This window comes from Macaca fascicularis, chromosome 13 (assembly GCF_037993035.2).
Source record: "Macaca fascicularis isolate 582-1 chromosome 13, T2T-MFA8v1.1".
Classification (NCBI taxonomy): Eukaryota; Metazoa; Chordata; class Mammalia; order Primates; family Cercopithecidae; genus Macaca; species Macaca fascicularis.
Window position 1 is genome coordinate 8,801,212 of NC_088387.1, and position 72,089 is coordinate 8,873,300.

The 72,089-nt window shown below is 40.6% G+C and overlaps 2 pseudogenes; one reads left to right on the forward strand and one right to left on the reverse strand.

The window, feature by feature from the left end:
- The first annotated feature begins 754 nt into the window (after nucleotides 1–754).
- LOC141408393 (histone-lysine N-methyltransferase SETMAR-like) lies at nucleotides 755–3,554 on the forward strand (annotated as a pseudogene).
- A 38,488-nt stretch (nucleotides 3,555–42,042) lies between these two features.
- LOC135966933 (adenosylhomocysteinase pseudogene) lies at nucleotides 42,043–43,332 on the reverse strand (annotated as a pseudogene).
- Between the last annotated feature and the right edge of the window lie 28,757 nt (nucleotides 43,333–72,089).

The window sequence follows — 72,089 nt, forward strand, 5'->3', positions numbered from 1 at the left end:
TCTCCTCATGCTTACGAGGAGGCTGCTGCAGTCCCAAGCATCCCATCTTCAGACGACACCTCCAGAAACAAGAAGAAGAGGTTTTCTTTCTAGATATAACTTATTTCTTTTTCACAAAGGAACACTTTTTCCCAGAAGCCCCAACAGACTCCTCCCAGCTCCCATCAGGGCAGAATGGAATCATGAGCCCATCTCTTAATCAACTCCTGGTAAAAAGTCATGGGGTTGCTACAACGGACTTAGTCCTATGGAGCCTCATCTTCTGACCCTGGGGAAGAATCCCACCTACCTTGAACACTTTATTACTCAATACCTGGACAAAATCTGATTCTCTTAGGTAGGGATAAGGAGAAGAAGCTCTTAGCAGAGCAGTGTCTGTCTCACGTAGGTACTACTCTTATTCTCATTGAATAAATGAGAAAACTGAGGCTCAGGGGAGTTGAGTAACCAACTCAAGGTCACACAGCAAGCATGTGGCATAGATGGGACTTGAACCCAGCCTCATTCAAGTGATTTCAGAGTCTAGACTCTCCTCAACTAAGCTGTACAGTTCACGGCCCATATGTGACCCATCCTACAAGTCCCCGGGGGCTATCCTCTGGGAAGGGGAGAAAACCAGTATTCTTTATACCTCATCTTTCATAAAAATATTCTAGATCCTCACTGAAGGGCAGAGGAACGTGGGGCGTGTGGAACTCCAGGAAGAGAACGTCATGGCATTCGGTCCTCCCCTTATCCCTGGGTATTGTGGAAAATGGAGCAGCACCTTCTGGAGAGTGAGGCCTGTAGGCAGGGCCACAGGATGAAGAGAGGACCCTCTCCGCCATTCCCCAGGGGACGAGAAATAACCAGGATCTGTGAAGGAATGGCAGGTCCAGGGCCCAGGGCTCTTGCCCACAACTGTGACAGCTGTGAGACAAGCATGGGAATGGAAATAGAGTTCATGGGGCCACAGTGCCTCTTGGGGAGCTTACTGCACAAGGAGGAGTCACATATGTTTGGTCTCAGCATCAGTAGAGCCTCCGCAGGCCCACAGCTCGGGGCTACCGCCCACTCCCTTCCCAGTTTTGGCAAGGTGTCCCATTTGCGGTGGTGGTCTGTACCTGAGCAATCTCTAAGTCTGGAGAAGGAAAGCCTGCAGATCCCATCTGCCAAATTTACCTTATGCTTCTTAGTCTGACATTCAAAGCCTTTTATCATCTTATCCCTTTTCCAAATCTACTTATAACAATAAACCAGTTCGCGAGTTACCCCAAAATGTTTTGCCAAATATCTACCCACACATGTGTTTTTATTAGATTTCCTGTGACTACATAATCTATGGTGTCTCTCTGATTAAATTAATTCTATTTATCCTTAAAAGTGTTTGATAAATGTTGCTGGTTCAATCACTTAACAATCTGCACCTGCACATACATGCACTTAAACACACACATGGGTTAAATGGTTAGGATGCACCACACCAAAATAAATTCTAAATGGAGAAAACATTAAATATTTTTTATAATACAACACTAAAACATCTAGAAGGAAATAAATGTGAATTTTCGATAACATTTTTTGGGAAAAAGTTTAGTGCATGGCAAAAAAAGAAACCCCAGAAACCGTTAAAGGAACATAAGGAAACATAAAAAATTAAATATGTGAACAATCACTGTAAAAAATGGAAGTTTTTTTAAAAACTAAAAAATACTGTGACATATACTTGACAAATTGTTATTCGTTTTAATATATAAAGGGCTCTTACATGTAATAGAATACCTTAGCAGCGGTAGTGCAAATGGGCTAAGGCTTTGGAATAGCTAATTTATAGGAAATAAATTTCCAATAAATAGACAGAAAACAGGTCAGTGTTTTTTGTAGCTACAGAAGTGCGAGTTAAAATTACATAGTGTATTTTTAAACCTCAAAGTGAAAAGTAAAATCCCTAATTGTAATACCTGTGTTGGTGAGGGTTCAGGATAACGTGACTCTTATAGCAATAAAAGTATACATTGGCTCAGCTGTTCCAACTATACAATTTTGGCATCGCAGTGGTGCAAAGGTAATAGCGGTTTTTGCATTGTTGAAATTTGCCATTTGATATTGGAATACATTCTTAAATAACTGTGGTTATGTTATATATCATTTTAATGCACACTTCTCACTTTGTTCTTTGATAATGACTTATTACATGCCGTGTATTTTATATTTATTTTAGACTATGGAAACTGTGTTAGACAAAAAGCAAATTTGAACACATTTCTTATTCGAGTTCAAAACAGGTCATAAAGTAGCAGAGACAACTTGCAACATCAACCACACATTTGGCTCAGGAACTGCTAAAGAACGTACAGTGCGGTGGTGGTTCAAGAAGTTTTGCCAAGGAGATAAGAGCCCTGAAGACAAGGAGGAGCTGGGCACAATGGCTCACACTTGTAATCCCAACACTTTGGGAGGCCGAGGTAGGTGGATCACCTGAGTCAGGAGTTTGAGACCAACCTGGGCAACATAGTGAAACTCCATCTCTACTAAAAATACAAAAAAGTTAGCTGGACGTGGTGGTGCCTGTAATACCAGCTACTCAGGAGGCTAAGGAAGGAGAATCACTTGAGCCTGGGAGGCAGAGGTTGCAGTGAGCCTAGATTGTGTCACTGCACTCTAGCCTGAATAACAGAGTGAGACGTCGCTTCCAAAACACATTAAAAAAAAAAAAAGAAAAGAAAAAGAAGATGAGGAATGTAGTGGCTGGCCATCGAGAGTTGATGACCAGTTGAGAGGAATCATCAAAGTTGATCCTCTTACAACTACATGATAAGTCGCTGAAAAACTCAATGTCAACCGTTCTACAGTCATTTGGCATTTGAAGCAAACTGGAAAGATGAAAGAGCTCGCTAAGTGGGTGCCTCAAGAGCTGAGCCAAAAAAAAAAAAAAAAAATCGTTGTTTTGAAGTGTTGTCTTCTCTTCTTCTATGCAACAACGAACCAGTTCTCAACTGGATTGTGACTTGCATGAAAAGTGGATTTTATATGACAACCAGCGACCACCAGCTCAGTGGTTGGACTGGGAAGAAGCTCCAAAGCACTTCCCAAAGCTAAAGTTGCACCAAAAAAATGTCTTGGTCACTGTTTGTTGGTCTGCTGCTGGTATGATCTGCTACAGCTTTCTGAATCCCGGCGAAACCATTACATCTGAGAAGTATGCATATCAATGACATGCACTGAAAACTGCAGGGCCTGCAGCTGGCATCGGTCAACAGAAAAGCCCAGTTCTTCTCCACGACAATGCCCAGCTGCATGTGGCACAACCAATGCTTAAAAATTGGAAAGAATTGGGCTATGAAATTTTGCCTCATCCGCCATATTCACCTGACCTCTCGCCAAGCAACTACCATTTCTTCAAGCATCTTGACAACTTTTTGCAGGGAAAATGCCTCAACAACCAGCAAGATGCAGAAAATGCTTTCCAAGAGTTCGTCAAATCCTGAAGCATGAATTTTTACACCACAGGAACAAACAATCTTACTTCTTGTTGGCAAAAATGCATTGATTGTAATGGTTCCTATATTGATTAATATTTATTAATAATTAATAATTAATTAATAATTAATCAATATTTATTAATATATTAATAAATATATAATTAAAATGTGTATAAATATTAATAAATACATGTTTGAGCCTAGTTAAATAATGATTTAAAATTCTCAGTCTGAAACAGCAATTACTTTTGCACCACATTAAAAAGTTTTAAATATAGACCTGTATACTCTTTGATTTAATTATTTCACCTTTAGGAATTTATCCTTTGGAAATCATTAGCAAAGATATGCCTGCAGGAATTTTCATTGCTGCATTGCCAAAGACAGGAAAATCAATAACCTAAATATTTATCAGTAGACACTCAAATTATTTATGGTACATGAGGTTAGTTGGAATGAAAATGCAACCGTTTAAGTGGAAAGTAGTAAAATGAGTTAATTTTATGGGAAAATTTCACAATATATTGTTATTAACAAAATTGTTCAAAAATACATTTTAAAAATGTGTGTGTGCTTGTATATACTCAGGGTACACGTAAAGGGTCTTTTGCGAGTTTTTCTATTTTCTCTAAATTCTCTATAATTAAAATATATTACTTTTGTAATAAAATAAATTTATCTTTATCCTATCTCTCTTTCCAGGCCCTCTTCACCTATAATTTTCACAAAATGTTCTCTGATTTTCCCAAAGAGGGCATTTCTTCTATGAAGTTCTATAGCGTTCATTGTTTATATAAAACTCATAAAATATTTATGAAATCCCACATGAGTTGTACGTTTTGTTACTGTTGTTATTGTTCTCTGAACATGGCCTGTCTTCCCTATGAAACTATCGGCTCCTAAAAGTCCAGAACTTGACATTGTGCTTTTGTATTCTCTAAAAAATATTTAGTAATTCATGTGTTCAGGAAATGAAACCATTCCAATGAAGTTTTATCTTTACATAAAGCTTTCGGAAATATTGTATGAAGAATAATCCTACAAATACAAGAAGAGTAAGAAGGATAATGTCCTTTTACCTGGGGGGAAACTGAAACTTAAGGTTTAAAAATACATCTAGTTCATATCAGAACCGGATTAAACCTAGCTTTGCAAACCTCTAGACCTCATTTTCTCCCACTCTACAGAAATAGTAAGCGCACCATGGGGGTCGTTATTGCAATGGCACTCGTGATTCACACTGCCCAGTATCCATGCTTTTGTATCACTCCCTCTTATCACCTCTGGGCTTGGCCACGTGACATGCCTAAGCCAATGGAACATCACAAATTTGATGTTGGCAAAAACTTGACAAGGGCTTATACATTGAGGAGGCTGGCCTTCTTGGGACACTGCCAACATCATTTAAAAAATAAAAAATCCAGGATATCTAACTGAAGAGACCACAGGAGGAGAACCAAGGAGCTTCAGAAGACAGCCATGTTAACTGCCAGGCATTTGCGTGGCGCTGACTTGAATCATGCAGCCTCAGGCAAGCCACCAGTTGAAAGCAGTTGATTCAGGATCTTCAGGCCGAGACCAGAACTGCCCAGCTAAACTCAAACAGAAATACAGAAACCTAAGCAAATAAATGGTGTTATTTTAAGCCACTATGTTTCGGAGTCATGTATCATAACAGATACACCTCCCTATCGTGGCCTCCTATCCCTACTTGCAGGCCCAGCTGACAATATCCATCACAAAATATACCTAAGGAATCGCAGCACTCTTTCCCATGGAGTCCTGGCTTGATTTCAGAATCTTTCTCAACAAAAACTCTGAACAGACCCTTCCAATCGTAAAAGCCAACATATAAATATAAAACTCTTTGCAATCTCTGAATAAGATAATCCTTTCTCTTATCTAATGGGACAAATTGAGACAGACAATGTTTTGAGTAAGATTTAAATGTAAGTGTCAGATCGTTCCAAAATTCAATCTGAGTTAGGTTCATTTTTAGAATCAAGGGAGCTCTGCTGCTAATTCATCCATCCGTAGTCGCGCGATGAGATGGATGGCAAGATGCATCCAGCTGGCCTCCGTATTATGGCTCAACTGGTAAGTGGTGGCCTCCTCTCTAGGTTTCCAAGCTAAGAAAGGAAAGTGAGGGTTGAATGATAATTACCCTTTGCTGAATATTCCACACACCCCACCCTCCCACTGAAGCAAAGACTTTAACATCAAAATCCTAAAAGCCTCAGTGGAAGTCAGTATGGTGGCCGAACTTTCCTTTAGGCAAATTTGGCCATCTGTGACTTACTTTCCTCATCTGTAAATTGAGGGCTGTTACATCTGTCCCTTACGGGATATTAGAATAACAAATGAGGTAGTATACAAGAAAACATTTCTTCAGAGGAAAGCATCTGTAATTATCATGATTTAAGAGAACACAGAAATTGCTGTGTTCTCTTCTGTTTACCAAAATGCAATACATCTTCCTATTGTTGTCAATTGGATTCCTACTAGGTGTGTGAATTTTTAGTTTTCTTTACAATGATTTCAATGAAACCATAATTTAGCTACTTTACTATCAGTCCAGCTGTTTAATCATCAGTAATTTCAGTTTGGGTAAAATTCTTTTCTGATAAATTGTACATGGATTGCAAACTCTCTAGTATTTCTTTGAGAAATAATTTTGTTTTATACGCTAAAAGTAAAAAAGAAAAACCTTTGCAGTCAATGATGTTTTATAAAAACAAAGATTTATCAATATAATTTTTCAATAAAGTTATCATATCTAGAACTGCAAATGTTTATGTTTTTAGCCTGAATTAAAAGTTTAACTGCAATAGTAGACAAACTTTTCAGCTACGTATGACTTACCAGAAACTTTTTCTTAAACCGAAAATGCAAATGTGAAAGCATTCCTAGTGATTAAAAAGTCTTGTAATCAGTTGGGAATCTTAAAAATTTTCATACAGAAAAAATATCTTACTGATCATTTTGGAGACCTCCAGTTTCTTCCTCAAACTAAAACAATAAAAAAGGAAAAGATGTTCATGTCATTTCTCATTTTAATGCTAAGTTAAGTCATAAGCTCAGCAAAATAAAGTGAGTTGAGGCAATATATAAATAAATCAACCCCAAATCGCCTTTTCTTGTCTTTTCTTTCGCAGATGATCATTCTTTAGTTAAACTTTTATATTAACTAAATTTTAATAAACTTTAGTTAAATTTTCATATTCTTTTTCATCTTGTGCAGTGTAGGTCCCTGAACATTGAATGCAAACCTGTGCAAGGTTTTAAAGTCCAAACTTAAATGCAAATAGTTTCATAGCAAACTTTTTTTCTTCCTGTGTCTTGCCTTTCGGTCTTACTTGCTCTCCCCTAACCCCATGAGTGCAGTTGGGTGGATAGTAGTATTATCCATGTCTTAGAGATGATGCATGACAAGCCTGGAGAGATTACTCTGACTGAATAAACATCAACAGGTCCAAACTCAGTTGTCTGGACTTCTAGCCTAGGCACGGTCTGTTATTTTAGGCCACCTTCAGAAACGCTGAGTAATGGAAACATGGAGGGAACGTCTTTCCAGTATGATGTGGTTAGCATGCAGACTGCCAGGCCCCACTGGCACTGCAGTGGCACCTTCAGCGCAGCCACAAAACAGCTTCCTCTTGGGTAAGGGTCAACAGCCGTGCTCTGGGGAGCTGCTGCACATTTGAAATCTCTTTTCCCTGACTTGTGCCAAAGCCCACAAAACAATTATTTACCTCGGTTTCCCAGCAGTTTCTGCAAAACTTGCAAGACTTGTATTACCTACATGCTCTGTAAGTCTGAATTGCCAAGTTAAGCTTTGTGAGAGAACTGATGGATGTGCCTGCTCCTGTTCCCAAGCCACCAGCTGCAGCCTGCCCTTACAAATCACCTTGAATTGAGTCCAGCCCTCTTTGGATGGATGGATGTGCTGTTACAACCTCTCTAAGTAAGGTGCAAGGGTCATTCTGCAGGACCTGAGAAACTGGAATAACGTGGAGTGATCAAGCCTCTTTAGAGGTAGGGAGAGCACATTTTGTTACAGAGTATCTGCTCTTGATGGTCTTAGATTGGACCCAATTTGACCTAGTAAAACTCTGTGGAATAAACAGGAGGATGCAGGCTATGAAAGGAATTCCCAGAAGTTATTGCTAAAAGATACCAAGGAGTGGTGGGACAATGGCCAGGCAGGACATCCCCTTATACCCTGGGGAATAAGCTCGCTTGTAGAGAAGAAAAGACAGTCCTGCTTACCACAATACAGCTTATCTGAGATCCTCTTGATGGCCCTGATCTGACCCCAGATTCATCAGAACCTTCTAAGACGCTGAACTTCAGTGAAGAGCGCTCCAAATATAATCCTACAGAGCTACTCTTATTTAAATTAGTTACCTAGCGTCATAGAATATTCACTTTGAAATAAAATCCAGCCACGTACTCACCAGTGAAGGAGAATGTATTCTTGCTGCATTTACAATGTGGGGCAGAGTTTGGTGTCTGGATGGGAAGAGAAAGTGGCCCTGTCAAATGAAGAATGAAGGTGTTTGTTCTTGGAAGGTTGTCAGTCAACAACGTTGAGTGCCTGCCTCTCTGCTCACTGCGTAGGGCTGAGTGTTCTGTTGAAAGCACATGGGGAGCCAGGAGAAAGGAGCTGTATCATTACCCATTATCAAACCCAAAATACGATGTTTGTTTACTCATGTGGAAATTATACTGTGGGCGGGGTGAGAGGAGAAAAAAAAAAAAAAAAAAAAAAAATATATATATATATATATATATATATATATGAGTTAGCCAAAATGAGTAACTGAAATAATAACTTTTTAAATGAAAAATGATTAGAGTAAGTAAAAATGTTCACCAAAAATAGGTCATTCTCTCAGGTCCTGGCTTTAAAAATTATTATGGCAGAACCCAGTGTCAGAGATCAGGATTCATGGTGCCATCCCTTCGCAGGGCATGGCTTTGTGCATCTGCCTGGATGGTTTGGGTCAGGGCAATTCGTCAAAATTGAGGAGGCTAAAATAAGCCCAGGGATTGGACAATCAGACATATTTGCAGAAACTTAGACTCATAGCCTCCTGAAGCTTCTGAGCTTGGCCAATAAGACAAAAATTCAGTATAATAAGTGAGTTCGCTTACAGAACTTAAGCCATATTTTCTAACCCAAATATTTGTTAGGGAGAAAACAAATGAAAACTTAGAAATACAGGAATTAAACATAGTTGACTCCTATGGACAGCTGAAGTCCAGCGAGGAGTTAGTCGGATCTTCGAAAGGAGCACTATAAAATCGCCTTTTATTTTGGATGAACTAAATCAACTCATAACATCTCATCATATAAGAGCTTCAGAAAAATGTTAAAGGAAACTTCAAAATAAATGGATTTCATTCCTTTTCACCTGAGCAATGCCAAGAAATTACACCTGAGAATTATCTAGGCCCATGGCCTGGTTCCATGTTCTCTAAAATTTAACTACAGAACCTAGTACAAATTTCCACCTTCTCATCCAATCCCATCAACAGCAAAAATGTTTTGCAAATAGAGGTGGCTCTCATAAGCCTCATCAACTGCCTCTGACTGTGAATATCCAAAAGCTTCAAGGACCAAAGCATCCAGTTGCAGCACAATGTCAATCATTTCAGCCTATCCCCACAGTACAAAAGAGGTGCGCTCTAACGTTTCCCCAAATACACATCAGATGCAGCACCAAGAACAATTTTCATAAAGTACACAAAAAGCACCTGGCTCCTTGATAACTCTCAATTCACTGGATTACAAATAGGTAACAATTATATGATTAGCAATCCTTGCCTCAGATGCTCAAATCCTCTTTTTCTGATTCTGTTAGTCACTGGTCATTTTTAAATATTAAATCCTAGTCCAACCCAATACAATTTAAAAGTTTTCATATGCCATCCGGTTCAAAGCATTCCTACTCCCTTGGTTCCATGAAAGTCTAGACTTGCATATTTCTAGGAGCATGGAGCTAGGAAGAAAGCAGTTCATTTCCTCCCTTGCACTTATCTGAATGTGTCTTCCTCCAGGACTGGGTAGGGAGGCATCCATGATAGCTATCTGGAGGTGGCAGTGCCTGACATCTAGGGTAATAAATGCACAAAGCCAAGATCCAGATGCAGAACACATCACTTTGAGGGAAACGCACAGGATTTTACATGGCAGGGGCATGGTGTTCCCATGGGCGTACGCCTAACATAGGAGGTACAGGACATCTGCCAACTTTGCAGAGGCTAGAAACATAATTCGGTGGTAAAAACAACACAAAGTTTTCCAAATAAATATTGAAATGTGTCATGGTTCTATTTTTTCTTCCAATGCTATAAAAATATACATTTTTAATAAAAATGGAAATGGAAAGCAAAGGATTAGGAGCACTTAGGTGCAACTGAGCTCATGATAACACTACAACATCTCTTCCTGATTTTAGATTCAACCACTTGCAGCACATTTCTGTTCATATCGATGATTGCAAGGTTTTCCACTGTTTGATGCACAGAATTTTGTACTCACCGCCAAATGATCGATATTTCAACTTTGATTGTTTGAGTTTATTTTTCTTATGTTTATTATTTGAAAATAGTAAATGTAAGTGAGTGTTCTTATACTTTTACACAAGGATTCAAACAAAAATGAGAGTTCTTATACTTTTACACAAGGATTTCTAATAATTGACCAGGAAAGTAAAAGTGTGATGCTAATAGAAGCAGTATGGAAATACAGAGTATTTTGTCATCATCATAATTAATTCACCTGATGTGAGAATATAGAGAATGTAGCATCTGAAAACCTGGGAGCCTGTGCATGATTGAAACTGTAGTAATACACATCAAATTTGATAAAAACTTATGTCAAGGAAAGTTTAATTTCAACATAAAAAATTTAAGGTGAATCCCAAGGTTTAAAAGAATCTCATGTTTCTGGTTTTCAGTGATTGGTTTATAGTATTATAAAGATTATGTGTGCTATTACCATACATTAGATTCTCCAGCAAAAATTCGGTTGTGGAAAAGAGTTTCTTACAATATAAGCAGTTTCCAGTTAAAGAATAGCTCTGGAAATTTTCAGAAAACACAAAAAGTGAAACACATGTGAAACATTCTAATGTCGAAGTTACTGCTACTTTTTATGACATAATGATTGCTAACAAGTTATTGAGAGATTTTATATCTTAGGGAACATTTATGATTAAAAAGACATGATAAGTAGATTTTGTTGAAGTATACAAAATTGGGGGTGTTGTTAGAAATTACATTGAAAGTTAAAAGACAGGAAATATGTCCGACATGGGGTAACAACACACACTGGGGCCTATCAGAGGCTGAAGAGTGGGAGGACGGAGAGGATCAGGAAAAACAATGGATACTAGGCTTAATACCTGGGTGATTAAATAATCCATACAACAAACACCCATGACACCCATTCACCTGTGTAACAAACCTACACATCCTGCACATGTACCCCGAACCTAAAAGAAAAGTTTTTTTAAAAAAGAAATATGTGCAAGCTCTCGATCTCTTATAAAAATGGACAAATTCAAAATCAAGTTATTTGAACAATAAAGATTTTTAAAATCTCAGAACCTTATGACTGAGATCAATATTCATTCAACTTGTACAATAAACAAAGATTAGATTGAGATATGCGCAGAATCATCAAAAATAATTTTAATTAAAAGGAACTCTTCAGTTTGAGCAGTGCTGAAAATGTGACTGACAGCATTTTAGCATCTTACACGGTACAAAACTTATCTGTTGTAAATCAAAGTTAATGTTATTAACACTGTGTCCAGCCTACATTAACATACAGAGTGTGAATGTAAATGTTAATGGGGCTGTAATAAATTAGAAAAAGAAAGCACCCCAAAATTCTATACATGCTTTCATCATATCCTTTAGACTTGGCAGAAATGAGGTTTTATGAGGCAGCAAAAAAGAAAAAAAAAAAAAAACACTAAAATACTTTCAAACTGTTGATTTTTGTATGGCATTTTAATGTGTGTGTATATATGTGTGTGTGTGTGCATGTGTGTGTGTGTATACACATACCTAATAGATACATACACAGGGGAATCAGCAAATATTTTTAAGAAAAAATAAGTATTTTCTGTACTTGAAACACACCACATGGGGCAGTACATTTTTAAGCATCATTAGCTTTTTAAATTTAATTGCACTCAAAGAGATTAAGGTCACACCCCAAGTATTCCAGGTTCTATGGGCAGATTTTCCTTTTGTTTTCTTTTTTATGTTCAAAATGAGAGACAGTATCCCCTCAGTTATCACGTATCATGTGATAAGAACAGTAAATGTGGCAAAACTATTTAGGATGAGGCAAAGAAATTATGCCAAAAATAATGTCACAGAGTTTCAAAGTTGAGATGTTTTCCTTGAGAAAAAAACAAAAAGTTTAAAAATAAAAATACATGATGGCAATTCAGATAGTATGTTTTCTCCCTCACTACACCATCAGAAAAAAAAGAGCAGAAAATGTAATGATCTTTGCCAAAAACTGAAGGTTACATCACTAGATTGCAATGTTTGGCTTTTGGAGAATGAATTTAACAAAAGGAAGCAAATTTTAGAACTACCTTTTTTTTTTTTTTTTTTTTTTTTTTTTTTTTTGAGACGGAGTCTTGTTCTGTCACCAAGCTGGAGTGCAGTGGTGATCTTGGCTCACTGCAACCTCCAGCTCCCGGGTTCAAGCGATTCTCCTGCCTCAGCCTCCCGAGTAGCTAGGATTACAGGAGCATGCCACCACGCCCGGCTAATTTTTGTATTTTTAGTAGAGACAGGGTTTCACCTTGTTGGCCAGGATGGTCTCGATCTCCTGACCTTATGATCTGCCCGCCTCGGCCTCCCAAAGGGCTGGAATTACAGGCGTGAGCCACCGCACCCAGCCTAGAACTACTTTTTAAAAATAGAATGAACCATTAAATTAAACATTGGCCAAACCAGCCAGGAATTATACAAATCTGATGCAAATTCCATAACTCTGATTTCTCTTGCAGTTGTGAAAAACTCAACTTTATGACTGTTGATTCAACTGACTGTTGCCATTTATGTCTTTCATGGTCATGAAGCTTTTGTCTCCAAGCTTCTAGATATTGCACTGGATTGTCCAACTAAGGCAATATATTTTCTATTCTGTACTTCTCAGAAAATATACTTAGCATGTAGGAGAAGACAGACTCAAGAAATGGGCAATGAGGGTGGTTGAGAAGAATCTTTTTGCACATGCGTGCATGCTCATGAGTGTGTACACATGCACACAGACACACACAGACAATGCCTGAAGGACTTTGCAACATTATGACCAGGTTGTCGCGGTGCCTCACCGCAACATCAGAGGGACAGATGATGCTTTACTAATTTAATCTAATGTCTATAAATGTTGTACCTTGCTCAGAATGCTATCGCCTTAAATTTCAAACTTTAATTCAAGGTCTCGAAGTGTTCAGAGTTGACCATAAGGTTTGCAATCTTGTTATAAAGCTTCTCACTTGCTCAATTAATTTGTCTTTATAGAGACACCAATCAGCGTGCCTGGCCAGCAATATACTCTCCTCCCAAGCCATAGTTCTAATCTGCTTTAGAACATGGTAAAATGGAAAACACGGAGCTGGAAAGGTGAACAAGAACATAGTCTAAAAGCTTGTCTTCATATACAAATAGTTCAGAAGGCATAGGTGTGTGAGTGAAATTAAACACACACACACACTTCTTGAAATTCAGTTGAAGGCATGAAGAATGTGCACACTGACTCTAATTAATAGAAACGAAGACCTCAAGTCATGCTGAAAACCAGCTTCTTTTTTTAAACCATCACAGTACATGCATGGTACACAGTGTATTTATATGGTGCATTTTTTTTTTTTTTTTTTTTTTTTTTTTTTTTTTTTTTAAGACGGAGTCTGGCTCTGTCGCCCGGGCTGGAGTGCAGTGGCCGGATCTCAGCTCACTGCAAGCTCCGCCCCCCGGGTTCCCGCCATTCTCCTGACTCAGCCTCCCGAGTAGCTGGGACTACAGGCGCCGCCACCACGCCCGGCTAGTTTTTTGTATTTTTTTTTGTTTTAGTAGAGACGGGGTTTCACCGTGTTCGCCAGGATGGTCTCGATCTCCTAACCTCGTGATCCGCCCGTCTCGGCCTCCCAAAGTGCTAGGATTACAGGCTTGAGCCACCGCGCCCGGCCATGGTGCATCTTAAGTACCCAATGAGAAGGCAAAAATAAAGAACTGAAATATCATCATAATTTCAATTTGGCAACGATTTTATTTTTCTTTTTCTCTCTCATAATTGCAGTACCTAGACTAGTGCCTGGTATCTAATAAGCTCTTAATGCATATATGATGAGTGACGGACTGGCGTGGATAGTTAATTTCTGGAATGACTGAAGTAAGTATAATCAGCTCACTTTAAAATGAATTTTTTCAGTGTAAAGTAGCTCTTTGGAAATTGAGATGAAGTTTGATCAGAAAGTAGGCAGAAGGTATGTGAAATAGTAGAAACTGTAGATGTGAGTAGAAAAAAGTGGGTGGCAAGGGATAAGGAAGCATCTAGGAGGTCCGCCCAGAATTCTGAGAAACAGACCAGACCATAATAAAATGGAACATAGAGAAAGGAGGACCTCAGAGCACAAAAAATGCAATTTTAATTTGATTTCAAGGCAACCTGAATGTTACTGCAACATCGGAAAAAAGAACAAACTTGGTCTTACAAACATTTTAAAAAAGGTACTTTTAGTGTAGAAATATTTTGAGAATGGCATATCCAGCTTACAGTAGCTATACAGAAGATAGTTTCAGAAGTGTAAGAGTGAAAATGTTTTAGAAATAAGAAATTTGTTTGGAAAATTTTATACAAAAATAACTCAGCCATAATTACTGTTAGGATGGATTTGAAATATAAAGGAGAAATGAGTGAAAGATGTTCATTCTTTCATTCATTTCATAATATCCTGTGACAGGATGGAGCAGAAACAAACAAACAAACAAACAGAAAATAAGAAATCCTTGCCTTCATTTACTGTACATTCTTTAGGGTAGACCAAGCTTGTCTAAACCGTATGCAGTCCAGGATGACTTTAAATGTGGCCCAATACAAATTTATAAACTCTCTTAAAACGTTATGAGATTTTTTTGGTGATTTTTTAAAAATAACTCATCAGCTATTGTTAGCGTTAATGTACTTTATGTGAGGTTCACGACAATTCTTCTTCCATGTAGCCCAGGGAAGCCAAAAGATTGGACACCCCTGGGGTAGACAAAAATATGAAACCCAAAACAAATTAAATTAAATTAAACATGGAAAAGAAAGGCTTGCAGAATCTTAGAAGGTTAGGTACGTGGAGGGACAAATAACGAAATGGAGACCGGGCAGAGGGAGCCGTGGTACTTTCAAGCACCACGGAGAAGATGGCATTGAAGTCTGAAAGAGGTTCTAAGTTCTTTACGTTCTCGAGGAGAGGGATACCGTCATACTTACAGAGAAACTACACGTCATAAAGGCTTAGGGGCAAGTCAAGTTCCTAACCTTTGTTTTAGAATTTTTCTTTGTCTTTATAAAATGTTATCAATGCTTTTCAATAATTGGGGGGAAGTTCATTTTGTTTTGTGTTTTCCTCAAAGGCTCAAGACATAGTTATGATTCTCTATGACTTTCCCATTGGTTTCTTTTTAAACTGTTTCCATTCGAATCAAATGTCCAGTGAGCAGCCGCTGTGCCCGGGAGGAGCCGCAAAGGGGAGTGAGTTTCCAACCGCAGGGGAAGGACAAATAACAGGGAAAGGTAAAGGCTGGAAGAATTTGAATAGGGTGTGAATTCGACAACATAAAACAAAACGTCACGGCCCTGCAGAAGAGAGAACAGTTAGGAGGAGCTGCAAACCGCTGACACAAGTGGGCGTCTCTGACAAGGAGAGTTCTGAAAGGCGTAGGTGGCGCTGCAGTTGGAGGAGGAATAGGAGCCCAGAAGTCCGAGCTTATTTGAGGAACAAAACACCCGAGGAGAAGCTGCAGAAGTAATTCACATACTAACGAGCAAAAAGCAATCAGTTTGTCCTTTGGCTAAATGTTTGTGTGTTTGTTTGTTTGCTTGTTCGGAGAGAGAGTCTCACTCTATTGCCCAGGATGGAGTGCAGTGGCGCCATCTCAGCTCACTGAAACCTCCGCCTCCCGGGTTCAAGCGATTCTCCAGCCTCAGCCTCCCGAGTAGCTGGGATTACAGGCGTCCCCCAGCACGCCCCGCTCATTTCTGTATTTTTAGTAGAGACGGGGTTTCGCCATGCTGGCCAGGCTGGTCTCGATCTCCTGACCTCAGGTGATCTGCCCGCCTCAGCCTCCTAAAATGCTGGGACTGCGGGCGTGACCCACCACCTTTTAAGTCTCCCACCGCCTCTCTCCAGCTCTGCTGCCGGGTCTGTGTGACCTCAAAGCCTCCCTCCGGTTCCTCAACTGTGGACCCAGAGGGTTGCTGTTCCTTAAGGTCCCTTCGATCCAGAAATTCCACTCCCTGCAATCCCGAGTGTCACTCTATCGTTGACAATTCAAGAAGTGGCATTTAAAATTTTAAAAATTATAGACAACCATTCCTCACAATCATCAGCCTTATATTCCACCATTCCACCATTTCAAACGTTTTAAAACTTTGCTTGATATCTTTTTGCTTCACACTGACAACCGCTTTTACTTTTTTTTTTTTCCTTTTTTACAGTGCTTAGTCTTGAGATTTCTCTGGCTGTGTAAGTGAAGTCCTCTGCGTTCTCATTTATTTCACCTTTTTTTTTTTTTTTTTTTTTTTGAGTGGATTTCTGGTTGTGATACTGAACTGTGGATATTTGACCTAAATAAAGTGCCAATTTGGAAAAGAAACATGAGGAAAAGGGAGAAATGACAGTCACAAATGAGAGTGTGCAAGTGCAGTGCTCGGGCAAGCAGTTCAGTCTCTGCTTTAACTGAACTGTTACGGAAAGACACGCCCTTTCACGACTTTCCAGTGCATTATTTTAAACCACATATATTATTAATATATAGTCAGTCATGGATTCTTCAAGAAGATGTTTTGAAACTCTAACATCTTAAACTTTGGCTTATATTGTTGTGAAGGTATTTATTCTTTCTTATTTTTCTTGAAAGCTTAGAGTTACTAATTGTTTTGTCATCAAATTTTCTGATTATAAATATCAAGGAGTCACCACCGTACACTACAGTTTCGTGGCATGGATTGTATTTTCCTTGTAATTCGAAGCTTGTAAATCACAAGGGCGTCAAAGGCCATGAGCTCTATGAACACCTTCGGACGACCACCAGATTTGGTTGCTACCATTGCTTTAAAAATAAAAGGTACGTAGTTCTTCCAAAAATTAAAAATGGAATATGATTCAGCAATTCCACCTCTGGGTACCTATTCAAAAGAATTGAGGCCAGAAGCGGTGGCTAGCGCCTATAATCCCAGCACTTTGGGAGGCCGAGGTGGGTGGATAATGAGGTCAGGAGTTCGAGACCAGCCTGGCCAATATGGTGAAACCCCATCTCTACTAAAAAATACAAAAATTAGCCAGTTGTAGTAGTGCACGCCTGTAGTCCCAGCTATTTGGGAGGCTGAGGCAGAAGAATAGCTTGAACCCGGGAGGCGGAGGTTGCGGTGAGCTGATATCAGACCACTGCACACTCCAGCCTGGGTGAGAGAGCGAGACTCCTTCTCAAAAAAAAAAAAAAAAAAAGAATTGAAAGCAAGGTCTCGAAGAGATACTACTACACTCATGTTCACAGAAGCATTAATTACAGTAGTCAAAAAGCGGGAACAACCCGCGAGTTCATAACAAATAATAAACGGAGAAACAAAATGTGATCTATCCGTACAATGGAATATTATTCAGATGTTTAAAGGAAGGAAATTCTGCCACATGCTGTGGCATGGATGAACCTCGAGGTCATTATGCTGAGTGAAATAAGACAGTCACAAAGGAATAACACTGCATGATTCCCACTGTATGAGCTAGTCAAAATCATAGAGACAAAGTAGAATGTGTCACCAGGGGCTGAGGAGAGGGAGGGATGGAAGTTACTGTTTCATGGGTACGGAGTTTCCGTTTTGCAAGATGAAAAAGTTCTGGAGATGGATGGTGGTGATGGTTGCACAATAATTCAAATGTACCTAATGCCATCGAACTGTACACTTAAAATGGTTAAAATCAGGCCAAGCACCCTGGCTCATGCCTGTAATCCCAACAATTTGGGAGGCTGAAGTGAGCGGATTGCCTGAAGTCAGGAGTTCTAGACCAGCCTGGCTAACATGGCGAAAACCAGTCTCTATTAAAAATACAAACAAACAAACAAACAAAAATTAGCCAGGTGTGGTGGCGGGCACCTGTAATCCCAGCTACTCAGGAGACTGAGGCTGGAGAATCGCTTGAACCCAGGAGGCGGAGGTTGTAGCGAGCCAAGATCGCCCCATTGCATTCCAACCTGGGCAACAAGAGCAAAATTGCGTCTCGGGGAAAAAAAGAGTTTAAATCACAAATTTATGCTAGTTGTATTTTACCACCGTTTTAAAAGTACTGATATAAAAGCACAACTCATCTTCCTAGGAGATGATAGTACTGATCAACTGCCAGTCCTTTCTCATGGCACACTGTGGTTGTTACTTTGTGTAAACACAGAGGCCGGGTAAATCATCTGTTGGACAGCACTGAGAGACAGCTGTCTCAGGTGAAGTGTTCCAGTCCCGTTTCCGGAGGCTTGAGAAGCCCTATCATGATGTTTTGACTCATTACCCTGAGCCTTCATCAGCTGATGAAACTAATTTTTTTTCATCAGCTGATTAAGATTCAAGGCAATGAGTCAAAACATGCCAGTAGTAATTCCCAACTGCGTTGAAGACAAGATGTTAACTTTTCCAAGCACATACATGCACGCAGACAGACACAAAATGAACCAACACAGCCTCCTTGCATATAGAAAAGTTCATTTTGTTAACGAAGGGAGTGACAATTACCACATACATCTAAAAGGGGGAAACAAAAAATTGGTTGACCAAACAATTGAATTGATTAATAATTTTAATAAGAGAGAAATGGCATGAAATCAATTCATGAGAGAACACAACTGGAGGAAAGAAAATAAAAATCACACAGGAAATTGCCATGCACAAATCTAAACGAATTCTAGGAAAAACCAAAATTCCTAATGCTTTGTGCTTCCTCTTGAATCAACAAATGCGCTTCAGAATGTTTTTGATGGCAACTGTATCTAAGCTTAAAGTTCCAGGAATTTTCCACAACTGTTCTGCATTCTGCAGACCTTTTGTCTGACTACAGAATATTGAGTTTTAGCAACAAAAGCATTTGATTGAATACTCTACCCCTTAATATCAGTTATATATGTATTTTAAATTCTATTAGGCATCCATTGGGAAACTACCTAATATTTGGAATGCGTTGCTTAACATGCTAACTGATCTTATTTTCGTGTGGAGCTCACTGTCAGGGAGACCAAAGGCATAGTGACAGTTATTGCTGCTGCAAGGATTCTATGGGGGTGTGAGCAGAATGGTTAATGGACCTGCCGTCAGGGGAGTTAAGTATTTCCTAAATCTGTTAATAATCCAGCATTCCAAGAGCCGAGGAAGATTGGACACAAAATCTTCTGTATATCAGCCTAGGTTTATCTCCTTCAGTAGTTTGAGTAAATCAACTTACAAGATCTGCTCTGAAAAGTGCCCCTCTGAAAATGTGACGAATGCTAAAACATGGCATGAGATGGTCTCAGTGGTAAACTGAAAGCAAACAGTTGACACTGGGAACAAACAATAACTGTGATCCTAATGTCTTTGAATTGCAACAACTGAGTGTGCAATGCTTTTAAATGCCAGATTCAAAACCAACCGAAAAGAGACCTGGTTCGCCCATAAACGATTAAGGAACACTTCTACCTACAGCCCGCTGCTGATCCACAGGCACTATGAAAGCTTTTCTGCTGGAATACTTTGTGAGAATTTTGTCCGAGGTTTTGGGGAGAGGGGAACGCATAGTACTAAAAAGATGTAAACATTCTCTTCTCTTTTTAACTGTTTTCTTTCTTTCTTTCTTTCTTTCTTTCTTTCTTTCTTTCTTTCTTTCTTTCTTTCTTTCTTTCTTTCTTTCTTTCTTTCTTTCTTTCTTTCTCTCTTTCTTTCTTTCTTCCCATGACGGCTGTATCTCTACTGTACCAGCGCCTGTCTGTTGCAGAAGAAACCATCACTGCTTAATAGGAAAGTAGTACTTCTGTTATGGTTGAGTTTAAAATATGCTTTTTAGAGGCATCATCTCTCAGAGACCAAATCATGCATGTGTTCAGAGAGGGTCTTAATTGATGCATGATTTACTACATGAAGCAAAACTTCGCTTGGACAGGCTGAAAGACTATGGTGAGGACGAGCCCTTTATACAGTTTTATAGGCCTGTCTTCTCACTGGGAACATACATTTACTAATTGTATAATTGGTGGCACAGTTCTTCCATCATAAACATTGTTATCAGTTAATTAAACTTGAAATGCAGCTTTGTTCCACAACATGTTTTGTCAGATTGTTTTCCTTATTTATTTATCATCATAAAATTTTACTTGGTGACTGGCAGCTTCTCAGCCCTCCAATAATAATATAAATCAAAACATAAGATTTTAGTCTTCATGCAATTTCCTTTTGGTCTGAAAATATGAAACCAGATGTTTTTGGCATGCTAAAGATGCTTTTCATCTTTTTTTAGATTCTTTCAGTACAGTCAAAGTAAATGCATTTTAAAACCAACTTATGAAAGTTAAATTCCCTTTGTTCATCTGTATGTAGTCTGGTTTGCATTGATGCCGTGGCATTGAGAGACCTTTCAGATAACATACTGAATGTCTTGGAGAAATTATACATGTGGGGCAAAAAGCTCAAAGGGCAACAGAAAGTGTATTAATAGTAGATCAATAGACCATGAACTGCGATTCACCAGAGGGTCTTACCAAGCAGCATGTGCAGGTTAGACAGCAACCAGTATAATCTTGACTATCTATATATTATCTGGGTGATGTGCCTAATTTGTTCACGTAGTTATCACATACTTGTTCCAGTTTGAAAATGTGGGGCCCATGAAAGCATAGCCGTTGGAATTTCCTGTGACAGTGAATCTCATTTCAGCAGATATTACCATCTATCTCAGCCTAAGGCTATCGCTAAAACATCTAAACATTCCCAGATGGAACCTACTTTGCTGATATTAAAGGGATTTAGTGTTAGTGGAGAGGCTTGGGGTCAGTAAGTAGGAGCAGGAATAGAGTGACACATGGGCTAATCTCATTTGTACATGGCCTCAGATTGCCATTACATCCCTGGGCTATCTTGTGGTTTGGGTATTGGAACTCTGAGGACAGACTGAAATACTTTGGGATCTTGGTGGGGTGGTGTATGGAATTATTTATAATCAGCTTTGCTATCTCAGCTTTGATGTGGTTGCCCCATCCTCAGACCCAGGCTTCACTGCATAAATTCCATGGCCCAGTGCACAGGACACTTCTACCTTTTCCCCCATCCCCAACGATCATGGCACCCTCTTTACTCATGAAGAGGAGAATTCTGCTACTTCGTATCCTGCTTGATTTTCAAGGAAGTTTTCTTAGAATTATCCACATACGCAGACTTCATGGACTTCCTTGTTACCCATTGCAATTGAGTTTCTATTTTCAGCATTCCACTGAATTTGCTGTGTCTGAAGTCACCAGTGGTCTCTTAATAACCAAACACAATGTGTTTTTTCAGTCTTCAACATCGTTAACCCCTGTGACACTGGCCGCTTGCTGCTTCTTCAGTGTATCCTCCCTTAGCTTACTCAGACTAAGTTCTTTTGGTTCTCCTATCCCTCTGACCTTCTTTCCTAATGCCTCCTGCTCATTCCTCTTCCTCTGCCTGACTCTGAATATTGCACAGCACCTCCCCGTTATCCACAGTGGATACGTTTCAGGACTCCCCGTGGATGCCTGAAACTGCAATGGTGCCAAACCCTATATACATTATATTTTTCCCCAAATGAACATACTTATGATAAAGCTTAATTTATACATTAGGCATGGTAAGAGATTAACAATAACAAATAATAAAATAGAACAATTGTAACAACATTCTCTAATAAAGGTTAGGTGAATGTGGTCTCTCTTTCTCTCTCAAATTATCTTATTGCGTGCAACATTTTGAGACTGCAGTGGACTGCAGGTAACTGAAACCTCAGAAATCAAAACCTTAGATAAGCAGGAATTGCTGTCTTCGGTAAGGTTCTGTTGTTGACCCTCTGACATCTTCGCTTCTCTTAATTTTCTGGGTGTGACACTGACTCCCTTCACTATCCATATGCTGATATCACCTATAATTCTGTTTCCCATTCATCTTGGTCCTCTTCTGAAGAGCACACTGTCTACCTGCTTAGTAGAAACCCACACAGAAAAGTCCCAAAGTCACCACAAATGCAGCATTTAAAAAAAAAATTTCCTGAAATTATTGCCTTTCCTAAATAGTCAAGCCTAATTAATATTACCCAGACATCCAAGCCAGAAATCGACTGAGCATTTATGATTTTTTCACACAAATTACTCACACATCCATTTGCTCACAAGCTTCACAACTGCCTTTGAATTATACAATGTTTAAAATAATTAGGAAATATTTGCCTCTCTGGAATTGGGTAAAATATTTCATTTGGATAAAGATTCTTGGCAGGCTAGCTTCAAGTTCTATAAACCATCACCTTCTCACAAATCTGACCTTGAAAGACACACAAAACATGGGAGATGTAAATTGGTAAAAATGGAGGAAGGAAAATGGCAAAGAGAGGCAAGGCACGAAGACAAGATAAAGGGCATTTCCCCAATTTCTTCTCCTCTTTTCTTATTTTGGAAAATGTTACTGAAATCCATCTGGTTATTCAAGTCAAAATGGTTTTGTTTCGGAGGTTTCTTTATTCCTTATTTCCTCCCTTTTCTTAGTCCTTAGGCCCAGTTGGATCATGAATGCTGTAGTGTCCACTTCCCTACCATCTTCCTAGACATTCTCAGTACTATGACCCACTTCAGGTCCTCCGGGGAGCTCACCTAACCTTGCTGTCTGGCTCTTCTTCAGTCTCCTTACTGCTCTCGGTGCCTTCCTCAGCACAAGAACTGCTTAAAATCCACTGATGCTGCCTCATTACTGTCAGGATAAAATCCACACTTCTTAGCAAAACAGGCAGGTCCATCATCTGTTTTGGTGCTTATCTCTACTGTCACCCAACATTTAGGTGTGCTGAACAATCTGTATTCTAAAAGCGCCATTCTGATTCCTACCTTGTCCCTGCTAATGCTCTCTAGTGTCCTTCTCTCTTGTTATTCTCCACCACCTGCTGATTAGCTCACCTCTATGACTCATCCCTTCTTCAAGCTGCCCCACCGTCCTGGTAGAACTAACTTGACCGTACTTTTTTTTTTTTTTAATTTCTCCTTAGGTAACCGTATTAGTCCGTTCTCTCACTGCTATAAAAAAAATACCTGCGACTGGGTAATTTATAAAGAAAATTAATGTTTTCTTTATATATATAAATTAATATTAATTGGCTCACGGTTCTGCAGGCTGTGCAGGAAGCATGTTTCTGGCATCTGCACAGCTTCTGGGGAGACCTCAAGAAACTTACAACCATGGCAGAAGGGAAAGAGGGAGTCAGCAATTCTCATGGTTAGAGCAGGAGGAAGGGGAAGGGGAGGTGCTGCACAGTTTTAAACTGATCTCGTGAGAATTCACTCACCATCAGGAGAACATCTCCAAAGGGAGGGTGCTAAGCCATTCATGAAGGGTCCACCTCTATAATCCAATCATCTCCCACCAGGCCCCACTCCAGCACTGGGGATTACAATTGAACATGAGATTTGGGCAGGAACACAGATCCAAACTAGATCAGAAACTTTTACCATCTTCCTATATCTTTGTCCCTGTAGCACCATATAACGCATCTGCATTCAGTCTCATCAACTAGACGAGAACTCCTGAAGTTCCAGAACCATTCTCTGGCTGTGTTTGGTGTTCTCATTCTTAGCACAGTGGCATGGAACTTAGTAGATTAGTATATAGTTCATGATGTCTGCTCCGACTACTCATGAGCATGGCACTCTGTGAACCACAGGCCTGTGAAGCAGGTTCACTGTACAGCAGTTACCAATCCCAGGCAATTATCCCACCACGTGGGGGATAGCAAAGTTCCTCACTACATCAACCACTAGGAAAAGGAGTCCAAACATTTCCACCCACTGCATCTTGGGCTGCAATTTATAACAGCTGCGTAAGTTCAGTGAAACAGAACGTTTATGCAACAAGGTAAGCGAAGCCACTTTATTACTCACAGACAGGCAGGAAGGGACAAGAGCAGCCTGGGATTCCTAGTAACCCAGAGCCCTCAAGGCTCAGGAAAGCTGCTTGAAGGGGATGGAATCCCATCTGCTTATGCCCACGTTGCACAGCAGCTGAACAACCCCAAAGGCACTCTACTGTATACCACAGGGTAATCTGGAATCACTGGGCTACAGTGTGGTAGGACATCCTGTTCTAGGAGGGGTGGGCACAGAGCCTAGGCTTAAATGACAGGTCTTTCTTATCTCAGGATGTTATATTCCCAGTACATTCTACAGTTGTGAGAGCTGCAAGCAAGAAAGAGAGGAAGAGCTGAGTCCTTCAGGCTATTTTCCAGCATTTGCTGTTAGAGCTCTGATCCCAGCTCCACTACGCAAAGGCCAGCATAACCTCTTTTTGCTTCTATTGTCTCTTCTGTCAAAAAATGATAACAATACAACATACCTAATGACACTGATGAAAGGGGACAAAAATGAGAACAATGGTGTGTCTGATGCAAACAGTGAGTGTTTAAATATGTTAGTTGTTATCATCAGCTTATCAGTGAGTGCTTATTAAAAAGGATTCGAAAAAGTACAAGAGGATATCAAGATGTATCAGTCCCATGAAACTAAGAATCATGCCTTGAGTTTCTTTGGGTCTGTTTGTTTTGTGTTTTTTTCCCTCCTCCATTTACTCAGCACAATGTCAAACTTAAAATCAGAATTGCATAAGTGTCGTTGAATGCTAGATCAAAAAGATAATAAATTGACGGGTTCAATTTCAGTTGGGGGGCAGATACAGGATCAGTAAACACAAAGAGGAAGAAAATTATCAAAAGTGGGTAGAGTCAGGGGCTGATCAGAGAGGAAGGAGACCAGAGAAGACCCCGGATCAGTGCTGAAGTAGATGTGGAAGAGGAAGCTCAGCCAAGTGTCCTGAGGTCATTGATCTGTGGGCCTTTGAGTGAAATAAGCCATTGTTCTTGTGAGGTACAACAGACAGGACAGTGAAATATTTCATTGACTAAGGAGGTAGTGAGAGGGTCCCCAGTCATTTTCTTTGTCCCTTTTCTTTACTGTTGTTCACTTCACTGAATTATTTGTTTTCTCAAAATTTCACAATCATGTATTAATTATCATAGGATATCTCAAAGTTGATGTTACCTCTTTGTATTAATACATGTACCTAGATTCCTACTTCCATAACATCCTCACTAAGCTCCTCCTCCTCAGAGATTTAATCTCTCCCTCTAGATGAAGTCATCTAGACTTCATTGTAGTTAAAGGAACTTTGGAAATTGAGCTCTAAATTTGCTTTCAGATTTTAGTAAGTGACTGAGGTAAGAGGACCCCTGTCTCCTGGTCATGTTAAAATGACCAGGTAAGAAAACTGAAGGTTGTTTGCTGTTAAGTAAATTAAATATAGTTTGCTTGAACTGTATTTATGAATTTGAAGCATGTTAGAGGACACCCTTGGGAAATCCCTGAGACCTTCTGATATTGAAATGGGAAAGGTTCCCTTGTCTCCCTTGCAGGGCGTGCAGTGGGAGTGTGGCTCGCTTCTTCAGTGCCCCACTACTCAAACCTCTAGGGGAGCACACAGGTGGGCAGGCTGTGGGGCTCCAACCCTATTGCAGTGTCTAGGGGTGAATGTTTACAGTTGAAGCCTCAGTGGGCATGTGTTACAGGGTGCTCTTTTAGTTTGCTGTCTACAGGCAGCTTGTGTTAACCAGTTCAATTAGACCCTCTATCTTGTCACAGGGACAGAGGGCTTTCTGTATCCCAGGTTCTTGCCTTAGTGTACCAGAAGAATTGTATCACACGTGGGCTTGGAGAATGAGTACAGAATTTTATTGAGTGGAAGTAGCTCTCAGCAGATGAGGAAGACAGAAGGGAGATGGTTTTTCCCGTGGGCCCCGGCTCTCCTCTAACTGCCTCAGTCAAACTCCGCCTTGTCCCGCCCGTCAATGGCCTGAGGGTGTGCTAGCATCTGTTGGTGTGCTCTTCTGCTGGCGTGCTCCCTTGACATCCTCTTGCCTTCCAGCCACTTGTGTCTTCTTCTGGTGATGTGCTCCTCTCAATGTCTGGCTGCCTGTGTTGTCTGTTGGCTAGGGTCTCAGGTTTTCAGCCCAGGATGGGGGCATGGCAGGCCAGAGTGGTCTTGGAAAATGCAACATTTGGGGTGAAAGCAGGAGTGCCTGTCCTCACTTAGGTCTGCTGGAGTGGAGCCCTAGCCAGGAACCCGCCTTTCTCTACCCAGCACTTCCCTTCCCAACTCCCGTATCAATGTAACTATACAATATGTTGTTGTCTTCTCATTGAAAACAGGCAAATTAGCAGGTTAACTGCTCTTTGTTTACTACAGAAAACACATGCCAAGATCAACTGACTTCATAGGTAATCCCTTTGCCTTCAAGTACCCACCCCAGCCCAGGAAGCCCATTCCTGCCCTGTAGAACAGTGGGCTAACAATGCAAACTACACTTCCCAGAAGCCTTTACTCACTGCTTCCTGTTAGATTCAGCCAATGGAAGCACTTACAGGAAATTAGAGGGTGGGTGGAGGAGGGGTGAAGCCATGGTATTCGTAATTCCTCCCTGTGTCCACAGGCTTTTCCAGCATGGGCTTTATCTCTTCTGGAAGTCTGTTCTCACCAAGCAGATCAGCCCTCAAAGGCCCCAGCTCCTGGACCCTGGTATACATGTACATATATCCCTTCTCTTTGCCCCTCCAACCCTTGTTGTGGTAATAGCTTCCTGCAGTTGTCAATGTCTGGATTGCTTCACTTTCCTTGTTTTCAGATCTTCTAATACCTCTGTAACTTGCTTTTGTATTAGACACCCATGATAAACCATCCGGGCATGAGCTGTCTTCCAGGCAGACTCTGACTGACATAGTCAAATCTGCTTTATACAGCCTTTGTGACCCGTATCTGATGTCTCTCCTTGGTGTGCACTTTGACCATGAGCTGATTTGCTGCAAGCACTTTAGAAACTGCCTTTTGAACTGGAGGAGAGAGGCTTCAAATTGCCTTTCTTCTTCAGTCTCGCTGATTTGAGGGTCTCTTTGTCCAGGGTCCATTGAGGCATGCCAGACAGAAACTGCTGAGAACGGGCAGGGGGTGTGCAGGCTGCTTGGTTCCTTGGATTCTGATGGTCTTTGATGGAAGGTAGTTTCTCTCTGATGAAATGTTATTTTGAATACTATGATCTTGTGGCAAAATAATGCTGTCATCATCTGCGTAAGTTTGCTTTCTTCAGTAGCATTGCTGAGGGATGTTCAGCATTTTTATCCTACAGTGCACAGCTTTCAGGAAGAAAAACAAACACCTAAAGAGAAAACACACACGTGTTTGGTGGCAACCTCCAGATATCAAGACCTGGGTCACTGAAAGAGGTAACTCCATATTGGTTATAGTGAATTATAAGTGGTTTTTAAATAGTCAGTTGACTGCCTTGTCTTCCATCAGACCTACATCCCATCAATTTTCAATGCTGCTCAAAGAGCGGTCTTTCCAAAAGCCACGTCTGATCACATTTCCCAGCTTTAAAACCTCTGTTGTATTTTCATAGCTTTCAGGACAAAGACCAAATATTTCAGCATGGCGGCATACCTCATACTTCAAATATGTAATTCCTGCCTTTCTCTGTAGCCTCCTGCCTGCTATTTCTGTCCACCCCTCTTATTCCCTCTGGCATCCCAAAGTTCCCTATATCTACCATATTTTAAAAATATCGATCATTTTGTGTTTGGTGATCTATTTTCCCTCCTTTCTTTCTTTCTCTGACTCACCCCTAGTCTTTTCAGGCTCAGCTGACATGCCACCTAACATCGGCCCCTGCCTGCCTTCTGTCCTTAGCCCTATCTGGCACAAAACCAGCCCAAGGACTTCTGTAGGAACTGCTGCATACGCTACACTTTACACAGTGTGGAAATCATCTGTTTTCCTGACCAGCTTCCTTGGCACACTAGCCATCTTCTGGGCAGGGACATCTTCTTGTGCTTCCTCATTTGTGTCAGCATGTAATGTAACCGGCTCTTAATACATGCTCCCACCATCAGTGCATAAGAGTTCCAAACGCTCCGCATTCTTATCAACTCTGAGTATTCTCAGTCTTTTTCAATGTTAGCCATACGAAGGCATGTGTGGTATTTCATCGTGGTTTTAATTTGCACCTCCCTAGTAACTAATGATGTTGAATTTATTTTCACATACTTATTAACCACTTATATATCTTCTTTTGTCAAGGGTTTGTTCAGGTCTTTTGCTCACTTTATTTTTATTTTTATTATTGATTTGTAAGGGTCTAATGAACACAATTTTTATGACTTGATAAGTACATATTGGTTTGGCAGAACTAAGAGAACTTTTGTCACAGTGTCTCTGAAATTTTGTTTTTACTTCTGTATAACAAGCAAAATGTGGCATTATTTTGAGTTATATGAATCACTGACTTTAAAATAATCCTATATTATATAAAAAGGAGAAATTCCAAATAATATCTGACTACAAAATATTGGTTTGTTATTTAGCACACATTTACAATAAACACATGATGAAATTTGGATTTTTCTTTCGGGAGGATCAAAATGTAACTGATAATCACAAAATAATGTGCTTCTTCAGAAAAAAGAATTTACTCTAACTAAAAATATTCCTATCACATTTTGGCTAAATATACAGTGGGAAAACATGACACTAACCATTTTCTACCAAAGGAATTTGTATCTGAATTATTTTTTATAGGAAATGGATATGTTTATCACAGAATCTGAACACACCATACAGGTAACAGAATTGGTCCTTAATGTTTTGATCATTGCCAGAACAAGCACATTTCCGGATTTATTTATTTTTTTCCCAAAAGGTTGAGTAAGACATAACAAATACTGCCTGCCACAGGCATGGCGTGGCGGTAGGTCGGATACCTGGGTTATATAAATCTTTACACTGAGCGTTTATGACATTTCAACTTAGAAGTTCATTCAGTTTGATGATTGAGGCAGCAGGCAATTATGACATTAAACAGTTCGCAGACCTTAACCCAAGACCCAAATGGTTTAATTTTTTTGATGGCTGACTGCCTCTCCCGATGTGCACAGACCAATGCAGAGCTTAAAACCCTCACCCATCTTAATTGCCCCTGCTTTGTTGCAAGCACCACTGACTGCCTTCCAGTTCCAAATGTCTTCGGTTATTAAAAATTATCAATAGAAAGTAATAGAAAGTAATCCAGACTTACACTGGCGATACAATTGGCCACATATGCCCTAGTGGAGCATAAAATAAGAAAGATCGTTACTATTACTACCCAAGTGTCATACGGAAGAACATACTTTAAAAGTGGATCACATTGTGCCCGTTGAGTCAATTATTTCTACTTGCAAAGACAGGGCTTCTTCCTGAAGAGGACTTTCCTTTCTTAGGTAAAGACACACTCATAGATTCAAATGTATGTATTCAAATGTGATTGAAGAACACACTTGAAAGATGCTACTCACCAGAGTTGCCAGATTGGGGGAGAATATAAAGTGGAATTTTATCTAGTGATACCATATTTGCACCTACTAATATTTCCTTTGTTCCTGAACTCACAGCAGTTAGTAGGTTGGCATCATATCAAATTTCTATCATTTTCACAGTTTTCTAATATTGAATCGATTTTTCAGTACCACGTAGTAAATGTAATCAATGTTGGCTGTGAACTCTAGGTAGCAGCAGTAGGCCTCTAGAAAGATAACTGAAGGTTTAGGGCAATGCTTTTATTGAAGCAGATGGGGTTAGTGAGTGTAAAATATTTTAAGAAATGCCTTCTACGACCATTAAAAATCCCTGACATGAGAGTTTGAAATGCTTATTGGTTACCTGAGATAGATCAAGTTCACATCAACTCTTTTATTTGGGGCTTGAAATATATTTTACTAGTCACAGTGCTAGAAAAGAACATTAAAGATATTTTAGTTAATTTATTCTTTCCTACCATCTGCAGCATAAAGCTATTTTCAAAAACATATAGAATACTTTTACCATAAATGTAGTTTCCTTAAAGAATCTTGACAGTATTTTGTCAATAAGTTAATTTAAAAAGTGGGGTTGATATTTCTCAAAATCATATCCTGTTTCAACCCTCCTGAGACAAATTGTCTCACCCCCAACCCAGCTTACAGTGTTAATCAGTACATTTGCAATTGTATTTTGAATCCTTCTGTTGAAAACAAGGTAGTCTGTGTTACTTGTCAACAGAGGTTGCGTTTGTCTTCTTGGAAAGCCATTTGGTTACCCAACGTATCCTTCTCATTACTTGGAAAGATCAGTTTCAATCAGAACACTACTGATTCTGGGAGCTAGTCATGATGGTGAGCAGAGGTGAGTGGAGATAATTGGCAGCTGTATTGGCCCAAATCCCCTTCTATGATGCTAGAACATAGGTCCTTGACCTTGAGGACTTGATGGTTTCTTTGCTGAAGAGGTAGAACATTCTATATAACTTTATCACTCAAAGCAAAATTTATAATTATCAGCAATTAATGGATTTTAATTTTAATTTTTACCTTTTTTTGAGACAGAGTCTCACTGTCACCCAGGCTGGAGTACAGTGGCATGATCATGGCTCACTGCAGCCTCAACCTCCCTGGCTTAGGCAGTTCTCCCACCTCTGCCTCCTGAGTAGCTGGGACTACAAGCATGTGCCACCATGCCTGGCTAATTTTTTAGTTGTTTTGTTGAGTCGTAGTTTCACTATGTTATCCAGGCTGGTCTCAAACTCCTAGGTTCAAGCAATCCTCCCTCTCCCAAAGTGCTGGGATTACAGGTGTGAGCCACCATACCTGGCCATGAATGGAGTTTAGAAGGTCAGTGATTATTTTACATCAAAAATTTGTACTTCCAGGGAAAAGGTTAAACTTTCTTCAGATTCTAGGAGGTTAGGAAACTCAACCTTGTATGGTATTCACTGGGTGTGCTCCATCTTAGTTCCCACAAATGTACGATGTTATTGTCTTAGGAGAGATTTGCCAAAACATAAGTGTCTGGTCAGTACCAGTGGTCAAGCATGAACCTCCAGATCCCACAAACACGTGTCCATTTCACTGGATTCCTTATCATTTATCCTCTATCCCATCTCTCATCTATGTTCCCCCAAGGACTTCTTCTTATCAATCTCTTACCGCCACTTCCCACAGCTGTTATTATTTATTTTCCTTTCTGTCTCTTGGCCGAGATTCTGAGTGCCTCCATCTTTATCGCTGTGTATCCCTCAGCATGCAGAAGAAAGTCCTGACACAAGAGAGTTAATAAAGTCTGAATGAGTGAGTGAGTGAGTGAGTGAATGCATGAATGGAGTGTCCAGAGATGATAAAACCAGCTCATTTTCCCTGAGGACCCAGAATAAAACTAATCAGAATACGTAGATAAATATGGTGATAAGAAGGAGATTAAACTGGGAAGCTAGGTATCTTAATGAGGAGTGAGTCAAGGAAACTAGCACAGTTATAGAAACAACTCACTGTCATTTATTTATTATTTATTTATTTAGAAACGGGGTTTTGCCATGTTGCTCAGGCTGGTCTTGAACTCCTGAGCTCAAGTGATCCTCCTGCTTCAGCCTCCCATAGTGCTGAGATTATAGCTGTGAGCCAACGTACCTGGCCTAACAATTCACTGTTAACTACCTGGGCTTCTAATTTACTCAAAATCTCTGCCCTGAAAATCACATCTCATTAAAAAATCCATCCTTCCTTGATGTGGATGAAATCTGGCCCTGCCACTTTCTGCCTCCCCACTGCTACTACCCCCACCATATTCTGGGCCATTGCTGTACCCACCAAAAGCTCTGTTTGCTGCCCAGCCCACAGTCATGAACCATGTTGCTTCCTTCGTTTGGTTCTTCACCTTCCTTAGACATCCTTCTTTCTGCTCTCCACCTACTAAATAATATTGCTGTAATAGCATCTTCTAGTAAGGCCTTAGTATGTTTCAGGTACTATGCTAAGGGCTTCACTGAAGTACTACATTTAATTCTCATAACAACCTATGTCAAACTATTTTGATCCTCATTTCAAAGTTGAGGCATCTAAAGTTTCAAGAGGTTCGAAGTCACGCATCTTATTCGTCCTTCTCCAGCTGAATGCAGGTGGCATTTCCTATGGGAAGCCACTTGGACTCACAGGACCAGGTAGTCGTCTTCCTGGGGCTGCAGGGCACACGTGTCACTGTCGGGCTGTTACCTGTATGTGCCTTGCAACTCTATATTTCTTGAGGATAGAATCATGCTTTATGAATCATTATAATCTTGGGACCAAGAACAGTGGTACTTGGCAAGGGCTCAATATAATTTCTTTTGTTTCGTGTTTTGTTTGTTTTTTTATTACTTGGTTAAATAATAACTAACTTTTGGTCCTTGACTCGTGGTCTTCCTCTCCACTCTGAGTCCTTCTGGACAATACATTCAACACTCATAGGCTTCAACTTTGTTCTCACACCACCAATCTCCAAGCTAGGATCAGGCAACCCATGTGCTTTTTCTGCTTGTACTTTCCAAGTGACAAACAGTGCTAATAAAAGCCTTTCTTAAGCCTCTTTCCTAGTTTAGATCCACACACCAACAGGCACATGGAAGAAGTAGTTAACAGCACAGCTCCAGAGTCACACTGCCCAAGTTCCTATCCCTGCCCTGCCTTACAGGTCTGTGTCACTGGGAAAATCATTGCCCTCTCAGAGTCTTCAAGCCCACATTGATACAGAGGGGATCATGAAATGGCCTACCACATAGGAATGGCGTGAGGATTAACTGAGTCAGTAAATGAGGCATCTATACAGCTTATATAGACTCATACACGTGTGTGCATACGTGAGTATATAGTTGATTTTCATTATTTGTGGTAGTAGCAGTCACATTTTCATCAATCAATACAAAATTTTGGTTTACACACTTTAAAAAATCTATATTGTTGATTCATTTTGCGTTAAACTCACAGCCAACAGCACCATAACTTACGCTGAATGAGGCTCATTTAATACACATATTTTCTCCACAGGGCGCATCACAGCCATCTCACACAGGAACACTGGAAAGCACCTCAGCACTACAATTGAGGGCCATTTTAAACAGCAACATCTCCATCAGAAAGCCCTCAGACTGGAAAAATGTGTTACTACATAGATTGTGAAAAGGACACGTATTCAGGGAGCTGAAACAAGACCATTGTCTTGTTCAGCCTTAGCTGAGGACATACACATTGTGCAACTCCAATTTTTTGCCATTCTGTGTATGTCTACAAATGAATTTAAAAGCACCAAGAGACAGATTTGAGAGTGTTACATTAAGTCTAGCTTAAAGCTGCCTCCTTATATATGTTAAGGTTATCCTAAAGGTTTCTCGGTGCATAGTGAACTGTCGCCTAACTGGACGTGTAAACAGACTATCACCTAATCTTGCAATAACTGACTGAGTCTCAGCCAATCACAGCAATCGTACTTCAACCACTCACAGGCAGTCAACTGTTCACATCATGTTCAAGTGAGGCAAACGCTGCTAAGCTGTAACCAATCCAGCTGTTTTTGTATCTCCCTTCCATTTTCTGAACATGACTTTCCTATTTCTGCTCATAGATCCTCTCCGACCACACAGTAGCATGGGTCCTCTCTGAACCTATTCTGCCCATTTCATGACTCCGTTGCTCAATTAAACTCTGTTAAATTTAATTTGCCTGAAGTTTTTCTTTTAACAGGAATTACAAATCAATTTTAGCCAGTAGGTGAATTTGCAAAAATCTGATTCACGATGAGGATTGACCCTATATACCCACGCATACATTACCAGGTACTTTCTGAGCAGCAGGATCTCTGTAATTCTGGTTCCAGCCCTTCTTCTACCTTTGCCTTCACCACCTCTTTTTTGTTTTGTTTTGTTTTGTTTTTGAAATGAGTTCTCACTCTGTTGCCTAGGCTGGAGTACAGTGGCACAAACACGGCTCACTGTAGCCTTGAACTCCTGGGTCCAAGCAGCCCTACTGCCTCAGCCTCCGGAATAGCTGGGACGACAGGTGTATGCTACCATGCCCGAATAACTTTTTTGTAGAGACAGGGTCTCACTGTGTTGCCTTGAACTCCTGGGCTCGAGTGATCCTACCACCTTAGCCTCCCAAAGCTCTGCAATTACAGACATAAGCCACTACATCTGGCCTGCCCTGACCATTTCTTGCAGCACCTGGTTCTATCAACCATCCCTGTCCTGTAACTCCGGCACTTCAAACATGCTCAAACCTTTCCCATGTGAAAAAAAAGAGAGTGAGACAGAGAGAAAGAATTCCACATGCACTTTCTCACTCTTACGTCCCCATTTCTCTCCTCTCCTCTTTACTGAAAGTTCTCAACAAACTGTTCTGCTCTCACTAACTCTAGTTCTTCACCTTTCACCCCTACTTCAAACCATCATGAACCAGCATGTGCAGCAGCCACAATACCGAAACTGCTCTTCCTAGGACCACCAGCCACCTCCTCACTGCCCAGTTCAATACCTACTTTCTCGTGCTGACTTTTCTGGACAACTTCCCCGCATTTGACACTTCCGGTCACTCCCTACCTTAGAGACTCCTGGAATCCATCAGATCCTACCACACACTGCTGCCTCACACTTCTCGGGGTGTATTTTTGCTGTCATCTCCCTGGATTGCACTTCTCTTCCTGCCTCTGAGATGTCATTGTCCACAGGCCTGTAACTCCTTCTTGCTTAAATGTTCTCCATGACTTTCAGTGTCTGGATGGTGCCCATATGTGCATCTGCAAACTCATCACAAGTTGACTCTCTTCCTTGCCTGGGCTGATTTCTCCTCTGACTTCAACTCCTCACCTATCCAATACCTAAACAGATGTTAAGATTCAGCCTGGTGTTGTATAAGATTTAAAGTTTCTCTCAACGTCAGGACACAACACAAAGACACTCAGAGGTGAGAAACAGAATTTGTTACCTACAGCTCCAAACCAGAGCAGGCTGTCAGCAGGGCCACACAGGGGCTTGCAAAAGGGCAGGGTAAGAGCAAGCTGGGGCTGTCAGACAGCTTATATATGGCAAACGAGGTGGGCTTAGCTGGGTTTCCAGGCTGCTTGTGGGTTCACTAATTTGAATACTTCATTGGGTTCCTAGGCACTGAATCTGTCCCTAGTTGTCTGGCACCTGGCCCCAGGGAGATAAACGTGGGTGCCCAGGAGCCCCAGAGGGTGAGAGCCCAATAAGAAAGGTGGCTGAGGTATGGACTCAATCAGATGCCAAGAAGGATCTGATCAGTCTCTAGTCAGGGCCTCAAAACCGGGTCAAGACAGCATTACAAAAAACAACAGTATTACAACAGGCATCGCCGCTGCAGTGTGACTGAGAACTTCCCGGAGATCCAGTGTCCCTTTCCTAGGTACTGATTTACGCTTGTCCACTTACGGGTCTGTCTCCCTTACTTGGTTGATAGCTGCGATGGCAAGAATGGTGTCTTGTTAATCTTTGTACGCCAGAACTCAGCACAAAGAAAATGCTTAATATTTTCCGAATGGATTAATAAAAGGTGAAAAATAGAGAATCAAAATCTTAGAATCTAGAATCACCTAGATCTTAGAAAAGAACACCTATGTTTAAAAATATGATCTTTTTGGAAAAAAATATCAATATGCAGAAAATGCAAGAACCAAGCACAGGCTCTAAAGTGAAAGTTGGTGTCTAAGTGAACTAGGTATTAAGTTGCTATGGGAAAAAATTAATTCATTCGAGGAAAGATGAGAAGGGTATAACGGAGATTAATTAAAATTTAGTTTATCAGATTTTTCTCAGGAGATTGGCAATTTAGTCAGAGGAAAATCTTATTTAAGTGCATAAGTATATTTCAGCTTATAAGTGGGATGCATGATAAAATGAAAACAGAATATCAGTGTATGTTAAGTAGTTACCATTTTAGAATTTGAAATCCTCTAAAATTCTAAGACTAGAAAATAAAAGTCTCAGGCTAAAAGTTTGCAGCTATCTCCGTCTGATGAATACTTAAAATACCAGATGCATAGAATCACTGTTGACTTTCATGTCCGTAAAGCTGACGGACTCTAGTTGGTATTCATCTCATCTTTGAAAACCCATGGGATTGCTCCATCCGGGCAGTTTTCTGTTCTCTTGGATTTCTTCCTATTCTCTGGCTGGTTTTGTTTTGGTTTAGGTATCATTTTCTGGCCCCTCCTCCTCTACCCAAACTCTAAATTCCTAAGGAATCCATCCTGGTCCTCATTCCTTTCTTAATCTATATCCTCCGTCAGATAACTCACCTACTCTCCTGGCTTTAATGCAAATTCTCTGTGCCATCAACTCCCAGTTTCATGTCTGTGTTCCCTAAAACATTTTTGCACAGCAAAGAAAACAGTCAACAGAATGAAGAGGCAGCATACAGAATGAGAGAAAATATTTGTAAGTCACTCATCTGAGAAGGGGTTAATATCCAAAATATATAAGGAACTTAAGCAACTCAATAGTAAGAAAACAAATAACCCAATTGAAAAATAGGCAAAGGATCTGAATACACATTTCTCAGAAGAAGACATTTAAATGGTCAATAAGTATATGGAAAAAAAATGCCCCAAATCATTAGAGAAGTGCAAATCAAAACCACAATGAAATATCACCTCACACCTGTTAGAATGGTTATTATCAAAAAGATAAGGAAGTGATAAGAAGTGATAGAGAAGATGAAGAGAAAAGGGAATCCTTGCACTCTGTTGGTGGAAATGTAAATTAGCACAGCCATCATGGAAAACAATATGGAAGTTCTTCAAAAAATTAAAAATAGAACTTCCATATGATCCAGCATTTCCACTACTGAACGTATATCCAAAGGAAATGAAATCAGTATGTCTAAGAGATATCTGCACTCTCATGTTTATTGTAGCGCTATTCACAATAGCCAAGATATGGAATCAACCTAAGTGTCCATCAACAAATGAGTAGGTAAAGAAAATGTTACGTATACACAACGGAATACTATTCAGCTTTAAAAAGAGAAGGAAATCCTGTCATTTGTGACAACATAAATGAACCTGGAGGACATTGCGCTAAGTGAAATAAGCCAGGCACAGAAAGACAAAAGCTGCATGCTCTCACTTCTATGTGGAATCTAAAAAAGCTGAACTCATAGAAGCAGAGAGTAGAATGATGGTTACCAGAGGCTGGGAATGGGGGCAGTGAAGGTGGGGAAATGCTGGTCAAGGGATACAAAATTTCAGTGAGATAGGAGGAATAAGTTCAAGAGATCTATTGTACAATATGTTGACTATAGTTAATAACAACGTACATATTGTATTCTAGAAAATTGGCAAGAGAGTAGATTTTAAGTGTTCTTACCAGAAAAAAAATATATAACTGTGTGATGTAATGTATATGTAAATTAGCCTGATTTAGCCATTTCGAATGCCATTTCGAATGCATTCATATTTCAAAATATTATACCATATCAAACTGTATGTTTGATATGATATGTACATACCATAAATATGTACAGTTTTTACTTGTCAATTTAAAATTAAAATTAAATTAAAACTCTGAGGAAATAAGGGTAAAGTGAAGAGAGCATACACAAATTTACCTATGGGAGAGAGTACTGTGCTGAGGTCACCTGTCACCTCGATCCTAGGTGTCCCACTCCCCAGAAATGAGAAAATGAGGTCTGATACTCACCTCTAAATTTCTGAAGTTTAGCTTTGGGAACTTCTCTGTAGTAAGGGGTTGATACATAGTAGCTACATAGGAAATCATCAGTTGGATAAATTTTTTCCCTGCTAATCCTACTGTCTCTGAGATCCCAGGGTCATTATGAGTGACTAACAATGATCTTGGGTGATGACTGGAAGGGGAAGCAGAGTCTGGATGAAAGAAGGTTGCTTTGTGAAGTGCTGTGGGTAACAAGGATGTGATGAAGTAAATGTTTGAAAATATATTTAATGTGCTCTTTTCTAAACAGGAAGCAAAAGGACTATCAGGTAAGTGGCCTTAGTATTTTGGGTAAGAGCAAGAAAAATATGCTCTGGTGTATGATAAGTCAATTATAACAATAACAGAAACCAGCATTTGTTGGGATTTCCTCTATCCTGGCACCACCGTTGCACTTTATGAATGTTGGCCTATTAATCAAACCACTGTGTGATGGAAGCTGTGACCACCAGAGATCCCCTCTTATCATGCTGGTTATGGACAAGAAGCTGAGCAGGAAATTAGAAAGCCAAGAACAAACTTCTAATCCTAACTCCAGTCGGCTGTCGGTGACTTTGAATGTATCAGGCAATTTGTCTATTAGCTTCACTTCTCTTTGTAATTAAAGCTCTACAATGCAGCCAGGTGTGATGGTTCACACCTGTAATCCCAGCACTTTGGGAGGCTGAGGCAGGAGAATCACTTGAGGTCAGAAGTTCGAGATCAGCCTGGGCAACATAGTGAGATTCTATCTCTGCAAAAAATAATACAGTTAGTTGGGCGTGGTGGTGAATGCCTGTAGTCCCAGCTACTCCAAGATTGAGGTGGAGGATCACTTAAATCGAGGAGTTAGAGACTGCAGCGAGCTGTGATTGTGCCACTGCATTCCAACCTGAGCAACAGAATGAGACCTTGTCTCTAAAAGAAGGAAAAGAATTATATAATGACAAATTTTAGGTTTCTTGATGGAAACACAAGAGGAGAAAACAGTGAGATTCACCTGGGAACTGAACTTTATCCCCTGTAAAAATATCAAAATACCCTAAAATGCATGAATCCTAGAGAATCAATAGGATATCCTTTAGGGGAAAAGAGGGCTAGTGGTTACGTATTAGGAAATCTAAACTGAAGCTTAACCAAAGCTAATTGTGGCTCGTGACCTCTGTGTGTTTCGTTGGGAACTGTGGGGTGGAGGGAAGGAAAGAAAAGTTGCTACAGGGAGAACAAACACCACAATAAGTGGCCACTGGGTCTTCTAGAATTTTAGGCTGAATTCTTTGGTTACAGTAGAGATTCTCCTTAAAAAAGCCTCTTGATATTGGAAATTGAAGTTTTTAAAAGCTGTTATTACCCAGCTTTCACTATAAAGGGAATTCTCCATCAGGAATCTTTGCTTGCAGACCGTAAGCGTACGTCCTTGCCCTGTCCTAAACCCTCCCCAGCGGTGGGGGGTTTCTGTGTGTCTTCCCTTCTGCAGATCAAATAGACAATTCCAAATGAATGGGCACACTACCTTGAAGCATTTCACTAGTCCATCTGTCGATCAGAAAGCATTTATTGAACATAAAACTATGTACGCTACGTAAACAATCTCCAACGCTACCAGACCCTAGAGTGTGTGAGATGCATGTATATTCAACCATGAATTTCTTTCTTTAGCTTGAAGCTAAAAAGGAGATCCCGATTTGGATTTTATGGCTCAGACATTTCCCTTCGCATCTCTAAAATGTACCCCCAAAATGATATTTTGAGCACTTCACAGAAAGGGTGCCAAATATATCAAGGCAGTGGAGAAAGATTTTTTTTTTTTTTTACATTAACTCAACCTAGGGAATATACCACAAATAATCCTATGTCATGATCATGAAACAAATTTTGAAAACCAATAAAAACAATGTACTCTTATACTAATTAAGACCTAAATTGAGATGATTTGTTTTGGATACTGGACTACATTTTAAAATAATTTCCTCTATTGTACTCACTCCATTTTAATGAAAAGATAGGAATTTTGTTTGCATTCAAACATTAATAGACTCAACAAATATTTATTGAGTGGCTGTTATGCGTCCACGCCTGAGCTGGGCATTGTAGGAACAGTAAAATAATGCTTTTCAACTGCTCTCCTCCCACTTACATGGTTTAGAAAGAGTCACTTGTTTAATCTTCTCATCTATTTATTTCCCAAGAAAATGGTTCTTCTACACTGTAACTTTTAATACAATATGTGTCAAGATAAAAAGCAGCATGCAATTATCCAATTTTCATCTACTTACATTTTAATGACCATACTTACTTGCCCATTCAATTTTGCAACTTTTAGTAGCAGTTTGAGACCAGAGATTCTCCCAGATTTAGTTCCACATGGCCAATGTCTGTTGAACCACAAATTATTTTGCAGTAGGTAGTTTTTTGCTCAAAACAACCTTCCATTTAAAGTGCCAATATTCAAAATAATTAATAACCTTCCATTTAAACTGCCAATATTCAGAATAATAATCATGTGGTCTATGATTTTATATTTAGAGAGTGACACCCATGTACAATTCTTGAATGTTTTACTCCTTGTTGTGCCTCCGGAACATGGCAAAATGAAGGGCTGGGTGATTTCTATCATATATTTGGCTCAAAAAGCAGGAAAAACTAAGCAATCATCTCAGACCTTGAATGTTCAAGCAGCCAGACCTGGAGCCCAGCAGATCCCTGGTAGCCCAACCTGAGAATGCAGAAATACAGCTGAGCAGGTCACAATTTCCTTCTCTCAAGTGTGCTTTGAAAAATATATCCATGTCACTGTTTAAATCACTTTTTACAGGGGAAAGATTATGATTTAGGGTATTTCCATGCATAATCGCTTAGATATGTACTTAGTACAAATACGTTCAATATGGTGCTATGCAAAGAGCGGTATTTGCTCTGACTCCACAGCGGAAGATGTTACCTCCACTGGCTTGCTTGCCAAGCTATATCTCTGACTGCCTTGAGGCCAATTAGATCACCACATATTCATCCCCTCAAAATCCAACTTGCTCTGTTTACAAACATGGATGTGTTTATTACTTGCTACCAGAATTCAGTAAAGAAACCATAATCATAAATATAGCTCCTTAAAGGCAGCATAGATCAACTGAAAAAAAATTACTAATAGTAGCTAATAATTAAATTATTATAAGTTTATATTCATCACAGAAATAACTTTGAAGAAGATATGGCAAGGGCAGAAAATGTAAACCTGGATATGCAAAGCATCAAAACAGATGTCTTGTAAAGACTGTAACTTACCACCTGTGTGACTTTGACTCCATTGCTGTCAGTTTCCTTTGCACATGTTCTTGCTCTTCTAAGAAGAATGCCAGGCACAGTCTGGGTACCTGTTAGCATCCCACATAGGGAAGATCTGCATCTTCTTTTTTTTTTTTTAGATTATAAATGAGTTAAATTCATCTATTAATTGACAGTCTAAGATTAGGTTAAAAACAGGTTATTTACAAGAGACATGTCTGAAAAGACAAGAGTTCCCACTTTACTCATTCTTTCAAGCCCAGGGGGTTACCTGCAGCCCTCACACTGCAAGTTACCTGCAGCCCACACACTGCAGCATCTTCTCAATGCTTTATTGGTACACGACTATAGCCCCTTATTCATACCATACATTGTTGGCAGTGGATTATTTATAAAATAAAGCCTCAAAATTATTTTAGCCACAAAGATTTTTATTTACTCACCTTCCTGCTTTATTTAAGATTATAAACATTATATAAATATTATAAGTCAGATTACTCTGTTTTGGACCCAGGGTTGTGATAGGAACCCTCTTGTTACAAAATGATGGCAGATATATGCTGTCTTTGTGTTTTTCTGGCGCCCCTCAACCTCTGGCTGTCCCTTCTCTGTCCTTTCTCAGTTGTCCCTTAACGGTCTATTCTAACGCCTGTAAAATAGAGACTAAAAGTACCAATCTCATTGTTACGAGGTTTACGAGAAGGCCCAGCACCAAGCCAGGCTCTCAGGAAAATTCAAACAGTTCCTCCTTGCCTTTGAATATAGCTCCTTCCCTCTGTCATGGGCTGAGGAACCACTGAACCAAGCACACGGGTATAAATCCATAGGCCAGGTGAACGTCTAGGTGGTAAGGTACATGGGCTTTGTGACTCCACTACCAATTTCCAGGCTTAGGAAAGACTGACTTAGTGAGCAGTTCCAAGACCACTGAGCTCACGGTTCCCTGTGGCTGCGTCCCTTGTACCACCATCCTGACCAGGGCTTGAGGAGGGGTCTTTCGATTCCCCCTGCCACACTTAGAACGATATGAGGGGTGCAGCAGAGGCCTAAAACTGTGTGACCAGCACCAGGGAGTCTATGGTGGACACTGACAAACCACTCCCAAAGTTGGTGCCATTTGCTCTTACAGAGGAGAGGCGGGGCCTGGGCAAGGGCAGCAGCTGGAAGGTGAAGGGCAGGCATGGTTCTCAGTAGCGGTTGTGATCTGGCTTGAAGGGGCCATCACAGGACATACCCAGGTACTGGGCCTGCTTCTTGGTCAACTTGGTGAGTTTCACATTCAGCTTGCCCAGGTGGGATTCAGCCACTGCCTCATCCAGCTTCTTGGGCAGCAAGTAAATCCCACCAGAGTACTTGTCTGGGTGAGTCCACAGCTCAATCTGCACCATCACCTGGTTGGTGAAGGAGTCACTCATCACGAAGCGGGGTGGCCCATGGCACTGCCCAGGCTGACCAGCTGACCCTCAGCCAGCAGGATGGTGCCGTGCCGCTCTTCAGCCAGTCCTGGCCACCTGGGGCTTGATGGTCACCTTCTCCACAGGGTTCGCATTGAGCCACTTGGCATTGATCTCCATGTCAAAGTGGCCAGGGTTACACACGATGGCATCATCCTTCATCTGCTCAAAGTGCTGGCCAAGGATGATGTCAACACAGCCTGTGGCAGTGACAAAGATGTTACCCTCCTGACAGGCCTCGTCTATGGCGGTCACCTCATAGCCCTCCATGGCAGCTGCAGGTGGCTGATGGGGCCAATCTTAGTGATGATGAAGGGGTCCCCAAAATCCCACAGGACCTGGACACAGCCCTTGCCCACATCACCATAGCCTGCCACCATGGCTACCTTACTGGCAATCACCACGTCTGTAGCCCTCTTGATGCCATCTATGAGGGACTCCCGGCAGCCTTAGAGGCTGTGAAACTTGCTCTTGGTGATGGAGTTGTTGATGGCAGACACCTTCAGGATCCCCTTGGCCATCATCTTGTGTCGGTTGTGGACCCCGGTGGTGGTCTCCTTGGAGATGCCTTGGATGCCTGGCAAGAGCTGTGGGTACTTGGTGTGGATGCGGTTGGTGAGGTCACTACCATCATCCAGAATCATGTTGAGGGGCACGGCTTTGAAGTACAGTGATTGCTGGATGCATGACAGGTACCCCTTGCTTGTTTCACCCTTCCAGGCATGCACTGGAATGACAGCCTTGGCAATGGCAGCCGCCACCTGGCCCTGGGTGGAGAAGGTGTTGCAGCTGGACCACTGTACCTCAGCATCCAGGGAGACAAGGGGTCTCAGTGAGGATGGCTGTCTCCACGGTCACATATGGCCAGCCAGCGATATGGGTGTCCTTCAGTGGCTTGGGGGCCAAATACAGCTCCCACACATGTATCAGACCCAGCATCTCATTCTCCTCAATATCCAGGGCCTTGTGTCCCCAGGCAGCCAGGTCAATGTCAGCAACTTTACAGGACAGTTTCTTAGACATGCTGGCAACACTTCCACACAGTGTGATGGACACGGACAAAGGGGGCCAGGCCTCCGAGAGGGGACAGGCATGGGGCAGGTGGCACTGGGCAGGGTGGATCTGCATTTTCTAGTCCTGATCAGCTTCTGACCTGGCTGCTCGTGTTTAATGCAACAACATTGTATTTGTCAGGCTAAGCTAGATTTTGCTGCAGTGACAGATCACTCAAAAATCTGTGTGGCTTTTCACACACACAAAATATATTTCCCACTCACACCACATATTCAACACAAAGACCACAGGGAGGCTTGACTCATCCCAAACAAATGAAGACCTGGCCTAATGGAGGCTCCATTTGGATATATTCTTCCACCGTCACTAGCTATGAACACGGGAATCAAGTCAATGACACTCAAGCTCTTAAAACTTCCCTCCCGATATAAAATAATTACTGGCTAAAGCATGGCCTTACCTGACTCCAAGAAGGTAAGGAAATGCAATGCTACCAAGTGCCTAACAAGAAAATAAAAATATCTGATAAATGGTACTGATGATTTCCTAAAGTACATCCACAAAATAATGAACTGACATTTTTTATTTTGAGCCGGAATATACTCCAAGACTCTGAACTGACAAATGATAGAAAATACAATATATACGGCCAAACACTGTCCTCTGTTAAGCACTGGCAGAGCCACCCCTGCTACCACTCCAGTGACCATCCCCTCCTTCCCAGTTTATATAAGAGGACTGCAGAGTAGAGAAGGATGGAAGAGCTGTTGGGGCCTCATAGACCTGCAGTGTCAGGAATGAAATGGGGTCTCCCTCTCTTCTCCATAGTCAAATAAATGGGGCTTTATGAGACCCTGTGGCTTGATGAGGAGTGTCTATGAGGAGGGGACACGAGTGCCTCACTTCCCAGCTGAAAGCTTGCTGTCATTGAAAATGCAAGACGGCCGGGCGAGGTGGCTCACGCCTGTAATCCCAGCACTTTGGGAGGCCGAGGCAGGTGGATTACGAAGTCAAGAGATCGAGACCATCCTGGCTAACACAGTGAAACCCCATCTCTACGAAAAATACAAAAAATTAGCCTGGCGTGGTGGCGGGCGCCTGTAGTCCCAGCTACTCGGGAGGCTGAGGCGAGATACTGGCATGAACCCAGGAGGCAGAAGTTGCAGTGAGCCAAGATCGCGCCACTGTACTCCAGCCTGAGTGACAGAGCGAGACTCAGTCTCAAAAAAAAAAAAAAAAAAAAAGTAAAAGAAAACGCAGGCCCACCACTAGAGAGGAGTCAGTGAAGGTGCCCTCAGGGAAACCTGACAGCATATTCTGGTTGTAAAGGGCATAGAGACTGTCAAGACCAGCATCTGCACCTTGTCTAGCAGTTTCTGAGGTGGGAAGGACTGTGGAAATAGCCTTTGGTAGCAGAGTAGACATGGATATAACTTTCCCTAGTTTCCTCCGTCCTTAGAGGCAGGAAAAAAAAAAAGGAATTTAGTATTGAACATGACTCCATAGTAGGAATATAGGGATAAAAGGAGGGGAGACCCTTCCCCAAGAGAGTTTTGAATGAAAGCATGGAGCACTAGAAGGGCCCAAGGGGCTTCCTCCCTTTGAAGGAGTTCTCAGCAGAGGGCCACCCTAAAGAAACCCCTATACCTTCTTGCAGAGGCCAGTGCGTCAGAAGAGACCACCAGCATCAGATAAAACAAGACCGAGCCAAGAGTGAGACCAGGACCATCTCCCCAGCACCAGTGGACAACCATGTGTGAAAGAACACCTCTGACACTCTTATCCCTACCCCCAACCCTGTCTCAAACTCAAAAGACTAGGCCTACACAGAGAAATGAAAGAGGAGAAGAGGGGCTGGGCGTGGTGGCTCACACCTATAATCCCAGCACTTTGGGAGGCCAAGGTGGGTGGGTCATGAAGTCAGGAGATCGACACCATCCTGGCTAACAAGGTGAAACCTGTCTTTACTAAAAATACAAAAAATTAGCCGGGCATGGTGGCGGCGCCTGTAGTCCCAGCTACTCAGGAGGCTGAGGTAGGAGAATCGCTTGAACCCGGGAGGCGGAGGTTGCAGTGAGCCGAGATTGCGCCACTGCACTCCAGCCTAGGCAAAAAAAAAAAAAGAAAAAGATTTTTCTATTTTGAGAAAAGAAGAGGAAAGGCAAAACTGGACCCATTCCATGGGTTGAAGAGTGGGTAATGAAAGAGCAGTGTTTCTCTCAATTATATTACTTCTTTTTTAAGATTTTTAATAAAACATGGTAATTATGACAGTATCAAATGTTGCAGCAAAATGCTTGGTCACAGCCACTTAGCATTGACATCTCTACTAATAGAACTTTCTATCTAAGTCATTTTTTCCCCCCAAGACGGAGTCTCGCTCTTGTTGCCCAGGCTGGAGTGCAATGGCACCATCTCAGCTTACTGCAACCTCCGCCTCCAGGGTTCAAGCGATTCTCCTGCCTCAGCCTCCCGAGTAGTTTGGATTACAGGCGCCTGCCACCACACTCTGCTAACTTTTTGTATTTTTAACAGAGATGGGGTTTCACTATGTTGGCCATGCTGGTCTCGAACTCCTGACCTTGTGAACCACCCACCTCTGCCTCCCAAAGTGCTGGGATTACAGACGTGAGCCACTGCGCCTGGCCCCCTTCTGTCTAATTCTAAACCCCCTTCTGTCTAATTCTAAACCACTCCCCTGGCAAGTCTTCCAACGCTAGCCACGTCACGAGGAAGCCTGCAAATGTGTTCTGCTATTGTGAATTACACATGGTTTAATTTTGTTTTAATCAAATTAATTCCTCTCACATTACATGAGCTCAAAATTATAGTGACAGTCTTAAACCAATTGTAAATGCAGACTTTGATTAATCTTTAAAAGGGCAAGTTCAACAGCATTGCATAGAGCAAAGAGGTGAAGCAGAAAAATAATTGTAGTGTTCCTGTTTATTTAAAAAAAAAAAAAAAAACTGCTTCTCCAGATTTCACATTCCTAGTAAATAAAGGGAAATTGTAGCACCTATTTATACTGTGTAATATGTATCAAGCATTTCCAGGTTTTCTCCACTTTTCTGTAAAACTTGGAAAAGGTATTGGATCTTGGCTCACAAATGCAGACCTTGAATATTTTAATTGGGAATCACACAATCATACATATGCTATATTAGATTATTTTTCTATGAAAATTCAGTAGCTGAGCCAATACGAAAACTCTTCAAATATTTTAGCAAATGTCCAGGTGCTGTCATCCCATTTGGTACCCTTTGCAATTTGTCTTTTACATTGAAGGTTTGTTGCCATGTCAGAATCAAAAGCACATCCTGATGTGAATTTTTGGTCAGGTTAAAAGCTTTAAAAACGTTTTAGGGGAATATTGCACGTTTCTTCATAGAGTGAATTTTGTTCTCATCATTTCTTTTGGTCCCACCTACATGTATTATCCTTGCTAGTTTTTGCCTTCTTATATTCAGAGGGACAAAAACAATATCTAAAAGATATCTATCGTACAAAACAAAGTCTCCCTAGAACACAAAGAGGAAATTTTTGAGTAAAAAGAAAAGAGCTCAATGGAATTATATTTCTTTCTAGACCTATGACCTGAGTTCCCTAGAGCTGTACTTCCAACCAAAATACAAGGTAAGTCGCAAATGGGAGCCACATACGGAATTTTCAATTTTCTGGTAGCTGCATTCAAAATAAATGAAAAGACACAGGTGAAGTTAACTTTAACGATATATTTTATTTAACCTGATACTTTCAAATTATTGTCATTTTAACATATAATAACATAACATGTATTAATGTGGTGCTGTAAATTCTAATTTTTGCACTGTCTTCAAAATTCAGCGTGCATTTTACATCTACAGCACATTTCAAGTGCTCAATAGTCACGTGATATTAGCAGCCACCGATGGCCACAACAGCTCTGAACAAGAGGTTCTACAAAAGATCTGCTAACGTGTATACAAGTAGCCTCCATACCTATGCTGGTGGAATTCTAATGCTAATGCTAGTAATAATGACTGTGATAATGATAGAATTAGAATACTCTTAATTTTCACTATGATTAAAGCTCTGTAACAGGTTGTTACAATGGTGTTTAGGAAGCAAGCATCATCTAGCACTTACAGTTGAGGAAACTGAGGCTCAGCACTTGCCTGACGTCACTGAACTGACAAGAACTCTCTAGCTTCGATGCGACACAGCTATGTTCTTTCCCACACACCCAGTGACACTCATCCCAGAATGTGGTTCTGAACAAGACCAGTGTGGGGCTAGACCTCGCTGCCAGAGTACTTAGATCACTGGCAGGTTGTGAGGAAACCTGGGGTAGGCTTTGTGTTCCACGTATCCTAGGATTTCTCATAAGGATTGCAAAGTAAGTGAGGGTATGACTCTCTCAGGGATTAAGTCAGCTCTGGTGGAATTCCTGAAAGTTTGTATCAAGTCATGAATGTCTATTTTCCCAAATGCTCAGGAATCACTGGATATGCCTTGGGGCACACTTAGAGCACTCAGTAATTCAACTCATCTAAAGTCACACAGATGATAACTGCAAGAGTTGGCTGTACACCTCTGCTTGCCTGATTTTCCATAGCCTCTTTTGTGTGTCCTTTTTGGTCTGTACCTTGGAGAATCATATCTGATGCTTGTTTATTCTCACCAAAAAAACAAAACTAAACTAAACAAAAACAGTAAATAGCCCTTCATCCATATAATGTCTTTGCTCAGTAAGATAGAGAAGAGCCCCCAACCCTCAAAAAAAATAATACATTGAGGGCAGTCTCATAGGAGATTTCATTGATGGCAGTCTCATGGGAGATTTCAACCCTGGGGTTGTAACAGGCCGGGGTTTATGCTCAGGGGTTAATAATGCTAATAATAATGACTGTAATAATAAGGATAGAATTAGAATACTACTAATTTTCACTATGATTGAAGCTCTGTAACAGGTTGTAAAAACCTGTTTCAATATGAACAAGCTACAATCATAGTGAAATTTCAATCACAGTGAAAAGAGTATTCTATCATTATTACAGTTATTATTATCAGCATTATTAATCCCTGAGCATAAACTCCAGCCCATTGAATGCTTGACATGTCCAGACACATCTGTGGGGCTGGTGGGTGAGACCTCTTCACACAAAAGCTGGAGCAGGCTATGGGGATGGGACAAGTGTCCTCCGGGTTGTGGCAGGAAGGACAGGTCATCTGAGCAGAACATGCTGCTTAATACTCAAATTTTTCTACTGCTCAGTCCTCAGGGACTCCTGGTTGAAACCTGGGGTATGAGGCTGCAAGGTAAGAACTCCAAGTGGTACCCGCACTGTGTCTCTACAGGCAATGACAGTGTAGCAACTTTGTCAGGAGAATCGAGAATCATTTGCATGGGTGACCCAGTCACTACACCCACCAAAGTACACATCCTGGGAGGACAGGGGACACTGTGGGGCCTTCCACGGGCCTCAGCGGCAGGGGACAGCCCTCTATGGCTCCCAGCTGCAGAGATGCTGCCTCTGATACCAGGGGATCTCACAGGCTTTATCTCAGTAAGTCAGAGCAAGAAAGAAGAGTAACCAGTAAAAGAGGCAGTCATCCCTCAGACCCCCTTTTAAACACAAAAGGAAATTTCAGGGAGGCTGAGACAGACATCATCTACTTTGCCTCTCTTTTATCTGAGTATATTCAGACTAGGATTGCCAGATTTAGCAAATGAAAATACTAGACACCCAGTTAAATTTGAATTTCAGATAAACAATGACTAACTTTGGTGTCAATATGTCCTATGCAACATGCTACTAAACATACTACCAAAATGTTATTTGTTGTTTATCTGAAATCCAAGCTTAATTTGGTATCCTGCATTTTAGCTGGGGTGCATAATCTGACCCCATGCTAGTTTGTACACAAAATGTGAGTTTCTAATGCTTTCACTGTGAGACTTGGATGGCAAATAGAACAGCCATTAAAAGGCCCAGACGGAAGTCAGAAAGCCCACGTATGAAATGAGCTCTGACACCTATCAAATATGTGGCCTGAACAGTTGGAATTGTTTACCTCAGCTTTATTGTCTTCATTTGTAAAATGGAAACTGTACCTCTTCCTTCAGCTATTATTAGGATTTAATGAACCAATAAGTGGTCAGTAAGTAGAGGATATAATTATTCCAGAAAATGTTCTTGTGTAAATATCAAAAACAATCAACATTTATTATTGTGCATATACTTTGTATCTAATGCCCAATTGCTGTGGGATTATCCTAATTGCCTTTCAATCTCATAGAGTAAGTTTTTTTAAAAAAATTAATAACAGTGGGAACATTTTAAAAATGATTTTAGACCTTAAAAGTTCTGATATTGGATACCTTAGAAATTTTAGGAAACAGAATCCAGTGACTCAGGAATAAAATGAATGGCATTCTATTTTAATAATAAAAATTAAAATGTTACTTAAATTTCAAATGAATAATTGCAATATTTAAAGAGGGGTCATGCATCAAAAATACTAAGCGATGGAAAATACTTTTTAGCATTTATAAGGTACAGCTACTGCTCCTGAAATCCTAGATTCATCAACGGTGTGTGTTCAGTGTTCAGACAAGCTCAGTCACTGACATAATCATTGATACATTAGACCAGTGTCTGAGAGCACACACATACAGAAACACAAACAACACATACACATACAAATGTACTTTTTTCGAAGCCATAGAGTCTCAGAATTCTGAGAGGGAGAAGATGTGCCACTATTTGACAGTAACACTTGGCAATAGTTCTGACAGTTTGAGGAGAAGCCAATCTCAGTGGTAAAACCCTTTTAGGGGCCCTTGGCTGGGACATTAAAATAGGAGTGTAGTGAACGAGAAAAGCAGGGTTGGCGAGAACATGAGGCAGGCTTCACTTTGTTTATTTCTGCCTTCACTGTAAACTGTGCTCATGGCGGAATTTACATTGTGCCAGTTTTGCGTCGCCTCGTAGTGTACAGACCCGGGGCAAGTGAAGGGAGACTGGAGAAATGAGAGTTAAGGGTATTCTCTCTTCTCATTTTAGCTTTTAGCAAAACTTTGAATTTATCCAATGACTTGAACTTTGCTAAAGTCATTGAGTGCCTACTAAATCCCAAGAGCTAGGTTAGCGCTTATCCTTGCTTGCAAAATGGGACTAATAACCATATCTATTTCACAGGAATGTCCTAATGATGAAGTACAAGAATGCTTATAAAGTGCTTGTCACCAGCGGCTGGCAGGGAGTAAACATTCAATAACTGTTAAGCCTAAAACTGAATGGTAAATTTAGAGCGTTATAATTATTGAGCAGTGAGTCAGTACAGACCCAGGATTCAAACTGGGCAGCCTGGCTCCAGAGCCAGCCCTCTTAATCACTATCTTGCAATGTCGTCATTAATTATCCATTAATTTTCATAGAACATTTGAAAATGCATCATTGTGGTTATTCTTTTTTTTTTTTTTTTTTTTTTTTTTTTTTTTTTTTTTTTTTTTTTTGAGATGGAGTCTCGCTCTGTCACCCAGGCTGGAGTGCAGTGGCCGGATCTCAGCTCACTGCAAGCTCCTCCTCTCGGGTTCACGCCATTCTCCTGCCTCAGCCTCCCGAGTAGCTGGGACTACCACTTCGCCCGGCTAGTTTTTTTTTTTTGTACTTTTTAGTAGAGACGGGGTTTCACCGTATTAGCCAGGATGGTCTCGATCTCCTGACCTCATGATCCGCCCATCTCGGCCTCCCAAAGTGCTGGGATTACAGGCTTGAGCCACCGCGCCCGGCCGGTTATTCTTAATATTGATAAAATGAGGCACAGAGAATGTTAATGGCTTGGCCAAGATTTTAAGAAAAGGGAAGCTTCATCTCCCAGCCACCGTTCTCCACAGTATGGTAAATAAACCTTAATCAATGCGCACAGCACACTATTAGAGAAAGTCTTGTAGGAAAAAATAATTAAATAATTAGAAGACATGGTCCCCACAAGGATTCGGCTTACTTTCTGGTCAGGAAGATGAAGCCAACGCCGATGACTCAGAAAAGAATCAATGAGTAGTAATGCACGCCATGTGAGTACATGGATATAAAATGTGCATACAAAGAATTGAAAGGAGAAAATTGAGAGGGAGCAGTCCCAGAAGCTTCCAGGAAAAGGGAAATTTAGAGCCAAGTTTAGAAAGAAAAGAGGGGTATGGCTTGGCAGACTCTTCTCACTCCAGCCACCTTGCCAATCAACAAATCCTCGTTGTCCAAGGGCCGTCCCCAAAGGGAACCGTGATGGCGGGTGTGTGAGCAGCTCCAGCCTGCAGCCCTCCCCGCAAGGATAGCAGGAGACAAGTCAGTCCACTCTCAGAAAATGGCCCTTGACAAATGGCCAAAAGAATTCACCAGTGTGGTAGAAGATGACCCATTCCAAAAGAAAAAAAAAAAAAAAAAACTTTATATAAAGATGGAGTCCTGTAAAAAATCCCAACCCTCCCCCTTTTTCTTTCCTATGGCATTGCAAAGTATTTCCTTGCTAGTCTTAGAATGCACACTGGCTTTTCATACTTCAATATCTGGATTTACATGTGCTCTACAGTTTACTCCCCTTTTTACCCTTCTCCCTTTCTATGCTCTTATTCCCACCCTCTTCCTCTTCCCACACCACCCCAAAAGACAAACAAAAATAAAACAAACAAACAAATATGTGGAACTTCTTACTTGGAATGATTCAAGAGTCTCTATACTATTAAGACACTGAGTAATGATTGGCTGCCTTCCAGGTGGCTCTGCAGTCTGTTAAATAGCTCAATTAGTGAGCAGCGCTCTCTCACTCGCTCTCTTGCACGCACTCTCTCTCTCTCTCTCATTGAATTTTGCCAAGTGCATGCTGCATTGTTGGAAGGGGCAGTGCCAAATTAGCCTAGCAACATCCCTTTATAGCCCTGACGTCTGGGACACCTCAGAGCAGCAGAGAAATCACCGTTCCCCAGGCCTTGCCGGGACCACGAGGCAGCAGAGAGCATTGTGGCAGGACGGTTTTTCCTTCTGAAGGGTGGTTAATGAGCAATGTAGGTGAAGACCCCTGAGAGGTACCTGGGCATCCTGCCCACCCAAATAGAAGACCGCGTTGAGATGGCAGTCGGAGACGGAGCCCATGACCAGACAGAGGGACAGAGGAGAGGAGCGCCGGGACAGTGCCGGACATAAAGTAAAAGTGCTGCTAGTTCATTTAGGTCTGAATGATTTTAAGTAAGGCTTGAATCCTTTTTTAAAAAAAACAACAACCACAGCAATATAATTCTTAAATAATATATATAAGCCAAAAATGCCAGTGCAATGTAAATCAGCTGTCTGCCTTTAACACCGTTTATTCCAGAGCTCGGCCGTCGATTTCTCATTCTGTCTTCCTATAAAAGAAGGTTTAGGCACACACCCTCCACCCAGCAAACACACCTAAAGTGAGCCCTCAAATTGGTGCTATATTTATGTCTATTTGTGGTTCAACCAGACATAAACAGTGTCAGAAGAGAACAAATGAGAAAGCTGCATTCTATACAGAGTACACAAGCCCTACATAATTCACAATCCCTCAGTTGAAACTTGTTGCAGAGCTCTGAAAATTCATACAGAAAGCAGGACATTCATGTCATAAGGTAAACACATTTAGTCTGTTGTCTGTTTCAGTAACACATTTATTGGTACAGGCTATGTGATACTGATGTATTCATTACATCTTGGCATTTACAATATACAGTATTTCGCTGTTTGACTCATTACAGCCTTCATACCAATTAGGTGAAAGAAAATATTGTTTGCAAAAATACTTTTAGGGGGATTACATTTATCCTAGAATATTATGTATCACAATTTTAGAAACATTAAGTCCCAACATTTACATATAATTATTATGGTTATACCCTAGAGAAGATATTTAAATGTCTCTACCCTATCTATTGGGTATATGTTTCCCTTAGAAGGAGAACCCTGTCAAACAATTAGAGTGCCGAAATAAGTGAAAATATTCTTGGCTGCTAAATGGGAGAAGAAGTTGCCCCAAGATAAAAATTTTTAATGTAAAATTGCACTTTGATTCGGGTGGTTTATTTTTGTTATGACATTATGGGAATTTTATTCTTTGAATTTTAAGCATAAAATCATACAACTCAATTATCAAGATATTTGCACTGAGAAAATCAAATACTGAAATTAGACCGGTAGATTTTTATATGGACTTGAATCTGCTTCTTTGTAATTTCTATGGGTACTTGGAAGTGTTTTGCCATGAATGCTAATGTGCTTTGTGTTTTAAGTAGTGATTCTGCACATTTTGAAACACAGGCAAATTTGAGCTGGGGATACAGGCAGAGCACTTTGTTGGATGCTGCTGAAGGAAATCATAAAGGTCCTTCAAAAATGAAATCTCCACATATATATTTTTCGGATGGAAAGACAGTGTACCTATGAGTGCCTGCCTATCTTTTGGCTGGATATATACCTTAATAAGAAAGATAAAGTTAATTTTAATTTTCATAGTAAGTCCTCACTACCTTCACACATACCCATATTTTCTAAAGGGCAGATCAAAGGTGATAAGAGATACCTATATAAGTCACTAGTAAAATACTGCATTAGGATAATCCCTCATCCATTTCCTTTTTTTTTTTTTTTTCTGAAAAAACAAGGAAGGAAAATGAGAGAGAGAAAGAAAGCATAATCAAAAGCCTACATGACAAAGAGTTGACAGTCAGATTCTGTGGTAAATGATTCCAGAGTCGCTGGCCTGCGGAGACGCTGAGGAAGTCCCCAGCAGACCTGATTAATTCCAGTCCCTCCAGCTGCCAGGGGAGCAGAGGGTAAGCAGTTTCGCAGAGAGGAGCCTATTACCACTACTAGGCTGAAATAGATCTAATCAACTCACAGCCGCTCAAAAGAAAACTTTACAGGTTTAGCTCACTAAGGCAGTGCTTTAAAATGATGACTACAAAGGACCATGGGAGTCTGAAAGCATTTAGTCTTTATTGCAGCTCAAGGAAATTTTCTGCTGTGGTTAGGCCATGCTAATTTACTGAACATGACAAAGCCTCCCAGACTGTGTGACATCATTTGTTTAAAGGCCCCAGTGCTCATACTGGACAATTTCGAATACTACTTTTTTTTTTTTTTTCTTCAAAAACAGTTAATTTGTTGATATTTCATCGGTTTGGGCTAATTACATGCACCATTATAAATGTCTGGACTAACCTACTTTAACATTTAATTTAAACAACAATGCTCTGTAATTTGTCATGGTGGTCACAAAGTGATGAATATTGCAACTTTGTTTTCTAAGCAATCAACATTTTATCAGTGAATCTTAGGAGGAAATTCCTGGCAGAAAGGAGATCCTGAGAAACTGATACAGTGTTCCCTTCCCCAGCGTCAGAATTTAAGTTATATAGCAATTTGTGTCAGAATAGTCAAAATGAATTGAAAACTATATGAACTAATAAACACTATAGCCAATAAAGTTCTAGATTTTTAAAAGTATTTTGTACTGTAGGTTGGATTGTGTAACCACCTTCTTTTTAATGGAAAATAAACAGAGGGAAAATTATTAAGGCCAGATTGAAACCAAAAAGCCATTTGTCTTTTTTTTTTTTTTTTTTTGGTTGTAAAGATTTGCAGAGGTAAAATCTGCTTTTGTTTAAATAATCAAGATTTGGAAACTGCACGAGTTACATGATATGTTGTTTAGAATGCTGTGTGTGATAGCAAATATGCACATACATACTTATGAAATTCATTGATTACTGATGAATTCCCTGATCACACCACCAACAGAAAATTAAAGGGGAGTACTCAAATCATTGAATTTAAGTTAATTACAGATGATAATCTGCAAAGTGCTTCCTTCAGAAATTTTATGTCCAAGGAAGAGACAGTAGAACCCAAAAGATGAAGAGTGAGGAAGCAGAGATAAGATAAATGATGAGGAGTTGGAATTTTAATAGCCACTTCTGAGCCTCTCTGTTTAGACATTATGTCAAGCACAGTCCTGGGGGTTAGGGGTGTGTGATGCGGGGAGAGGGTGAGCAAGGCTGTTAGGCAGGCCACAATTTCAGAAAAAGCAAACTGTCCCAAGAAGAAGTCCCAATATTGCATTGGGATTTGACTTTTAGATGTAGAAAAGCACCCTTGCTGGCTGATCATTTGCATAGAACTGACCACAACACCTAGGAATATCGTTAGTACTGTTATATGAGTGATAGTTGTTATTCGTATGCTCCCAGCTCTTGATCATCAGTTTTTACCCTTAAAATAGATTTTCCAGCTATTTATCCCTAGCTGATTCAGAGGTCATGGAGGTGCCTGGACTTCCCTACATGTCGAGGACTCCAAGATGCATCATAAATACCCATATTTGAATATGGATCTGGAAATGTCCAAATTTTGTCAGAACATTACCTTTGGTTCTATTATGTCCTTGAACTACATCACTGGAGTTCAAGCTGTATTTGTGTTTTAGATCAGAAAAACATTTCCTTTTCTGAAGGTTTTTCAATTTTGTCTCATTCGGGTAATATTAAACTACTTAAAATGTCAACACCAAGAATCCAGCAGCACCCGTATACTAGATACAAATGCCTGTGGAACCACAGATCTGAACAGGTCAGTCCTCAAGGCACCAAGGGCCAGATTTACGTCTGTCTCTTGCAGTGACAGTTGGTTCCTACTGGCCTCAAATGTGCAAGCAATTAGACAGCTGTACATATAATTGCTTTGACATGCTTCTTTTTTTCTTCCAGAGAGAAAAACTACCTTTAAAAATTTCAAGGATGAATTTTTGATGATATTGATCGTTTTTTGAAATATGATATTTTATCATTTATGTGGATCTAATGGAGATCTAAATAGAAGTGTGATGTTTTGAGAAAGTCTTAGATGTGTATGGCATCAGATGGTGGGCTTGATCCTTGAATAGAGAACTGGGCTGTTGGAGCCCAGGTCATGAATATCCATATCAAAGTTCGCCTGTTTGTTTCAGTCTGTTCTAAAACCCAGTGACAACCTAGTACTTAGTATTGTTGGAAAAAAGAATCATTGATGGGAGGATAGGCAGGGCTAGGTAAGAGAAATATTTAAAAGATTAGTATAAGCCTGATTCTGGAAAACAACTCAAAACAAATGACCTACCAAAGCCCAACTAGCAGCGTCATTTTAACTTACAAACAAGAACTCTTGGAACTTTCTCTCTGTTATTTGGAAAGAAAAACAAAAGTATTAATAATCAAACTCAAGGTTGGATAGCTTTAAGAGTGAGGAAGAAACAGCAATTACTCATGACGTTAGAACATTGAAGAAACAGAAGTGAGATGGATCACGACTGGAAAACCCTGAATGAAGCAAATGTTTTCTTGAGTACAAGAAGATGTATAATTTTAGGAAAGCTTGAGCAATTTGCCACCTTGTTTGTGTATATGTTGCTGTTGGATTTACTTATTATGGATTTTACCACTTTAATGTCATGGTTAGTGTTAAAGTACATGGAGTGTGTATCTAATCAATGTCATGCCTATCCCAGGAAGTCACTAAGGAGCAGCCCTGTCACAACAGCCTCCAAAGGACAGAGAGTGAACCACAGAGGAAATTCAAACGCATGTACAGTGGGGTCCATTACCAGGGAGCCTGAGCTTGGGACAAGAGGAGCTCATCACCAACAGAAAATTCTACCAACATTCCCAAGAGTTTGTTTCCCATACTTTTAAAGGAAAAAAAAAAATGGATGGTTCTGAAATCACCTGGGTTTCTTTTCTTTACATCTTCTGGCAAGATCAGTGATGGCAGATGTGATTCAGCAATAGTAGCATGGCTGTCCTGGTAGGTTTTTAGACTGCATTCCAAGGGCTATACTTTCTGACTGGCTACCTCCCTGTGGTTTGGCTTTTTAATGGAGTTCAATAGGCTTCATGTTTCTTATTATGATTTCCTTTAAAATCTCTGTAGACGATAATGTTTGTGCTACTGAATATTGCTCTAGTTTTCTTTAAATGCCACATCTTCAATACAGTATGGTAAAGATGTGCTAATTAAACTCAATCCATTTTACATCAATTAATTCAGACTGTGATCTCTCATCAGATTGCATATGTTAAGTAGGACTTAGGGCTGGTCAACAGATGTAAACTATTCAGAAATGTGGTGAGCAACCAACTCCAATGACAATTCCTGAGCCAGAATTTTTCTTTTTACTTGTTCATATGCTAAAGGATTATATTTCAGTTCAGCTAGATATTGGACAACATCAGAGAAGTCTACATTTTATGGCTCCCCTGAGTATATGTCAGTTGTAGTTATTTTAATTATTTCCAACATTTAGTTCTCCTGAAATGGCCACCCTTACTTTGATGCTTGCATTGATGAAGGCCATTATCACTGAGCAATACGGTGCTAAACTGAATGAGACTAGCATAAGGTGACTTTATATACATTACACATGTCCCTTCCTTCCAGGAAGTGGTCCCCTCCCCACCAAAAACACAAGAAAAGCACCACCAAATTTGACTTTTTAATAGATAGTTTCCACAGAAAAATACTACATAAAACAGTAAGCATTAAAGTTATTAATAGCCCTGTTTCTATGTCCTTGGGAAATAGTGACAGAGTTTACATGCTAGCGAATCTTGCATACGCAAAGGTCAGGCACTCCATGCCTCAAAAGAAAAATCCACCAAAATATGAAGACCACCATATGTAAGTCCCAGCATTCCCATTACATCTCTTTAGTGTGAACGTAAGGTAGTTCACACTAAACACGTGGGGGAGTTTATTGGTAGAGTGAAGTTTAGAGCTTCACAGAATTAAGAGGTTTCTTTGAAATGTCTATATGGTTATGTTCCTAGAGACAGAAAGAGTGATGTCTGAGAGTGAAAAGGCTATGCAAATTACAACTATTCCAAATCAAAGTTGAAGTCCAAAGATCTCTGGCCACTCAAAGGGCTCATTTCTGCCCCCTGGTGGATGGAGAGGCATTTCCACACGCCCATTATGTTAGTTGTAAAACAGGGACTTCAATGGGTTTTCTAAGACAGTGATGTGGTCAGATTTAACCAATTTTCTTTTAGTGAATGCTTTATAACAAAGTGAAAATTTAATATGGGCAATTGTGTGCTTCCTCTGTCCTTTAGCATGTGACATGACATTTTTATTGGGGCAAGTGCCTCTGTGTATTATTGTCTTGGGTTATTCTCCACCGTGTGTTTCTCTCCATATCAATTTCTTTTCCCTTCTCATCTGCTCATATCCAAAATGGAAGCTAAAAAGAGAAAGGAGACTTCCATCTCCCATTATTTTCTTCTTTGCATTTTTTTTCTGGCATCTGTTCTCCTAAGTTTCACTCCTTTTCCTTACCTTTTCCTCCCCGATGTCCATCGCGGTATTTGCTATGCTATGTTTTCAACAGGTGGATGATTTTATAGGACTAGCAACTTACAGTTTTCATTTATTTTCCAGGTCAAATAAAGCAAAAACAATATGAGAACAAATTAATAAACGCATGATAGTATGGCATCCAGAGCGATTTCATTTAGATTTTGCCACCCTTATAGAAGTATTTTTGAGTGTGATATGCTCTGAAATTTTATAAAATTCTTGCCAAAGGTAAAAATAATATGTAGTGATGACATTCCCTTTTCACAAATGCACATATTGTAGAACCTGTGCCTAGCCACAGGATCTCACAGTCTTTTGGGATTGGCAATTCACACAGTGCAAAATCCCATTTGCAACATAGCTTTCCCCAATCCCATGGGATTCATTGTGAGAGCATTTTAATATAATAGTTTTCTTACAGTTGAGAACTCTGGAAAGATAGCCCCTAGTCTAAGACAGAGGAACATTCAGCAGTTGTGATAATGAATTGATAGCATAAAAACATAGTTTACCTTTTACATTTTTATCCTGTGTGTGCATTTCTTACCTACTTTTCTCTACATTTTTATGATTTCTTCTATTAGAAGGGCACAGGAGCACAGACTTTGGATTGCTACCACATTCATCTATTTCTTTTAAAGATAAGAACTGGGATCATACTCCTTTAAGAATAGTAGGTGTGCCCCATCCACATCCTAGGAAATCCACTTCACTTCTTCCAACCTGTAATAAAACAATGATTTATGAATATTGTCTCCTTTTTCGGTAGACACCTCTTTTCCCTGCTAAGGGTTGCTTGAAGACAGATCAATGTTCCAATTTAATCAAAGTGCCTCCCCAAGGCCCAGCCCCAGCTTTTTTTTTTTTTTTTTTTCATTTTTATTTTCAGAAGTATCGAGTTCACAAGAAAGTGATTCTTTCAAAAATGGTACGTACATTTCCAGGAAGAAATACCAGACGGAGTTCCGTATGCTTGCCTTCTACAGAGAGCTCACACTTCAAAATGTCCAGTGATCTCCGAAAACTGAGCAGACCAAGAGTGTCAGCTTAATCATTGACTAAATATCGATGACAATACTAACATTGACATGTGGACAGGAGGAGTAAGAGATGTGAAAAGTACAAAGATGACACAGAAGCCTCGTTGACCCAGAACTAGACCCTTTCCCAACTGTGAACACCAGGCTGGAAAATCATAACTCATTCTTAGAGCAGTCATCACTTTTAAAGTCAAACTTTGGATTTAAAGGGGAAAGAATCTCTGCTCTCTGTGTTTAGTGGTTATTCAGGGGTTTTGACGTGAACTCTTTCAAGAGAGCCTCCCTTTTGTAATCACCAGGATTTGTGGTTTGCACAAATCTTTTCAAGTCTTGTCATCGTCACACATACTTACACATTTAGATCTTTACACAGCTGTAAGTCATAAACAAAAAACAACAGAACTTTTTTTGGGGGGGCGGAAATTAGTTCAAATTAGAGCACATTTCAAATGAAAATAATCACATGCAAACGAAAAAGTTTAGCTCATATATAAGAAAAAAGGTGAAACCAACCAGGTATGTTTTGCCTTTAGATCGTTCTTTTTTGTATAAACAGATAACTGACTTTTAAACCCCCAGACCGCAACATTTTAATTCAGTCATTGTCATTTAGGAAAAAAAAAAAAAAAAAAGATGAGGAAAAAGCCACAGACAAATTAGACCAAAAAAAGTAACCAAATTTAGTAGTTCAAAAAATTGTCTTTTTTTTTTTTTTTTGGTAGATGAATTATCCTCATCTGTGATATACATTTAAGAATGAAACTTAAATTAGCCCCTTAAAGTGGTCCTGTGACTTTAATTATTCACAAAGTACACAAATTTAATGAGTTTTTAAATATTAAAACTCTTCTCTATTGTCACTACGGTGAGCTCTTAATTTACAGAGCAATTAAGTCAGGACCCTCATTTATCAGGACATGTGCGTTTGTTGAAAATGTAGTCAGTTTTTATTAATTGATGCTATGGAAATACTGAGGTGAAATTAATGTGTGCCTTCAGAGGTCGTGCCGGTGGTGGTGGGGAGGTAGCAAGGAGCAAGATGTGAGATAAATAAGTAACTGCTATTCCCCGATTTCTCCAGAGATTGCTGAAATATTAAGTGGCACAATGGTTATCGTTCTCAGCCAAAATGCTTGCAAAAAAATGCCCCCTGAGTTGTTCTCTGGCAAACATCTGTCATGGGTAGTAGCTGAGAAACAGGGAAACTTCAAAGCAGTACTTTCTGATGATTAGAAGGGTGTTGAGTGTAATGTTCTTACATTTTAATGCAAACCAAGTGTTGATGAGCTGAGAGGGTAGAATTAAAAAGTAGCCCAAATCTCCTTTGTTCTCCGGGAGGGGACTGATAAGAACATCTGCAGTCCGTAGTGTTCCTCAGTACTTAACCAATTTGTGAGCCACAAGAAATTCTAGCTCTGGAGGTGGATGGTGGGAGTGAAGCGGACCAGCCTGCCATTCCCTGTTGCCTACCTATGGTGGCTCTGACCAGTCATTGGTGTTCACTGTTCAGCATGCATTCTTTATGGACCATCTTGTTCAAGAAAATAGTTGCAAAAGAGCGAGACAAAATTCAAAGGATGTGCACTTGAGCCCTTGCCTGCAGAGGTGACGCTTGCCCCAAAAAGTTTGCTGTAAAGTTTGGAGGAGGAAGACACTTCCTGTCTTGAAATACAGAGAGTATCAAAAATATCTGAGGGATTTCATCAATATTTCAGGCAGTTGTTGGAATGATTTGTACATGAAGAGCCTGAATTTCTTCCAGAACTGGTAATGGGTAGATAGACACAGTCTAAGTACATCATCATTTTTGTAAAAACAGATTTGATAGTGCAACAACCTTCCAGCATTCTTTAATCCTGGAACTCCACAATCCACCCTGAAAACACTGAAAAAAAATACACAACAGAAAACACACAACCTAACAAAAATACTTCCTAACGTGTACAGCTGAGAACACTATCCTCCTTACGGTAGTTTGATTTCTACCACATTCTAATTTTAAGCCAGCGAACAAACGGGTTGTCCTATCTGTTCCCTGAGGCTAAGGCTAAAGGGAGAAACAGGTATCTCATTTCTAATTCCTGGTACATTTGGACTTGGGGCCTCTAGAGCACCAAAAAGTTTGATGGGACCCTGCCAAGGGGTCCCCTGTAACCAGGAGTTGGTTAATATCCTCCCATTCCTCATTCAGACAGGGAACAGAGGCCAAAAAAAAAAAAAAAAAAAAAAAAAAAGCAGCAGGGCAACAAACGCTGTCTTCTGCAAATGCTCAGTAATAAATTGTTCTTTCAGCGGTGCAGAAGACGGATTTTTTCTTTCCTTTGCCTCTTTCCTCCTTTGCGGGGAAGCACCAATGGGCGGCTTGCTTTCCCACCTGGCCCTGGCTGCCTGTGCCCATAAATTTGCCTATGCAATGCCTGTTTACGGGTCGCTGATGGAACATGGAGACGGTGCATTTTGTAAGCGCCGGGTAGATAATCATGGTAATTGATGTTTGGAGCTGTGAGCTCCTAGGAGCACAGGGGTCTCTTTCTCCCAGTGAGGCCCTGCTCTCTGTTATCAGCCCAGCCCATAATTAAATATCACTCTTTTACAATATGTTTCAGGCTCCTTAATGAGTCTAAAGCAGAAATAGTCACCTCTTTCCCCTCGGAGCTTTATTTGCTTGTTATTAAACAATGTTATTGAGCTGCCTTCTTTCCCTGTGTTGCCAAACCTGCATCATTTCCGTTTGATAATTGCACAATTAGAGCGAAGGCTTTGCTTCCATGCATCAGCAGGCCCTGCGTGTGCCTGCGTGTGTGTCTGCGTGTGGAGAGGAGGAGAGGGAGAGAGAACGGAAAAATTAGGTGTTCGTATAGACTGCTCAAATGCATCTTATTTTCATTAACTGCCAGATTTTGCAAAATGGGAAGCGATTTATCATGAACCGTTGTCTTCTATCAACCACCTCCACCAACCAACACCATGACTTTCGCGGTGACCTTGTGCTGTGTAGCGGAGGGTCCAATTTGTTCATTGTTACCGGCTTGCATAATCCTATGCCCCTCCCCCACAGCCTCTTTTTTCCCCCTAGCAAAATCCAGTCATTTATATTCCGAGGCTAAACGGTATTCTTTTTGCCCCCAAAGCTGGCAAGCTGTATAACACTAGTAATTCCATCTAACGAATTGCCAGGGAGCTCCTCCTCTTACACACGCACTCTCTCTCTCTCACACACACACACACACACTCCTCCACGCACACACTCACATGCACCCTCCCTAAGCTGCTCTAAGCAGTGTATTAAGTAGCTGAAGAAAATCCATTCACATTCTGCTGTGTCGCTTTCTTCTCAAGTCATGAACCCATCACAGACTTTTTCTAGCTGTAGGTTGCCACGGTGAAGATTTACAATGCCAGTTATTCATACATCTGCCTTCTCTTTTTTCCCCCCCTTATTCTTAAATCCCTTGGGCGAGGGCAACCTTGATACTGAGACTGGTAAAATTCATGCAGGCTTTATCATCCTGGGTGAGGGCTCCAGGCGTGCGCCCGCATCCCCGCCAGCTCCCAGCCACCACGCGTGGGTGGGCCTGGGCCGCAGTTTCTCTTTCTAACTCCGAGGAGGGGGTGGGGGAAGCAGTGCCATGGGAAGAAACAGAATAGAAAACTTCCACAAATATGAAACAAAAGCAGTATTTGTTTCACTCATCATTTATTAATTTTTTAAAAATGACTTTTGGGTCTCTGGAGGCCAGTGTTTCTTTGAGGCCGGAATGTGAAATAAAACGTGACCTTGGTGTGGGTAAAATAATACTAGAAAGTCCACTCCTCAATGTTCAAGACCTCACAGAGCAGCCACATATACTTCCTTCTCATGGTACGTCCAAGAACCTATGCGAGGAGGCCTCAATACCTTTTAAAATGACGGTTACTCTGTGTGTGTGTGTGTGTGTGTGTGTGTTTTCGCTTAATTATTTCTTCTCTTAAGTACTGGTAAGTTCATTATTCTTAAAGAACATGAAGAGGGAAAAATAAATATTTTCAACAGCAAACATTAATATTTTAATGAAGTCATTGAAATTTTCCCCAGTCTGAAAGTGAGATGAATGTGATGGTAACATAATGGAGAACTATGTTTTAATCATAAGCAAAAAAATAAAGACTTTAAACATATTGTAAGAAAATAATTGAGATTTTGGCACAATATCATCTGGAACACATTTCTAAAACCCTATGAAATTGTTTTTAGGTGGACTGAAATACAATTCCGTCTCAGAATTGTGGAGGGTTTTTTTAATCTTATTTTTTCATCCATTAATTTCAATAATATAAAATATGGCTTCCTTGGTGTTCTTGAATTTCTCACGTTTGCTTGGTGTCGCATGTCCAGGGAGTCGCCACTGCAGGTTCCCTTCACGGGGCAGGAGCCCACTGCCATGAGGCCCCAGAGGCCAGGCTGGCCATGCTGCATTAAGCACATGGTCTGGGCAGCCGGACGACTGACTTTTTGAGGAAGAAGTCAGGGCAGCCCTGTTGGGCTGGTGGCAATGCTAATCCAAGAGCCATACTCTGATGTAGTTTGAGGCCTTGTCAGGTGCACCACGGACTCCCTTTCAGATAGTGTTCATCTTTGAGATAGGCTGTGGATGTCTGCCCTTCTTCAGTGAGCATAAGGAGGTGTCAGGAAAGAGCCAAGCCCATGCAGGGGCCCTGACTTCTATTCACCTGTGTGTGAACTGGAGCCTGTGACCACTTATGCCTCAATTTCCTCCTCTGTAAAATGAGGAGAGTGTGCTGTCTTATCTGTAAGGATCCTTTCATGTCTTACATAATCCAATCATAAATCAATTAAATATAGGCAATAACTAGTTTAATGTAAAATGTCTCTTCTCCCAGCTCAATGCACAGAAGTCTCCCCCGGTGTAGCTGGAGCATGATCCTCAATTCCCTGTGCGCTGGGCTCTGCCTTAGCTCTTCAGATCCCTAGGGAACCATGGAGGAAGTTGCCACAGTGAGTATCAAGGTGTTCTGTTGGCTTAGAACATCAAGAAACCCAAGGTTTTGATCCAACTTCCACAGAAAACTTGGAAAGAATCACATGTAGCATTTGTTGTACTCTCTGAGATTATGTTCCTGGAAGCAGGATAAAATGAGAGCAACACAATAAAAGAAGTTCTGTTGTACTTGATTTTATTTTGCTTTTTACTTTTTTCCCCTTCTGGCCTAATCTCTTTTCCTTTAGGTAGAAATTTCCTCTTCCAAATGACCTCCTGGTCCACTCCTGTCCTCACAGCTCATGTGCACCATCCGCTCCCCATCTCAGGGGCATGAGCAGGTGGATCTGGCTTCCTTCATTAGCCCTAATATACCTTTGAACGCTGTCACCTAGAGCGTTTTTACTGCCTTGTAGCTCCACCTCTTAAAAAACCATCTGACCTGGCAGTGGCTCACGCCTGTAATCCCAGCAGTTTGGGAGGCCAAGGCGGGCGGATCACGAGGTCAGGAGTTCGAGACAGGCCTGGCCAACATGGTGAAACCCCGTCTCTACTAAAAATACAAAAATAAGCAGGGCGTGGTGGCCCATGCCTGTCATCCCAGCGACTCAGGACACTGAGGAAGGAGACCTGCTTGAATCTGGGAGGCAGAGGTTGCAGTGAGCCGAGATCACGCCACTGCACTCCAGCCTGGGTGGCAGAGCAAGACTCTGTCTCAAAAAAAAAAAAAAAAAGATTATAAATCATGCTGCTATAAAGACACATGCACACGTATGTTTATTGCGGCACTATTCACAATAGCAAAGACTTGGAATCAACCCAAATGTCCATCAGTGACAGACTGGATTAAGAAAATGTGGCCCATATACACCATGGAATACTATGCAGCCATCAAAAAGGATGAGTTTGTGTCCTTTGTAGGGACATGGATGCAGCTGGAAACCACCATTCTCAGCAAACTATCGCAAGAACAGAAACCAAACACCGCATGTTCTCACTCATAGGTGGGAACTGAACAATGAGATCACTTGGACTCAGGAAGGGGAACATCACACACCGGGGCCTATCATGGGGAGGGGGAAGTGGGGAGGGATTGCATTGGGAGTTATTCCTGATGTAAATGACGAGTTGATGGGTGCTGACGAGTTGATGGGTGCAGCACAGCAACATGGCACAAGTATACATATGTAACAAACCTGCACGTTATGCACATGTACCCTAGAACTTAAAGTATAATTAAAAAAAAAAATCTGACCTATGTCTTTATCCAGGGAATGTGGTTGATATTTCAGTTAAACTTTCAAAACAACTATGGCTGCTCACCAATAAAGCATTGACTTTTATACTGTACAGTTCCATCCGCCTTTCTTTTATACCTGGATCCCAAATCTGGTATGGAAACTTGTCATCAAACCATTGTACCCAACTGAGATGCTGTTCCTTATGCGACTATCAAGTAAAGGTAATAATCCCAATCAACTTTTCCAGATTCTGAGGGTCAAGTATGATAATACATCATCAATATTTCTAAATATTCTGGAATGTACTATGTTGATATATTATTAGAAGTAGTGGTATTAATTTATGGAGGGACTATGATGATGAACAGGATGGCTTTCAAACATTTTTGGCCATGACCTACAGGAAGAATATATTCCAGGACACATCCGTGTAATCATAGACCACACAAAAGTTTCAAACAATACACCTTTACTATCTGTGAAGCATTCTGATATTTTCTATCCTATAGATAGATAAACATTTTCACACCTCCATGGGTCCTAGCCTGCAGTTTGAAATGCATGGGTGTGAAGTGCCATGTTAGTCTGGCAGAGACCACCATAAGCCTGTATCTTTAGGGAGCCTTTGTGTGAATTAGGAATTAGGAAAGGGCCTACAGACCTTCGTCCCTGGCCAGAGCCTACAGCTTGGGGAGTGGAGTAGGACAGGATTTCAACTCCTCCCTGCCCCCTCAGCTGGAAGCTTTTATAGAGTCTTCCACCTACACAGCACTACGTGGAAAACCAGTCAATATTGAAGGCTGGGGGAAGGCAATGAGCTGAGTTGTCTAAAGGCATTATATGAGATTGTGAAATAGATGTCAGTTAACATGAATTGTGTAGGGTGTTTCCAAATCTGCCTGTAAACAGGTCAGATGCAGCCCATGATGCTAGGATGGTCTGGAAAAAAAAAGGGGGGAGCAAAGATTAACGTGATTTTGTTTAATTTTAGTCATGGTGAAAAACTAAATGAAAAACAAAAAACAGAGCAATGGAATAGGATTTATCAAAAACCTGCCTTCGTATCCATTCTGTGAGTTAACAACGATGACTTGAAGAGTATCATATTTCTCCCCCTGCTGCAAATTCTAAAAACCATTCTGATCCATCCCCAAACACCGACCTTGGTGGTAAGTTACAATGTCTAATAAGCAGGAATGTAATTTGGGAGAAGATCTGTGGAAGTTTTTCCTCCTGGAAGCATCCTATCTCAATTGTCATTATTCCTGTTATCCACTAACTGCCAGGAAACAAACAACAAAAAAAGATAATTAAAGGCAAGCAGGTCCTGTCCACTGTTTCAACCTTCAGAGTTTACACTTTTAGTTTATAGGTCCACCTTTTCCATTTGAATGCAATATTCTCCATGCTCTTGACCTTCTAGGTAACATGCTGCACTGAATCATCTTCATTAATGTAATATAGGTTAATATACCAAAATAGGCCAGGTGCTGTGGCTCACACCTGTAATCCCAGCACTTGGAGAGGCCGAGGTGGGTGGATCACCTGAGGTCAGGAGTTCGAGACCAGTCTGACCAATATGGTGAAACCCTGTCTCTACTAAAAGTAAAAATTAGCCAAGTGTGGTGGCTCTTACCTATAATCCCAACTACTCAGGAGGCTGAGGCAGGAGAATCGCTTGAACCAGGGAGGTGGAGGTTGTGGTGAGCCGAGATCACGCCATTGCACTCCAACCTGGGCAACAAGAGTGAAACTCTGTCTCAAAAAATAAAAAAAAAACACACATATATGTAGCAAAATAATGAAGCAGCAGCAAATATCTTTCCTGTTTTTTCTAATACCTCCTCTTCTCAAACACACACACCACAATGATGGCCATTTTTAGAATAAAGAGATGATTTTGAACAGGAAGAAAAATATTTTATTCCAAAATATTATGTAAATACATAATGTACTGATATGATCCATTCCTTTCGTTTTCTCCATGTTTTTGCTTTAATCTCTGTTTTAAAAACTTACAGTAAATATTGTTCTTTAAAAGATAGTAAATACTTTGATATGTCTTATGATTTAAGGAATTGACAAATTAACTGCTGAATCACTTTCTGTATTCTTCATATGAGGCATGCCTTTCTGGTGATACAATTTGGTGACATTAACAGCTACAGGTAATTGTCAGTAGGACAAGAGACTTACTCCTCATTTGAGGCACATGGACAAGGAACTTTGTCCCATTGTTCCTTTCTGACTTGTACGGGAAAACAACAGTCTCAACACCATAAAATTGTCCACAGGAAATAAAGGCATAGGCCCTTGGAGAAATCACACCTGATTATCTGCTTTACCTTTTCTCTTTTGTGCTATATTGTTACCTTAAAAGTCATGACTGTCAAAAATGTTTTTTCCATCCTGTTTCCCAGTCTTTTAACGCTCTTAAGACAGCTGGTGGTGTGGAAAGAAAGCAGGCATCTCTTATGGGGATGAAGCCTGCCTGCAGTGCTTGCTCAATCCTTGGTCATAAAAGACCTTGACCAACTTCAGCACAGAGCAGTCAGACAGTGAGCTCCACTTGGCCTCATTAGACTTTTACCTGTTTTCTAGATTTTTGCCCAGAATAGCATCTTAGGGACCAGAGGTTTTCCACGTTGTCACTGGATAGGAGGTAAGGATCGCCGTCGTCTTTTCTCTTCTCACAAACAACCTCCTCTACCTGACTTTCCCATTCGCCTTTATGTTTCTCTTGCCCAATCCCCAAACCTCTTGATCTTCGCTGGGGGGGGGGGGGGGCTTTCTTTCCTGTTTCCTTTATGAGCTTTTAGGGAGAGGAAAGAAAGCATATTTGATGGGTCCCAGGTAGATGGAAATCCATCAGCAGAGATGTTGGTGGCTGGATTTTCATATTTGAATCTGCCTTAAAGAACTGAGTGACATAGCCCAGTCTGAGTGACATAGCCCAGTCTCTGGACAATGATGCCATTTGCAGTGGGTGAGGGAGGAGATAGCCGCAGCAAACATTTCAGTTCATGGGGTGATAGTTGGATTGAAGCAAGACTCATTTCTACCAGCACTGTCATATTCTGGGGCAGATTCCAACCACCTCCCTTGAAAAGGGGATTGCCGTAGGTAACAAAAGCTCCACCAAATGTATGCAAGCAGGACTTCCCTGAGGAATTGTACATGGTGCTCTGAGAGTGCATGATAGCACATGACTTTCTCCCGTGCTTATCAAGCTGCTCTCTTCCCATTTGCGCCTCTACGTTCATGGTCTACTCTTCAAACCCAGAATTTAGCTTCTTGTTGCTTTGACCCTCTTGTGTGAACTGGTTACTTGTTGATGCCCAGATCTTTCAATGGGCCAAACCTTTTGGATGTCAGTTTCTTAAATCTTGAGTTGCTTGCAAGTATGATTTGCAAGCAGACATCAGGGACTCTGGATGGCTTTTCTTTGCCAACCTCCCCTAGTCCTCCCTGGAGCACCCTTCTTCCTTACACATTCTCTGACTTTAACACTCAGGTATCTCCTCTGGAATGCTCCAAGTCTTCCCTCTTCTCTGTTCTCATAGCCCCATAGGTGCACCTCTACTTTTATTCATATCACCTTATGTTGTAATGACTTGCTGAAGTTATGTTCTATCTTACAAACCATGAGCAATCTAAAAATAGGGAAAATTGGAAGTGCCACTTTTAGTTCAGGACACATAGAAAAAGGCTATCAATTATATGTGTCCAATATATGTTTCCTGAGTAAATGAGTGAAAACTAGATTTCCTCACCTATGGACTTTATGTAACTAGGAGTTCCCCTGAAATACTCACATAGCTCCATATCTAATTGGCCAAACACTCGAAAATAAAAGCAGGCTTAAAGGATATCTACCATTTTGGCTAATTTTAGATAATGCTCTTTAAAGTGGATATATGAGTATGTTATAGATATTAATTCCAAATTGTGTTTCTTGGTTTGCTACTGATTGTTAATGTAACCTTGGTCATTGTATTCATTTTGAATTTAACTCAATAGCTGTCTGTTAAATGGCTGTGTTATATATTTCAATGAACAAATGCGTGTGAAAATCCCATTTACTTGTTTACTGCCTACAAGATAGCTTTCTAGAAGAATTAATTGATAAATTAGTGTAAGATATAAATTAGATAATAAAATTTATATATTTCGAATTTTTGATTATTATAAATATTTGATCTGCGTAAGCTTTTTTGTTGTTGGAAACAAAACAAATGAATTCCTGATGCATAAAGGAGTATTTTCACCAATCACATTCTTTAAAAAGTTATGTAGCTTCACACCTCTTTATTACCTTAGATCATTGCGTGTAATTCACACTTCATGTATATCCTTCCTGGATCAGAATTTTCAGGTGGAGGATGAGGTGCCCTGAAGTGGGGGGACCTACCCAAGGGCGACACCAACTGTGCATATCAGAGCACAGCCTGCAGACTTTTGATTCTTAGCCCAGTATTTTTCCCCAAATCATTTCTAGTTCGCTCCCTGTTTTATTTGTTTATTGCTTAATTCTTAGAGAACACGGACAGAGGCTAAGCAGTTCACATCAGCTCTTCCAAAGAAGAGATAAAATTAAGTTCTTTCCTTCCTTCTACTTTTTCCCCCAGGTTCTTACATTCTAAAATAGCTAGCTTTAGCAACATGCACTGTCTTTTTCCCAAGGCACATTACTCCTTCGCAAGTGTAAGTGTTAAAAATAGTTTTGCTAAGAAGGATGGATCAGATATGCCATTTGTAAATGAAGAAACTGAGGCAGAGAGTGACTAAGCAATTCGTTCAGGGACATCAGTGACTAAGCAGAAGCTCACTTGGACTTTGGAACTTAATTTATTCCAGAGAAGGGCCAAGTTCCAGACTATGCAACTTACACATGAAAAGGCAACCCAAACAAGACTTCTTCCCTGAATTTTAAATAGAAATCTTAAATTGCTTGCAAGTAAGCACAAAATTCCAAGTTTTACTGTGCAAAATCCTACAGTATAGGCACACAGATGGACAAATAAAGGGGAAAATGATGAATAGAATGAAAATTTAAAACTCACCTTTTTTTAAACGGTATTAAAATTACATTGTAGGATGCTTTGTGCATATTGGGAGCTAATACATTTTTTTTTTTACTTGTGCACACATTTCTGCATTACCAATATGTAATCAAGGTGTAATTAAATATGAATATTCCCCTTTTATGGATTTTAAGTTCAATCATAATTTTTTTTAGCTGTCTGGCTCATCCATGATTCTTAGGAAATGTTACCTAAACAACAGAGATCTGAACAAGCCAATCGTAATGAGAGTTGACCTTTGTGTCTTACATTATAATGTTTCCAATATGTGGCTATATGGTATATTTGATCAATATCACTGGACTGCATTTTACGTTCCACAATTTTCCGTTGCCAAGCCAAAATATAGGCAACATTCCAACAGGACAGAACACCTGGATGGGATCCCAAGAAGTGGCCCCAGAGATTAAAATCCCAGTGATTGCTGGTAAACCCAAGCAGAGAAACACCAAGAAGCCGGTGGTAAGAAATAACAAAGGTCCACGAACCACAGGCTCACCAAGGTGAACAGAGAGGAATACAGAATGAAAGAGGAAGACCCTCCACACAAAACAAGTCTGACCTTAGGCCAAATACTGTTGCCCTACAGCCTTTTTCTCTACTCCCTGACAGGGAAGGGTCCTGTGATCATGATGGCGTGTCCTGGCCCAGCAGGTATAATATAAAAATGCTTTGAAGCTGGACACAGTATCCTAACTACAGCTGCAGGTGAAATCTACCCTCGAGATGGCAGATTTTAGAAAAGCACTTATATCCAGTCACTAGAACCTGCCACAGACTAGTGTTTCTTCCTAGTTTTCTGTGTATATGGGTCATGTTGTTTCTTGATTTTTATATTGAACCCCACATGCATGTAAGTATGCTTGTTATGTCTTACAAATCCAAAGGAAAAAACTTTGAATGTTGAAGTAAACACTGAGAAAGTGAAAAATTTCAAGGATTCTTTAAGTTGGAAACATTACCACAAGAAAACACCCCCCAAGTAACTGTGTTACTATTTACATAGAGAGTAACCTTCCGACCTCCATTGTAACCT